We start from the raw sequence: 72,089 nt of genomic DNA, 5'->3' as shown, positions 1-72,089 counted from the left end.
ATTATTAACAGTTTGAGGGCCAGACCATTTGTGTTTATGATTCCCCACATGTTCCCGAGTTTTAATTTTTTATGGCTATGAAATATGATAGCCATGGCCCTAGGGCAGTGTAATTGAATAAACACCTGTTTCCAGCTACGTTTGAATATCGTGCCGTTTGCATCGAATCGCAAACCGCCTGTTTCAAATCGCATGCCACTACGATCGAATGCGTGCATCTACGGTTGAATCGCGTGCCAGTATGGCTGAATCGCGTTCCACTACGGTAGAATCGTATACCACTACGATCGAATTATGTGCAGCAACCATTGGATTTCTGATAGATAAAGCATAGTATTTTTTTTTACATTTGAAGATTTCCTTCTCTGTTGATGGCATTTCGTTTGTAAAATATTAATGCTAGGTAATTAGCCGCTAAGTACAGGTAAAAATCACTAATATTAGATGAAAAAATAATATTACCATCAACAACGAACACCAAATATTAGTTGAAAACAAGGATTTTACCAACAACAAGGGACCACGATATTAGTTGATTACAAGGAGTTTACGTGTAGTCAGTCGTTTTATCCTAATGCTTTTATGTGGAAGTATTAGAAATTCCGCCGAAATTCGCTCACATTGAGTTTTGGCGCCAGCACTTGCCGCTGCGAACCAGTGTATGCGACTTCTGCTTCCTGATATGTTTGTTTATGTTGATGAACCACTATCGACAACTTCTCTTGGCATTCTGTTGTAAAACTACATTGTTTTTATGAAACAAAGACTTTCTGGCTCTAACCGTGATATAGTCAACCAATCATGGTGCATTAGCTCTCCATTGTTGGGCAGTGGCGCGTTAAACGGTGGGCTTAGAAATTCAAAAAATACATCAATTTCTTCTCAATGACAACTTTTAACTGTCAAAATCAAAATCGTCGTATCTGCGAATCGTCGTAACTCGAGGAGGTCGTAACTCGGGGGACGCCTGTATTTCAAAAAGACTTTTTCATTTATTCATTGTTCCAATCGCTTCACTCACTGTATTTTGTCGAGGGCTCCGAACTGCAGAAAACCGCCCCATACTACTCAAAGCAGCACATTAAATGTTCTAAGAAATCTGCCAATACTGGCATCAAAGTCGCAAGCGAAGAACGCTGCGACACGCGCGCACAGCTCAAATCAATGCCTCATCATCGTTGGCGCAAAGTATTGGACAGAGCGAGAAACCGTCAATTTTTGCTGGTATGAATGGCCTGTGCACGAGACACCCAAACCCAAAACCACGCAGAGCAACTTGCAGCTAAAATCTAATGCACAGAACGCTGCGCTTAACTACCACCGAAAACCCGTTACACAACACAAGCATACAACACACCCAAATGTGCCCCGAAACATAATATCAATACACCGGCTCGTAGCCAGTAAAATTAGCAGGAAAAATTTACTAGCATCAAGCAAGTAACGGTGCTCCAGTGAGTAGAGGTTTCATTCGAGAAACTATTCCATCGATATCGATGTGTGCGCTTTTCAATTTGGCTTGGATGAAACGTGCCTGTGCTTGGCTGGGGGCCCCTATACTTGTTTTGCAGATGTGTGCCGAAAACAGACAGCTGTTTTCACGCGAAAAATGGTATTCACATCTCAAGCCTGAGATCGTGGAGCGTGCCTGGTTTTAACGCAAAACCTTAAATTTTCACGCGGGGCCCTACTCAACTTTTGTGGTCAACTGACAAATAGGGGAAATCGGGAAAGGGGTGGTATTCATATGTCCAAAAAGGAACTGGGCCATTTTAATATTAAAATGATGTTTTATCACTATTTACATACAACTTTTTGCGTGAAGACAAAGTAAAAAACCGTTACAGCTATACTGAAGCCAAAACCCAAAGGTGGTTTACGGGGCCCCAACGATTATGTGGACTCTTCGATGAAGGGGCCCCGTCGGTAAGGAGGCCCCGTCAATAAGGGGCCCGTCCATTTGGTGTCTTGGTGTGGATTAGGCATGTGTAAAATGAACGAGAATCGCACCGTTCGAACAGTTCGGTAAAGTGCACGAACGAACGAGGTTCTTAACAAAAAGAATGACCAGGACTTTTGGAAGAAACTGACTACACCGAACGCGTTCGAACGTTCCGTTCAGTGTTCGACGGCACACATAAATGTGGTAATGAAACGTGCAAAATCATATTGCTTTCTCGCTCTTTCTCGCACCGTGCGAACGGGTCGTCACAGATCAAAATGTACCCTGTTGGTGTTGAAATCGTACCCATACAACTCAATTCTTCGAACGCCGTCGAATTTGTCTAGCAGTGTTCGATACGTGTGCTGTTGGTGCGGAAATCGTATCTATACGACTGAATTCATCGAACGCGTTCGAACTGGTGTTCGATCTGTGTTCTGTTGGTGTGTAAATCGTACCTACACAACTGAATTCATCGAACGCGTTCGATCTGATCCGTTAGTGTTCGATCTGTGTTCTGTTGGTATGTAAATCGTACCTACACAACTGAATTCATCGAACGCGTTCGAACTGGTGTTCGATCTGTGTTCTGTTGGTGTATAAATCGTAACTACACAACTGAATACATCGAACGCGTTCGATCGGATCCGTTAGTGTTCGATCTGTGTTCTGTTGGTGTATAAATCGTACCTACACAACTGAATACATCGAACGCGTTCGAACTGGCTCATTTGTGTTCGATCTGTGTTCTGTTGGTATGGAAATTATACCTATACAATTCAATAGATCGAGCCCGTTCAAACGGATTAGTCATTGTTCGCGAATGAACCGAACTGAATTGATTGCGCTCATCATGTTGATCCATATTTAAGTAGTTTTTTTTTAAAATAGAATCCTTCAGTGTGTATAAGGCATGGTGTACAATATATACAGGAGACATTTTTGCTAGTATAAGTTTTTTACATGCTAGTTTTTGGTCGGTTTTGCGATGGATTGACCAGACAGCCAAGTGTTTAATGTTTTTAAATTATTGGTTTCAACCGCAGAATGAGTACTTCTTTGGCTACAGTATGCGTCTATGGTGGGTAAATGAAAAAGATAACGAGCGTTTTTTGTGAATAAAAACCCCATGAAACAAAGAACGAAAGAATCATCGTTCGCGTTCGGTTCTTTTTGGTGAGCGAACTAGTTCGTTCGCGTTCAGTGAAAAGGATCGTTTTACCCATGCCTAGTGTGGATGGACGGTGTGCGAGCTCACAAAAAAAACGCGGAGACACTTGCTGCTAAAATCCAATGCACAGAACACAGAACAGAACGCTGCGTTTAACCACAAAGAAAACCCGTAACAACAGCCACAAGCGAACATCATACACAGACACAAATTTAAAGGCCTCTACACAAAATTTCGATACACCGGCTCGTAGCCGCAGAAATTAGCAGGAAAAATTGACATCAAGCTCGCGTCGCTTTAAAAAGTCTAGGAAGGTCGTTTGGTCAACGGTGCTTCAGTGGGTTGAGGTTTCATTCGAGAAATGGTTAAATCGATGTCATTGTGTGCGCTCTTGGCTGGAATCAACCGTCCTATTACTGTATACGGAGGCCCTGCTACCGCTTTGCGATTGTGTGCCGAAAGCAGACAGCTGTTTCACACGAAAAATGGTATTCACATTCCTGGCCTGGAATAGTGGATTGTGTGTGTCTTTTCATGCAAAAACTAAAATTTTCATTCTTGACCCTAATCGAACACATCAAGTTTGTGGACCGAAGAGAAGGGGAAATGGGAAAGGTTTCAGTTAGAAGGAAGGGGGGAAGGGTATAAAAATACTCAAGGAACCTATCTAGCAAAAACTAAGAACTCCCGGCTAACCTTTGGGGCCCCAGTCAAAATTGTGGACTGGACGAAGTGATGGTAGAAAGGCAAGCTATTGAAGGGTTTGGGTCAAAATTGGAAGGGTCGACGGAAAGGAAATATCGATATGAATGATCGCGTAAAATTTGAACTAATTAAGCTGTCGGCAGCGGTCGGCAAAGTCCGGCCCGAGAAAATATTTAACCGATTTTTAAAGATAGGAAGATCCTATTCATTAAAAATTAACTGAACATATTTTAATATGACAATTCATATCGTTGAACTTTTCCAAATTTGATCACCATAACATGGATTGTCAGACCAATCAATATAGCCAAATTTGAGGAGAAATTAGAAAATAGAATCGAATAATTCCATAAAAACCTGACTGTTGATTTTACGAGAACAATGGTTACACACTATTGCTTTTTAAGGATGCAACGATTTTCTAGGAGTTTTTTTTAAGGAAATGCGCTATCAATTTGTCTGACCTTGCCTTACTTGTCCGTGGCCTCATAATAGTACTGAACGATTGTACGTTTGTCTCGATAATTTTTCAGCTGTTAAGGTTTTTGTACCATCTTCAGATATATCCTGAAACAAATTTGCAACATGGAAGGAAGGGTACATTGAGAAGCGATATTGCGATGTTGCTTAATTGTTTGGAACTTTTTATGACTTTTGCACACTATGCTGCTGACTCTTAATTGAAGAATCTTTACAATCGATTTTAGTAATTGTAATTTAATAAAATGAATTTGAAACTTGCTTGGATGATATAATACTTTAAGAAAAACAACAATATAACCAATCGCATTGTTTAATATCATAAATTAGTTATTTTGTGTATTAACTGTAATAATATAATAATGTATGTGTAAAAAAATGCATTCTCCTGGCCCTCAACGCTCGATCATTTAGAAAGCAGCTGATCTAAAGCAGTGGTCTCCAACCTGTGGTCCGCGAATTACTTGAGACAAACATACTGCAATACAGGGTATTTCCAGTTACTTTCGAATGAAAATATTGTTTTTCCCGCGTGCAAGAAGTTATCGCTCTGACCGATTGAAAATGAAGTGGCCGTAATTCGAAGACGGTACTTCAGTATTCATTGTAAAGGTAAACACCAACGTAAAAGCAAAATATTGTTTTCATGTTATGCTCACGATGACGATTTTAAATCAAAACGTCCGTACTATGAAATAAGAGCTGGAAACTATAAAGTAGGAAAGAAAATATCGTTGAGAACCATCGTTATTGTCAATAAAAGATAAACGTATCTAGCTTAGCGAAAATGATAACTTTCCGACATACAACTCGGAACTAAAAGTGCGAAACCTTTAACTTCTTTTGAGTATAAATAAAACCAACTCCGATCATGGCAGGTCAGATTTGTTCGGATTGTCAGGATAGGACTAAGCCCATCCATCCTCTATCGACTTCTCATTTAAGGAGTTTACTTATGTCCTCCTACCCAAGGTAAGCCGTCTAAACTCCAACGTCCTGAAGGTTTTTATGATCGCCTAGACCAGGGGCCTCCAAACTTTTCAGCTCGAGGGCCGCATTGCTTCAAAAATAACTATGTTGACGGCCATTTGACGCTACCTTTAAATGATGAGTGAACGTTTAAATCTCGTTTTTACAACAAAATACTAACGATACTTGTACAGTTTCGTGATACTAAAGCTTGATTTTTGTCTACGAAAAGTAAAAAATACATTTTTATTTGAATAAGTCATAATAACGTAATATTTATATTAACTCTGGCAAAGTCATCGTGGGCCGCATTATAAGCTCTTGAGGGCCGCATGCGGCTCGCGGGCCGTAGTTTGGAGACCCCTGGCCTAGACGATCAAGTGTCGAAAGTCCGCTTCGAAACAGTATCCACAGTACGCAAAATTTGAACATACCACAAAGCCTTTCTGATATTACTGATTGTTTAGTTATTGATATCGATTAAAAATTGGCGAAAAAAAAAATAGTATTGAAATTGGGGTTTTTATTGATGCGCAGGGTGGCAGTCTATTCTGCTCATGTTCATCTCTGTTTCATAAATTTTTATACAGATGTGAACTGTATTTTGTCGAAACAAGTTTGTTGATTTGGTATGCACTTACGGTTACCACGAAATTTCAGCAAGAACAGCTAAGTGGTGTTAAGATTTTTCTCAACCAAAACGTAAATCCCGCAAGCCGAATACGCACCTAAAATTGTATGGGGGTGTCTGTAAGCGGTTACCGAATCAAAGTTTTGTTCATGACGAGCAAGCGGGCATCGCATTATGTTTTCTTTTGAGGCTCAGACTGACTTACATGTCGTTTTGACAGAACAAATAGCTGCATTTTCAGTAATTTGTTTCACTGATACATCAGTAAAAAACTGAGCTTTCAGTAAAAAATGTAACTGCAGCAAACTTTGAAAATTTGCATTGCATGATCCGTTCGATCCGATGGAGTCGACCCTAAGCAAGCGGTATAAATGTTTGAGCATCACCAAATCGCGCTCCGAGGATCTTTTGTCATTCACCGGCCGAGTAAACCGCGCATGCGTCGATTTTGAATTTGCATCTATGACAGAAGAGCAATTCAAATGTCTCTACCCTGGTATGCGGATTGAAGGATGAATGTGATCGTGATATTCGTGTCAGGCTGCTTGCTAGCATGGAAGAGCGCACAGATGCAACCCTAGCGCAACTAGCAGAAGATTGCCACCGGCTAGCACGAGTTAAAGCGGATAGTGCTATGATCGCGACCGATACGAGCGAACGTGTACACGCGGTCCATGCGGGTGGAGATAAGCAGCGGTACCAGAGGAACGACGAGCGAAACTCCAAACCGTTTGACAGAAGCACTAGTTCCAAACCCCGTAATCCGTGTTGGCTTTGTGGTGCATTGCATTGGTCCAGGGAATGCACGTACAAGGCGCACAAGTGTCATGATTGCGGTCGCATCGGTCATCGAGAGGGACATTGCGCTTCCTCACACCGCCGCACGAGGCATACGAAATTTCACCAGCGACCATCCGTAGCAACCAGAGTGGTACGAGTCAACGTCTGCAGTGTCCAGCAGCACAGAAAATTTGTGACCATCCAGATCGAGAATAAATCAGCAAGGTTACAATTGGATACCGGCTCGGATATCTCGGTTATCAGCCAGCGCATGTGGAAGCAGTTGGGTAAACCATATCTGACGCCAGTAACGGTAAAAGCAAAAGCAACATCCGGTGACGTCCTCAGACTGGAAGCTGAGTTCATAGCGAACGTGTCCATTGCAAACCGAACAAAGCGAGCTACCATAAGAGTGTCCAAAATGGAGTTGGCGTTGTTGGGAGCGGACATGGTTAATCTTTTCGCCCTCAGAACGGTCCCGATGGATATTTTTTACAAAAACATCAAAGAAGCAGATCCACGGTTCTGGGAGGACAAATTTTCGTCGGTATTCCATGGCACGGGGATTTGTACCAACGCCAGCGTTCATCTGCAGCTACGAAAAGATACCCGTCCAGTGTTTCGTCCCAAGCCCCCCGTTGCGTATGCAACGGAAGAGATTGTTAACAAGGAGCTCGATCGGTTGGAAGGCTTGGGCATTATATCACCTGTCGATTACTCAAATTGGGCAGCACCAGTCGTAGTGGTCAGGAAGGCTAACGGACAGATACTACTATGCGGTGATTATTCGACCGGCCTGAATGCAGCTTTACACCCGCATGAGTATCCACTTCCGTTACCACAGGATATTTTTTCTAAACTGGCTAGATGCAAAATATTTACACAACTCGATCTTTCAGATGCGTTTCTCCAGGTGGAAATAGAGACAGGATGTCGGCCATTGCTCACGATTAACACACACCGAGGCCTTTACCACTACAATAGACTCCCCCCAGGCATCAAAGTAGCACCGGGAGCATTCCAGCAGATCATGGACAAGATGCTCGCCGGCATAAACGGAGTATCAGCCTATATGGATGACGTGATTATCGGTGGTAAAACGCAAGAAGAGCACGACATCGCCCTGGAGGAAACAATTAAACGCATACAAGACTATGGCTTTACAATACGATCAGAAAAGTGTGCGTTCAATAAGCCACAAATCCGCTATTTAGGGCATATTATAGACAGCCAAGGCCTCAGACCTGACCCGTTGAAGATCGAAGCCATTAAAAAACTGCCTCCACCGAAAGATATCTCAGGAGTACGATCGTTCATCGGTGCGGTGAACTACTATGCAAAGTTCATCCCAAGTATTAGAGATCTGCGTTACCCAATGGACAAATTGCTGCAAAATGGTAACACATTTGAATGGACAACGGAATGCCAAAAAGTGTTCGAGCGTTTCAAAACCGTTCTTTCTTCAGACCTCCTGCTCACACATTATGAACCGAAGCTTGACATTGTGGTTTCGGCCGATGCTTCATCTATTGGACTTGGGGCAACGCTTAGTCACAAATTTCCTGATGGATCTCTTAAGGTGGTGCAACACGCATCTAGAGCGCTGAGTAAGGCTGAAGAGGGTTACAGCCAAATCGACCGAGAAGGTCTCGCCATCATATTTGCTGTAACGAAATTCCATCGGATGCTATACGGACGACATTTTACGTTGCAAACCGACCACCGGCCATTAGTGCAAATTTTTGGAAGCAAAAAGGGGATTCCAACGTATACAGCTAATCGATTGCAGAGGTTCGCATTAACACTTCAGCTTTACGACATGACCATCGAATACATCCCCACTGGTTCTTTCAACAACGCCGACGTTCTTTCTCGCCTCATACAAAACCATGCGAAACCAGAGTCGGAATACATCGTAGCAAGCATCGAATTAGAGCAGGATCTCAGGTCAGTTGCCGTAAATGCCTTACTAACATTTCCTATTCGTTTCAGAGACATTGAGCTCTACACTCAGCAAGATCCATCGCTCCAGAAGGTTTACAAATACGTGCGAGATGGTTGGCCTCGCGACGTAGCTTACGGAACAGATCTTGCACGGCTCTACGATAGAAGGGAATCGCTGACCAACGTGGATGGCTGCATTCTTTTTGGAGAGAGAGTAGTCATCCCGGAGAAGCAGCGCAATCGCTGTTTAAATCAACTACACCGAAGACATCCGGGAATGCAGAGGATGAAAGCGGTTGCACGTAGCTACGTATTTTGGCCTAAGTTGGATGACGACATAGCACGTTATGTGGCCTCCTGCGAGGCATGTGCAGCAGCGGCAAAATCACCACCAAGGGCAACATCAATGGCGTGGCCAAAACCTTCGGCAGTTTGAAACCGAGTTCACATCGATTACGCGGGCCCTTGGGAGGGCGTTTATTTCCTGGAGATCGTCAAAACTACGAGCACCACCACAACAGCCACGATTGCCATTCTAAGGAACTTGTATGCTCGTTTCGGTATGCCTGCAACCTTAGTCAGCGGCAATGGCTCACAGTTCGTTAGCGGTCCGTTCAAGGAGTTTTGTCAGCACAACGGGATTGAGCATATTACTACGGCTCCCTTTCACCCACAGTCGAACGGACAGGCGGAGCGATTCGTCGATACTCTTAAACGTTCTTTGAGAAAGATCAGAACGGAGGAGAGTAAGCTAGATGAGGACTTGGAGCTTTTCCTGATGACGTATCGTTCTACACCAAATGCTCAACTCGAACAGCAGAGAAGTCCAGCGGAGGAAATGTTCGGTCGCCCGATAAGAACTGCATTGGAGCTATTGCGACCTCCTTCATCGTGTGAAGAATTTTCCCCATCATCATCAATTTCATCAGTTCGCAGATTTCATCGCAGCGACACAGTTTTTTGCAAAGTATTTTAGCAACAACTCGTGGAAGTGGATCCCAGGGGAGATTGTCCGCAGCTGCGGGCGTGTAATGTTCGAGATCGTTGCCGAAGATGGACGATTGTTAAGGCGTCACGTGAATCAGCTGAGACGACGAGTTGGTAACGGTTCAACACCAGCAGTTCAGCTACCCCTTGACGTGCTGTTGGCGGAATGGAGGGCATCCAATCAGCCCGAGGGTGGACATCATGTACCGGCAACCCATTCTACTGATCAGTCTGCATTTGAGACATCTCAACACACTGCGGCCTCCACACCACCACAACCGCAGCAGGCCCTGGAGACCGAACATCCTACAGAAGGTACGAACCAGCAGCAGATAGGCGTGCCACGTAGGTCTTCTCGCGTTAGAAGACTCCCCCGTCGGCTTGGAGCCTATCAGCTCAATTAACAGGGAGAGATGTTGTGCAAGCGCGGTCTTACGCTGGGCGCAGTACGCAGCCACAGGTACTCGGTGTTGTCTGGTAACCGACAGCATCCGACGTAGCCGAAGGGTTCGTCGGTACTTCGCGCGGCGGCAAAGCAAGAGAGATCGGGCCTCTTCCATTTCGGGTGCCGTCGTAGCAGGACGTATTTCTACCGCGTATCGTTTATATGTGTACAATTTTTAATGTGTTAGTTTACTAAAGTTATTTTGTCAAATAAAAGCCAAATACAGTACCAAAACACAAAAATATGAGATACAAAATTTTGCACCTATGCTCCTATATCATTCGAAATATCGTTAAAAATAAATAAAAGTCAGAAAATTTCAATGAGTTGTCACGACGGCAAGCGGAAGAACACACCTTTCTCGAATGCGATGGGAAAAAAAGTCCCAGCGGTGGTTCTAGTGTTAAGATTAGGCAATGAATTAATAACGCCCACACATAGGCAACACGCACTACATCTCTTTACCCATTAATCAGAAACCCCATTTAACTGAAGTCCAGTTGGAATAGTGCGTACTTAATGAGAATTACAGAAGAAAATGTATCTATCGCTAACGGAGATCTTTGGGAAAATCGATTCTCTTTAAGAGTGGCAAGAACTCTTGAACTATTTCCGCGGTTAGTAGAGCGATGGCTTATATCGTGGTACCAGCCTTTTTCAAGGCTTTTGCTCGGGAGTTATTCTCCCCCACAATACAGTCCACGAAACGGAGTAGACCGTATATCCTACACTTGACTACCTGTACTCAGTGAATAATTCCTTTTTATTAGAATTTTACAAACAAATTGCCATCGGCGAAGAAAGAAGCATTTTCATGCAATAAATTCCACCCATTCTGAAGCTTTTATGCCAGGAGCAGGCCTCAAGGAAGCATTCTTTCGTCACTACTGTTCAATAAATACATTTCTGATTTCCCAAAAATGAAGAATTGCGTTCAATATCTATTTGCTGATGATGTTGCTATTACTGCCTCGGGAAAAAGACCAAACACAAAAATTAAAAATCTTAACTCAGCGCTAGATGTATATTATATATGTATATATATAAGTATTGCCTAAAATGGACACTAAAGATTAACGGTGACAAGTACGAGGCTATGTTTTTCACGCGTTTTACAAGTATTAGAAAAATTCCTAGGACACAACGCCTGATTTTTGACAAGAGATTAACGTTCAACTCACATATCGAAAATATTGTATTTAAATGTGAAAAAGTATTTCGTAGCTTATATAGTTTACTTAATAGAAAATCTATGTTGAATATCGGCAATAAAATATCATTATATAAATCTGTAGCGACCAGACCGCCATCTGGCGTTAGAATCGTGAGCGATCGTGACATCCAGGGACAAAGACACGGATCTCCGTGGAGCGCACTCACCAGGCACACGAATGTGTCGAAGTGACGTGCGCCGCGTGTCCAGCGCTACACTTCCTGCTGTCAGCGAGCACATTCTTTCTCTTACAAACCGACCTCGAAGACGAACAGACCTCTTCCTTCGCTCCGCGATCGAAAAAATCCTCAACGCGAACCCCTCTCGAACGAACGTGCGCAACCGTTCCGAATATAGTGTAGAATAAAAATTCATTGTTACATACTCACGAAACCCAACGCGTTCGCGACATAAAAATAGGGAAAAGATAGATCCGAACTAATCTACCCCCTAAAAATTAATAATAAGACCACCCATAACATATGCTTTGCCTGTCTGGAACAGTTATGCTAAAACACATGGCAAAAAACTACAAAGAACACAAATAAGTTTTCAGAGAAAACAATAATAAATGTACCACCATGGTTTAGAACAAGAACCCTTCATTCAATTTGCCAGGTTCAGGCAACCGAGAAAATCAATACAAAAATAGTTCAAAAATTCAATAGAATATTTATACACAATAACTTCGACGAGCATTATTAGCAACAATTAGAAATCTCGTCTAATCTTACTATACCACCTAAAAATCCACAATTCTACAATCCCAATACTCCTATTGCATTGAAAACGTTAAAACAAATCTAAGAACTTAAAATTGAACTGTAAAGGGAAATCCAACGTTAAGAATTAGAGTCCAAGTAAGCTAAGTAACATTTTTTTCTTTTAAATGTGAAGCAAGTTTTTGATGAAAAAAGTTTTCCTACTCAAGTTTAAAAAATAACCCAGTTTTTATTAACTTCATGTTTTACCATATTTGAAATTTTGAAAAAATATTTGAAATTTGCCATGAATTATAGTATTTTTTGTTATGACAATGTGCTCTTATAACCGCTTTTTCAAATATCCTCCTCATAACGCAATGTCACCTTTGTATGGAACTGTCATTTCTCGACAGCACGGATAAACGGAAAGCCGGATAAAATGTACCCGTATAAACGGCGCTCCACTGTAATAGACTCTTTCAGCGAGATATAGAATTGTTCGGAAGTAGGCGTTGACATATTGCGTGCGAACAGACGGCGTCCACGGGCCTGCCCACGCTCGAATGCAGAGCCGATGGCATACGATTCTATCTTCACCATTAACATGAGAGAGACAGCCCAACCAACCAAACCGTGCTCTTTCGAAGTAAATTTGCTTCGATATAACTTCGATAGAAGTTCTCTACCGAAGGTGTATCAACTTTGATAGGCAGTTCCTACCGAAGTTAGGCTCGGGTGTTTAGCCGAAATGCTACAAAAGAGAAAGAAAAAAATCTCTCTTATGCTGCCGCGTTCTCGCTCAAACGCGCGCCCTGCCCTCTTTTATTTACGTACGTGTTTATAGCCCCTCCTCCTCCTCCCTCTCCTCCTCTCATCTATCTTCCTACCTTATGTGCAGTGGTTATGTGTTTTTAATTGAAATTGGAAGGAGAGATATTCGATTTATTTATTACGTGCGATTTAATCAGAGAATTGAAACATGGTAGTAGGTGGATCTACTGTTCATCACAAGCGGGCCTAACACTTTAACTATTTGTGAATTCGCGTGTGAGGACGTAAAAGGCGCAATAATAATGGAGCGGTTCTAACGTAAACAGACAAAATCGCTCAGCTGAAAATTTGATAGAGCGGAATAGCATTTCATTGGAATAGCATTGCTAGTATATCATCCGCGCACCCTATGAACCGTACTTTTCCAAATATCTTAAAAAGTACGCATTGTATGAAAAAACCGTCTTTACAAGATCGATTCAGAATTTCAAAACACATTTGGAAAAAGTTTTTCGCTAAAAGTGACTTTTGAAATTTTACTCAGATTAATGTTTATTCCTTTAAATTAATTCATAAATGGGGCAAGGGAAATAATTTATACTAATACTAAAAGACCACGACTCCATTGCCTGAAATATTTAGTGCCTCAAAGTAGTATATCCTCTTTGCCAAGCGTTTGAGTTAAACTAATTCTTCGCAAAATGTGAAGAGAGCGTTCGGTCCCCCTTCAGATGCTTCGACAGAGTGAAGCTCCTCCCCTTCCTCCATTCGTCATCCATCAATTTTTCTCCGCGCACTCACACATCTACACGCGCAGCTGTTCGCATGGCAACACGTGAGATGCGTGACATGCTTTCTCGCTCATCACGAAGGATTTGCTTCGAAAGAGCTCGGTTTGGTTGGTTGGGAGAGCTTATACCACGAACGTACCCGAAAGGTGTGCATGCTTCACTCATCAGGATCTAAAGGCAAGGACAAGGCAAAAGAGACACAGAAAAAAATCCTCCCGGCTACACATGTCCTCTAGACGCGTTGTCTATGCGTCTCGCTCGGTATCACAGCGGTATACGGCAGGTAAGGAGTATAAATGCTTCTACCTGATACGCACACATGTTTATCGAACACAACTATTCGGTTCGACTCGGTAAACTTCACGAGGATGCCGGAACAAAAGGGCGCAGACTTTTTCATGATTTTGTATGACTTCGGCTGTTTTGGACTACGCGTGTAGGCGCTCGCATTCGGTTAAACTGTAGAGCTGTCACTTTCGTACCCTTTGGACTGCAGCTTGGATCATTCTCATCAAAAGGTAAACAAACGGTTCTCGAAAAAATATGTTTTTTCAACTAATTCATGTATTAAACAGCTTGGGGAATGATTGTTAGCTACTTTAATGACCTTTAAGAATGAAAAATTAAATGTTGTTCACTACTTTTGACTGCACACTGTTCACCTCATGAATTTGTTTGTCATAAGCAGTGTTGTTAACTGTTGACATTTTTCATTACAGTCACCGTAAACAGCCGGTCAAAATAATTTTTGGCTGATGACATTCAATGCTTCCACGACACGACTGTCATTAAACGAAATTCATTCGTGTCGCTACCGTCAGGGCTGATCCAATGACATGAAATGTAAACAATGTAGTCTGAATGTCATTTGACATTTTTTGAACAACACAAATTGATACGATCGGAGGATTATGAAGTATATCGTCGCTGAATATGGGGATTCTAGTGAAATAGCAAAAACTAGTGAAACGAAAGCCTTTGCACCGCACGCTCTGTTGTAGTTTGACATGAATACGGCCGTTTGCAATACGACACAGTTCACGATTCATACAGGTTGGCGAATGTCAAATGAATGTATCTTGAAAATGTCTTCATGTCAAATGACATTTTTTGACGGGAATGTCAAATGACAGAGAGAGATGGGAATGGGAAGCTTCAAATCGAATGAATGTTTACAATTTTATGTCGATGAACGTCACCGTTCGCAACACTGGTCATAAGTTCATATTATCTAAGTTCGGAATAAAAAGGTGCAGATTACTGATCAGTTTTGTTTTGAACAGCTAATGACGGCTACCGTTTACCTGGTATTACGTAACGCAAAAATTGCATAGTTTCGACTCCCTCCCTAGTGTAACTGACTGTAAAATTCTAAGAAACTACCCCTCCCCCAAATTACATAACAGATGGACCCACCCCCCTCAAATAGCTTAATTTGTTGAACAAAATCAAATGTTTGTTTTTCTTCGTTTTTACTTTTTTCTGGTAGATCCACTTTTTTTAAATTAACCAACAAAAAATACATAACATTTACATAACAATTCATAAAGATTCTGATAATCGGATCCTCAGCACAGTTTGCAATGTACTCGCATCATCATCATCAGAAGCGATTTTCATCCAGCCATCTTCCTGGTCCTCCATAAATATGTCCATCTTTCCAGAAATGTTTCTTTGGCTTAAGATGTTGTATCATCATCAAATTGATTATTCTATCTCACATAACATGTGATGTTTAATATGTTACGCATGTCTTACAAATTACGAACAAAATCGGTAATGTTTGCAAAAATTTCGGCTACATTACTTATCCGGCTACATAACGATGTATTTATAAAATTACAATGTAAATTAAAAATAGAGTTGATATTAAATTTACGACAAATGATCAACTCTGATGAAAAAAGGCTGAATGCATCAACTCCATCTTCAATTTGTTTGAAACGAATTGGGTTTGCCAGGAGCTGGATTGGTATAACACATGTTTACAGCGTTACATATGATTCTCGTGCCAATTCCTTCCAATCGAGTGGCACGCACACTGTGGTCGTCACAGAAACGAAATACAGAAACGGTACTGCGACGATCCAGTGCTAAGTTTTTCCATTCGTCCGTCCGTCCGTGGTAACCAAATTCGACGGACCAAATGACGACTGCGTGGTACATACAAAGTAGCGAGATCTTTTTAAGACCGGCATAACCGCGAAGGTAGTTAGGTCCCCAAGAAGAATCCTCGATTTCTACTCATTTTTTTTCGAAAAAAAAAATATCTAAAATTTTGTTTTGCGTTACGTAACCAAAGTAAAACTCCCCCTCTCCCCTATGTAACAAATCGTAAAGTTGGACGATACCCCCCCCCCCTATCAGTGTTACATAATTGATGGATGACGCCTAATTTAGATACAAATAAAAGTAAAGAAATATACAAACTACTCGCAGCATTACTTAAACAAGTCGTAATAGTCTTTTGAAAGCTTCAATTTGCTCTTTAGCATACTTACCGCCCAACAATCAGTGTCTTACACACGAAAGTGTCTTTCGGAGCAGCAGCTTAAGACAGTCACAGTACACGCCGACATAAGCACAATACAGGGTTTACCTAGCCAATCGGGCGTCGTCAAAGCGTTATCGGTCGGCGTAAATACTTTTTCGGGCGATGTAAACCCTCAATTGGGCACTGTCATTTCTATTCGGGCCTTGTGAAGGATGAATCGGGCATAGAAATTCTAAAATAATACATACTAAGTTAAACAACATGCAAAATACATATTTTTAAACAACTTAATGGATCAAACACACCGAAGCTACCGATTTGACACCTTCAAGAGTAGGACGCTTTCATTCTGTACTTTGCCCGATTCATACTACACAAGGCTCGAATAGAAATGACAGTGCCCAATTGAGGGTTTACATCGCCCGAAAAAATATTTACGCCGACCGATAACGCTTTGACGACGCCCGATTGGCTAGGTAAACCCTGTAATAGACGCACCAACTGGATCTTGGCAAATAAGCAATTCAATAATTTATGTCTTCTTCATCTTCTTTTGGCACAACCGCTCCGGTCTAACCGTTGCCGGTAAAGGCCTGTCGCCAGTACCCACTAGTAAAGTGGGCTTGGCTTTCAGTGACTTATTGTTACCATAGCAGGATAGTCAGTCCTACGTATGGGTACACGGTCTATTCGGGGCTTGAACCCTAACGAGCGTGTTGTTAAGTCGTTCGAGTTGACGACTGTACCACTAGACCGGCCCCATTAATTTATGTAATTGAGTTTATTCACTAAAAATGCTGACCGTCGTCGATCAGCATATGCTTCTTAGCTTATGTTTTCCATTAAATCGTCTGACCGTCGTTAATCAGCATATTCTTTTTAGCCTATGTTTTCCATTGAATCGTTAAACCAGCGCCCATCGCTGACGCATTGCATAACGTATCTAACGTAGCTAGTCAGCATTTATTGACCTAGCAACGCTTTGTTTCAAGCCTAAATTATCATCAGCGACAATCAGAATCAAAACACGTAAATGACACTATGGGTGACCCATGGACAGTAGATCTTGAAACACGATCATGTAATTTATTTTGATTATTACTATTTCATATTGTTGTTGCACTAGTTTGAAATGTAGTTCATGAACATGCTGTTTAAGTTTCAAATAATTTTAAATTTTAAATAACACTATCGAATAGAAAATCGAAACAGTTTGGTTGATAAAATTTCAGTCCATTGCGACTGCCATAAACCCATAGTGTCTTTTTCTCAGAAGGACACATCGGTTTCACATCGGTGCGTATTTTTTTTAAAGTCAGCTGGTAGGGGCGCTTTGGCTTAAGGTAGGCTGTAGAGGCTTGGTGGAGGGCGGATGTGGAAATCACGCTCAGAACGAAAATTCTCTCATCACCGCGATGGTTGGAGCGTTGAGGTATGGAAGGTTTGTGGAGTGCGAGTGTGTCTGATGAACAGCGCAACATTTTGACGAACACTTCAATTTTTTTATAGAGACTTTGAGCCAATTGGCCACATTCGCCTCTTAAAAACACTTTAATAGTGGGAGCGTTCGGGTGTGGAAAGGCAAGTGTAACGAAACGAAACGGAACGGAACGGAAGCATTAGTTGTTACGGTAAGCGTAATGGTAACGCGTCACCCTTAGTACACCTAGATAAATATCGTGCAGCTCGAATCCGCGTGCGGCAGCTCGAATTCCCAAATTTCTGAAGTATATAGCGGGTGATTTTTTCTGAATAAAGTTAGTCAAGTTCCAGAGTTCAAAGCAAGAACATTGTGTCTTCATCATTTTCGCAACTTCGTCTTCATCATTAACACTAGTGGTATAGACAGAACTGAAAAGTGCCAAAGAAAAAGAAGTAAATAATAAGAATTTTTGAATCCAACTCATTTCACGTGAACTTTTTGACGGATCTTTTATTTATTTGACTTGTTTGTATAATAGACGACAGGTGATTCACCATAACATAATTCCTTCCTGACGCTTTAACATCTCGTGTAATAGAGAAATAGCTAAAAGAGAAATAAAAACGCAAATCGAGGATGTCACATAACCAAACCTAGCTGGAATAGTTTAATTAGAAGGGCAATTTCAAAAGACTATAAAAGAACTTTTTTTCTTTTCTGTACTCTCTGGTGCACTAATAAATAAACTGCCATACCTTCAAATTCTCATTTCTCTGTGACTCAAGGTTCCTAAATTGTCAGATAGATTTCGCAAAAAAGCCTAAGTTAACGTTTGCTATAAATATGCCTTCCGGCAACACCTGAAAATCGTATGCAGAAGAGACAACAACTGAAACCATATATTTCGTATGGGTATCACTAACAATACAATATTATATGTATGAATGTAAGCACAAAGAAAAATGAAGATTTTTATACGATAAGCAAAATTTTAACATAATAAAATTTTACGTTGACAAACAAATGGTCTTAATTCAGAAAATGTTGTTTGGTAATACGTATCTCCCACAACAAAACATGAAATAATAAAAAAGTCAAACATATCGAAAAGTATAACGGCAAGTTAAGCAGAAGAGTGTCAGGACTTTTCTGTTTGTCTTCATAATTTGTAAGCTAATCATCTTCATCATCTTCGAATTTCATTTCATCATCCAGCATGTCATTAGTGGTATCATTGAAGGCGAGCATATCCTGGGTAGATAAACTGTCATCATTATCAGGACCGTTGTACAGAGAACTCATTTCCCAGTCATCGACATCATCTTGCTCGAACCCAAGACCATAAACTAAGCAAAAATAAAAAAAAATAGTTTATTACCACACTGCCTGCCTGTCACAACAAAAGTTCATGTACAAACTTACCATCAATATATTTTTCGACAGCTTTTGGAACCATGGATTTTATCTTTTTAAGATCTGTTTCCGAGTAGTGCCCTTTTTCTAAAGCTAAAATAAAACAATAAAACATAACTATTATAATCATCATTATCAACATCATTATGCTTAATTTCTCAATGAAAAAAAATTCTTTTTTTTTTCTTTGGCACAACAACTGTTGTCGGCTACCTGTACCACTAATGGGTGTGGCTTTCAGTGACTTATTTATTACCATAGCAAAATAGTCAGTCCTACGAACGTGGGCACGGGTCCATTCGGGGCTTGAACTCACGATGCCCGTCGTTTTTATTAAGTCGTACGAGTACAGGCAGGCTTTGATCGACAATGGTTGTTTACGCCAAAGAAAAATAAGTACGCACAATCTCAAAAAAATGTCTACTACGGGAAGGAATGTATAAATGGAAATGTTAAGGAAATTGTTGAAAATTAGGGATATATAAATACAGCAGCCATGAAAATATGCATGTTTTATCTCACATTTGTTTTATCATTTAAGTTTATATGTTAAAACTTGTGTGTTTCTATTGATGGTTATGTTTATCTAATTATAGCATAATCATCAAAGAATTATTGAAATAACAGGCACTAAAAACTGACGCTACCAACATTCTATCGACCTTAGAAAAATTTTTGGATCGAAAAAATTCGATCGATCCGGCTCTCATGTTGGTGTCATTTGACACTCACTTCGCCGCCAAGGTGTTCATTTTTCTGGTCATTTTGAAAACTGGTATACCATGACACTCACGAGCAAAATGAACTATGCTACAAAAATTTGGTCGTTCCGCATGATGAAAAATCCGCAACGCATTGAGCTGCGAAAATGTTAGAATATCAGAATAATTCCATAAATCAAGGTTGATGTTTTTGAAAAAAGTTTTGTAAAAGCGGGTTGGTAATTGTTTGTTTTTTTTTTTCAATGTTTTGGGAGATAAAATAACTTATTAATTATTATTAAAAATGGTTTGCCTACACTAAATCTAGAAGAGAATCGACTTCATGTAGGGATATGAAAGGTCACAAGAGGTCATGTAGGGCACTACATGTCATGTAGGGTACACCATACAAGAGATGCGCAAGAATCATGAATGAATCATGGTGAAAGTAAATATTGAACCAGTGCAAATGAAGCACATATATTGGGTACCATATGTGAGAAACGGAAAATGTTGTCCATACAGATTTACTGGCCTGTGGTAAGTTTGGGAACAAAATACAAAACATCCCGTTAATTTGAAATGCATTTGGCACAATGGTTAACAGTGATCAATAAAGATTGTGATAATTTTCCTTTTTTTTTGGAGAATTTCACGGTTTTTTCGCGGGATTTTCCCAGTTTTTCCCGGAAAAATAAAATTTCTGGCTAATTCCCGGTTTTCCCGGTTGAGTGGCTATCCTGGGATTAATGTTTTACTTTTTTCACTTTTATTTGTCGTAATTATCATTTACTGTAGTTTTGTTGCTTTAGAAATAAAATAAATAAAAATAAATGGTCTTAAGTAATTCATAACTGGCGACATTTTCGCAGGGTGCTATAATTCTGATTGCTAATCCTATAGGACAGGGGTCTCCAAACTACGGCCCGCGGGCCGCATGCGGCCCTCAAGAGCTTATAATGCGGCCCACGATGACTTTGCCAGAGTTAATATAAATATTACGTTATTATTAATTTTTAAAATTAAAATGTATTTTTTACTTTTCTTAGACAAAAATCAAGCTTTAGTAACACGAAACTGTACAAGTATCGTTGATATTTTATTATAAAAACGAGATTTAAACGTTCACTCATCAGTTAAAGGTAGTGTCAAATGGCCCTCAACATAATTATTTTTTAAGCAATGCGGCCCGCGAGCTGAAAAGTTTGGAGACCCCTGCTATAGGACAAAAAACTGCTACCCTGACAACCTGCCCGCTGGGCAAAGCGACGAAAAAACTCATTGCCTTTCGCGCATTTTCTCATGCCTACTTTTTCCCTCCTACGGCAAATGTGTCAAGCAGCTCGTAGAGCTACCCGTCCCTTGCTCCGCCTCCTACCCTTCGCCTGAGCGCGCTGTCGAAGATTTGAATGTACCCAAGCGAAATTTTTCGGGGATAATGAACACAAACTCATGCCATTTCTTTTAATTCATCAGCCTTACTCTCCCACACGCATCGATGAACTTTTACACATCTCTTTGATCATTGTACTATGTTTACATCTCTTGTACACATCTCTTTGATCATTGTACTATGTTTGAAGGGTTTAAAACTGATAGATAACGATTCATGCTCATGAACTAGTAATGGTCAAATGGTAATGGTGTAATATTTGTACTATGGTCGACCTGAGTTCAATTCCATTTTTATTGTTTTCATTGATGTTAAAATTTTTCTTTTATTTATAAAACATCCAGCTCCAGAAGCTTCAGACCCCTTTACTCGTTGTTAGAAATGCGTGTTTAATAGTCAATCTGTTATTTTTATTGTATTATTTATTTCTTATAATTAATTTAGTATCAGTACCCCTTCATACAACAAAACAAGCAAATAGCACGATCATGAATAATCATATGGTGGCGCAACTGACAAATTGATTCGAAGTACAGTAGAACGTCGATTATCCGGACAGCTGGGGACCGGACGGTTGCCGGTTAATCAATTTGCACGGATAATGGTCCAAGAAATGACAAACGCGTATAAAAATTATGCAATTCACTAGTTTTATGATTAATTTATGAATAATTAAACATAAACATAAACATAAACATAAACATAAACATAAACATAAACATAAACATAAACGCTGAAATGTAAAAATGACTGAGGAATAGTTAGCTCACGTTGGAGGGTTTGCTGTGCAACGCACAAAACCCTACTTCAAAGTAGCGCACGCAACACAGGTGGCCATTGTCGTGCATAGGAAAGCTTAAACCAAATTGCATAAAGCATAACTTTATGTGACACAATTCTTTTCCTTTCGTATGTTGTAGATTACACAGATAGGCTGAGCCATCTGCGCATGGTTGCGAGTGTGCGTGTGTATGCAAAATTGTCGCCAAATATGTATTCTTTCGGAAAGTTATGATCCGGTCAAAGAAAGGAAAGTGTTCATGACGGTGTTTTTTTTTGCTTCTTCATGCTTCCTTATGGGGAGGTGCATGCTTCCTCCTGCCTGCGGCGTATGTATACATCGGGCAGGAGACAATGTATCAGAGTATGCAAGCTACATCTTAACAGTATGCCCGGCGTGGGTTCTAATCGCGTATGAACAGTTTCTGTCACTCGGCGCCATGAAAACGACTCCATGCCAACAAGCCATCAGATCATGAACGGACAGGTGCAACACCATAGGCCGTGGGGCCATGGGGTTTCTCAACGCTCATTTTCTCAAGCACTCATGAGTGCTTTTGAGAAACCTACGTTCTCAACGTTTTTCGAATCGGAACAAAATCGATTTTGAGAATCTTTGAGAATCTTTGAGAAAGTTGACGATGCAGCGATCGGCTAACTGAAATATGAGCAATTGTGTTATTTGTTTTTCGGTAATCACTTTAGAAAATGTATTCAATGTATATAATTGAAAAAATAAAAAAATGCGATCAAACACATATTTTCTATTTAAAGCTCCAAATAAAGCTTGAGTGGCAATAACAATTTCTCAGAGGGAGAAAAACTGACGATGGCCACGGGCTCGCGTCTGAGAACAAGATTTGAGTGCTTGAGAAACTTAAATGAGTGTTTGATAATGTTTTCTCAGCTTGAGAAAGCCCCATGGCCCCGCGGCCAGACGCGCACCGTAATAAACAAAACCAAAATCCTCTTTGTTTTGGACGTGGTGTCTGTGTGTGAGTGTGTGTGTGAGTGTGTGTGAGTGAGTGTGAGTGAGTGTGAGTGAGTGTGAGTGAGTGTCCCGCCATGCAATTGACAGCGATTTGCGAGGGCGCGCGAAGGCTCGCACGCCATACAAGTTCACCGCCCCAGATTTGTAGCATACTAAACACCTAAATTTTGACATTTTAGTTTTCAAAAATCCACAAAAATTGAAATAGTGATCTTTTCGCCAAATACTACCGCACAAAAAATAATCCTTGAATAAAAATCAACGATTTTTTAAAATACCATAAGATTTCGAGCACATGAAATCTTTCGCAACCCTCGCATTTTTTGACGGGGTGAGTGAGTGTGTGTTTGTGTGTTTGTGTGTTTGTGTGTTTGTGTGTTTGTGTGTTTGTGTGTTTGTGTGTTTGTGTGTTTGTGTGTTTGTGTGTTTGTGTGTTTGTGTGTTTGTGTGTTTGTGTGTTTGTGTGTTTGTGTGTTTGTGTGTTTGTGTGTTTGTGTGTTTGTGTGTTTGTGTGTTTGTGTGTTTGTGTGTTTGTGTGTTTGTGTGTTTGTGTGTTTGTGTGTTTGTGTGTTTGTGTGTTTGTGTGTTTGTGTGTTTGTGTGTTTGTGTGTTTGTGTGTTTGTGTGTTTGTGTGTTTGTGTGTTTGTGTGTTTGTGTGTTTGTGTGTTTGTGTGTTTGTGTGTTTGTGTGTTTGTGTGTTTGTGTGTTTGTGTGTTTGTGTGTTTGTGTGTTTGTGTGTTTGTGTGTTTGTGTGTTTGTGTGTTTGTGTGTTTGTGTGTTTGTGTGTTTGTGTGTTTGTGTGTTTGTGTGTTTGTGTGTTTGTGTGTTTGTGTGTTTGTGTGTTTGTGTGTTTGTGTGTTTGTGTGTTTGTGTGTTTGTGTGTTTGTGTGTTTGTGTGTTTGTGTGTTTGTGTTTGTGTTTGTGTTTGTGTTTGTGTTTGTGTTTGTGTTTGTGTTTGTGTTTGTGTTTGTGTTTGTGTTTGTGTTTGTGTTTGTGTTTGTGTTTGTGTTTGTGTTTGTGTTTGTGTTTGTGTTTGTGTTTGTGTTTGTGTTTGTGTTTGTGTTTGTGTTTGTGTTTGTGTTTGTGTTTGTGTTTGTGTTTGTGTTTGTGTTTGTGTTTGTGTTTGTGTTTACAATACAGAGGTTACCTCCAGCCAATCGAGCATCGTCAAAGCGTTATCGGTCGCCATTCATACTTTTTCGAGCGGCGTAAATTCTCAATTAAGCGCGCTTTTTTTCTACTCGATTATTTATTGAGTTATTAGCACTTCAACCTGCTCCTCTAAGATCCTAAGATCATCTGTGAAAAGACTCCGTATAATGGATGAAAATGAATTCGGCGGAATAGACATATGTTCGTGAACATTATTTCGGGCCAATAAAGTAGCACGTCAGAATACAAATACGTCTTAATTAAGATGAATTATGCAGATCACATCGCAAAGTGTAAACGCCTGACAAATATGTAAACAAACACTGATTCGCCGCAAGCGCGATCAGGTATTCTCACAATGTAATGATTTTTTTAAAATGATAATTATTATGTCAAAGGTAAAAAAAGTGGTTTCATCGACTTTTTTTAAGTTGAATAAAAGAACCATAACAGCCAATTTGAAACAGAAAAAAAGAAGAGAAAAGAAAATGTTAATGAATTTTATTAGTACATGCTGTCCCCAAGATACGCTATTATTGGCAACCGAGAATAAACCGCGTATCTCGAATTTCCTCGTAAATCGGATTACGCAATTACCAGCCAAAATATCCAGCTGATGGAATGTAATTTCCATGCAATAGGTAGTTTTAGTCATTCAATTAATTATTTGCTGGGGGTTTACTATCTGTTGAACTAATGAAGAAACCCAATTTACCCGGAAATACCGTTTTTTACCAGGTAAAAACTCGTGGATGTTTTCCTTTAATTGGAAAAACCCGATTTGATTCATCCCTGACCATGATCTAGATTCCAGAACCAACACACGTTACATAATATATGTAGAATAAGTTATACATAAATAGAATTATTTTCTGAATAATTACCTAATGATAATCCAATACGCTTTAAGATTTGTACATCATCATGAATCTCAAAGGAATCTTCGAATTTGAAGGAATATTCAGATCTGTGTAAAGATGTAAGAAGAAAAAATTAGTCGAAAATAGTTGCAAAGGTACGTACATAAATAAAGATGAAACACTCTCCAACTTACTTATCATTTGAAATGTTGCAATTAATGTTAGATTTTCTATCAGTATTTACGATAATAAATGGCAATTGCACCGCAGAATTGGGATTAGGTATCAGCCCTCGTTCTTCATTTGCTTTGTTGCGTGCAATTAGAGATTTCAAAGCGACATGCTGTTGAACCAGATCAAGAAGTTGTTGTTGTTTTATTTCAATCCGACGACGGGCTTTTTCATTTTCTTTCTCTAATTCCTCACATTCCTGTAAAGTGTTACTCGTTGGTAAACCGTGCCAACGAATTTCTTTTTTTTCCTTGGAAATAATTTTCATAGCCATCAACACGTTTAGAGCGTCATAAACACGTCGCCTGATATTTTTTTGGTCATATGTTCCGGGATCAACTCCTTGATTATGATTTTGAGTTTCCTCTGCGACTAATTCATTGGCTACCTCGTTATAGGTGGTGGTTCCTTTTGCTTTGACCTTTTCACATACCTTCATTGAAAAATGTCGCAAACCTCGTCCTGCTTTATCCGCTTTCTGGCGTCGAGATGCAGGAGTATGGATTTGACTTGTAGATGTTTTTTTACTGTATGAGTGCTGTTGCTGTTGGTGGTCTTTATAACTGTGATTCGATTGTAGGGATTTTACTGCGGATGCACTGGACAGCTGAAGGTAGGGTGGAGAATCATTCCCACTTTCACTATAACTCTTAGAAATTGTTGCAATTTTGGTGACTCCTTTTTCAAGCGACACTATTTCGCTGATTGTATTCAGTGGTTTATTTAAAATAGATGCAGTTTTACTGTCGCCATTATATCGCACCGTGGTGCTAAATGGGTTGCTGACCACGGTCAATGATGATGATTTCGTCATTACTGGAGAAGAGGGAATTCGATTGGAAGCACCCATACTCAATGTTTTAGCAAAAACTGTATTATTTGTATGACCGGCTGTTGCGTTGGTTTGTAAAGAACTATTTGCAGAAGGAGAAAATGTTAAATTTCTACTGACAGAATGTGATGAAGAAGACGTGGAGATAACCTTGTACTGTAAAGAAAAACAAATAGCTATTATTATACAATCAACATAAAGGGCAAAATCAATTATAATAAACAAACACTAACCACTTTTGGGGTAAGAACTACTTTGCCATTTGCATTTTTGTTAGACGGTGATGTAGGAAGAAACAATTCTGTAGAAAAATAAATAATATAAATCATTTTCTTTCAAAGTGTGACTATTTTGAAAAACATACTGGGTTTGCCACCAACAGGGATTATTTTTTGTCCAGGAGAGAGCTTTCGTACCAAAGGCATCGTAAAATTCTGAAATGTGATAAGATGATTCCAATTTCACCCGATGAAATCCATAAATTGAGTGCGTAAAGGGGCAAATAATTTAGAAATAGTGGAAAGCGAGGCAAAATGGGCACCCTCTAATTTTCAATGCTCAAAATGTATTCATTGGAGTGTTCTATAAACACCATGTAAGTTTCATAACCCTTCAAAAACAAATAACCACGAAAAATGCGAAAAAGATTTAGTAGCATATTGATGTAATTTTTGTCACATCAAAAATAAGTTTAAACCAGTGTCACATGGATGCGTTTAAGTTTTACATGATATTTTTTTAAAGATATGATATTTCTATACAATTTGTCAAGGCGATTGAATGCGTATTTTTACTAATATACCAAAAAAAAAAATACAAAAAATGGGGCAAGATGGACAGTTACGCTTGGGGCAAAATGGGCAGATGCTTGTGACATTCGACGCTTGGTGAGACTATGGTGTTGTATTTGTCGCCTCAATAATGGTAACAGGCACAGCTTCAAATCATTCGATTTTGTAGATTGAAACATGTAAAAACTGTTTTAATTTTGATAAAATATTTTTGGAAGAATTTTAAGGGCTTTTCTGACCAGCAAAACAAAAGATAGAACGAAAATACATTGCACGAAACGTGCGCATATTGGCCCAGTGTTTTCACATTTCACAGTTTGTTTACATATGCCCATTTTACACCGCGTGTCAAAATAGCTTTTCGTAAAACATCTACTTTTATTCTACACTTTTTTCATGTGTTTAAGTTATGTTCAGGCTATGTGGCAATTTTAATCCATAAATAAATAGTGTAGATATTAGGCTTGGGCAATTCGGTTTATTTCCATGAAACTGAACGTACTAGTTCCTTCATTCAGATGAACTGAACATGAATCGCGATTCATTCGTTTATTTCAGTTGAAGAAAATATGGTAAATATGGTAGGACGATCTTTTTGTGAACGTCCTGGTATTACAGTTCATGTTCATATTTGTATGGCGGGAATGAACGACCTAGCGTACTAGGACATTCTTTATTTCGACGGATAGGTCGTTATTTTCGTGAATACGGTACGGAAAACTCAAAAAGTCAAATGAATGTAGCAGAAAAATATCATCGTGTCAAATGATATTTTTTCCGTGATTATCGAATGAAAGCGTGAACCTAGAATGCGATGCTTCAAAAAGTATCATTTGGTAAAATTTTCTGTTCGCTGATGGCATATTCAAAAGAATATTCAGTAAACTGCTTAACAAACCCATTTTGCCCCGGTTTCCCTTACTCGACTGTGATGATCTGAGATGATACTCACACAGCTTGTGTGAACGGATTGGTGATATTATTAGGAACGAGGTCAAGTAATGTAGAACGATTTGACAAGTAGCCATAAGTTCGTTACAATAGTTTGACATCTAAAGCCCTTTTCGATTCAAATTTTAATTATGATTTTAATAATAAAACGGGCTGGTAAACACAAGAATATTGTTAATTCTTTCATTAATTTTACAGGATGAGCGTCCTGTACAAATAATTCTTAGAATGTTTGTAGTTAGTTACATCTAACAGTATGTATGCCTTTAGTAAATATATATGTTACAGGGTTTGATGAATTTTCAAGGGCTTTCTGCTGTGGCATCCAAGATGACCAAACCAATTTTGGCTAATATTTGACCTCGTTCCTACACAGTCCTAGGTCCGAACCCACTTAACTATTGTCGTAAGACAAATGGCTTGAACTCGGTTTAATCCCATTCAAAGATCAAGATACTTGTATGAACGCGCGCGGGGCTTGTACATGAGCTTTTATTCAAACGTAACCCTGATATAGCGTATGGCCACGGAGATGACAAAAAATGACAAAACAATCTAGAATCTAGAATCTAGAATCAAAATGTATGTAGTCCAGGTGGTTTCATAGCATTTTTTATTTCCAATTTTGAACATCACTTTTTTACAGGACCGGTGAAAACTTTGCTCAAACAAGCGTTCTAGTAGATTGACGAATACACAAAACACTCTTAAAATCTTCATTCAGAAGCAGAAGCAATAAAAATCATCCTTCTTAATTCATACACATTGGGATAAGCCCACCTGTATATTATACCCACTTAGATAGCTGCTCGAAAACTGCTATACAATGTAAACAGCTGACAGGCTAAAATTTCAGCCTACGAACTTCAAACGGAAAGGGCTCCAATATTTCAACACATAGCAATTAAAATAAGTTTTATCTTCACAATCAAAGTCATTTTTACCACCAAACACAACAAATTTACGATAAAAATCATATTTTTGTGACTGCTTCTTGGTACCTTAATGGTGGTATGGCTCCTATATTCGCCGTATTGTGTTCCTGTAGTAGTGGTAAAAAATACCTAAAAAACTGTGTGCAATATATGATTCGAAACCCTGTAAATGAAGCTTTGATTCGAAGCTGTTTTCATATGAATAACAAGAATTACTAAAAATATTGACTTAAGTACAGGGTTTTTCATTTGATAGAACAAAAGTATCTACTATTATGACAAGCGTTGCCGATGAGTACAAGTACAACAAGTTTTAATAATTTAGATAATCGATTGCTTTCTCTTCTATACCACAGTACCAGTGAAGCACATACTTGGGCGTATAAACGCGTTCATGCATACATTTTGACAACCATACCATCATTTTTTTCATTCCTTGTGAACATATTTTTCGTAATTGTCTTTATTTTGATAATCATTTAGTTATTGTGAGCAGTATTTCAAACTGTTGACATTTTGTTGACGTCCGCAGTAGGCTGCTGGTCAAAATCATTTTTCGTACATCACATTTACTCAATCGTTTCTGTATATAGCGTCAGTGTCTTTGCAATGACATGACTGTAAAAAAATGTAGTTTGAATGTCAATTAACATTCATGTTCTGAATACAGAACTGCCCGGTGCCTTTACCGATCGTAAGTGACTGAAAAATTAAATATTTTCACATGTCTTCTTGCTGAAGTACACAAATTTAAAAGATAAATGTTACAAAGGAGAGGGCGATTAGGTACACTCAAAAATAAAAGTCAAATGAATGTCGCCAAAAAATGTCGTCGAATCAAACGACATTTTTTGAATTTAGAATGAAAGAGTGAACACTGAACGCGAAGCTTCAATTCTTGTCAAAATAGGCAATTTCATGTCGAAAGAACGTCACCACTAACAAAAATGATTGTGAGCATGTAAATTAAAAAAAAACACTCCTTTGTGGCAAAATTTAACCCTTCGCGGATATATTCGCGAAAGCAAGAATTTTGCTAGCAGCGTCGTTTCAGCTTTGTAACATCAAGTGATACAATTGTGCTTTCATCTGCGACGTATAGCAAACGTATAGCAATCAGAAGAAAACATTAAATTATCGAAACTACTTCCACCCTTCTTCCCCTATATTTTTGTCTCCACCCTGGTCAGGACACTACCGCCCGAGATAGTTTAATACTTTTAGTGTTTTACTAAAAATACGGTGTTTTCTTAGTTTTCTATCGATTTGCTTTATTGGAACTTCATTGGAATTTTCTCCTTTCCGGACTTCCTAATGGATCGATAAATGGCTGAGTAAATCGACTCTTAAGGAATTTACCTACAAGTTTGAGAAGTTTTGGATTACGCGTGTTTCGAGTTGCATGTCTCGAGAACTAGTAGTCCGATCGGGATGAAATTTGATAAATGAATCAGCGAATCAACGAATTGAACGACCAACGAAAATGCATGTGACTACAGCCGATTCTGGTACTAGTGGAATCCGAACGAACCCGGACGACCCCGGAGGGATTCGAACCATTCCAATCAACAATATCAACATGCTTAATCATTCCAGCTGTAATGTCTCAACGCACATGTGATCACGGTAATTTTACTGTACGCACAAGTTTATTGGCTTGCGACTTAACTCCTTCGCGTATTTCATCCGACGGACCCACTCCATCCGGTCACAAAAATTATAGCATTATTCCCTCTCTAACTCTCTTTATATTTTTATTCTTTCTCTGTCCCCCTTCACGTGGTCCGGCGAATAACAGCAACTCGCTTTCATCGCTTTTCTTGTCCGCCCAATCACACAAGCCACCCGCTTTCATCGCACGGATTTACGGAATCCTCGTCGGTGTCGATGTATTCGAACAACGATTGTTGGTGCCGCCGATCCAAATAATTGTCGTCAAAATAAATGTCAGTCGGACAGCTAGCTTTCCACTCGCTCCTCAGACCGCCCTTCTCGCCTGTTGCTCAGAATGCACATCTCGCTCGTTCCATCGGAATGGAACACCAGCCAACAGACCCTCAAAGCAGACAGATCGAGAAAGCATGCCCTTTTTTTTAACATTGACAAAAACATTTTGCAACACTGCACGTAGCCATCTGCTTTTAAAAATTCGTCGTGTATGCAAAAATGTTTTTAAAAATTTGAAGAAAAAAAGAATAAGTGAAATCGTATTTTGCACAATTTATAGATTCACTCTTTTTATCTACCTCTTCCGGATTTTTTGCAAATCGCAAAAAAAAAACCTCTGTATATATAGTTATAGTTATGCAGGCGGTGTACTTAGAAAAACGTAGTAATCTTTAGGCTGTTTTAGTTATAGTTATACCTAGTTTTATAGCGATACATTCTGCAAGGATAATTTAGATATTAAATAATTTAATGTGTAAATGCTTCCTTACTAAGTAACAAAAAAGGATAGCAATTTACATTAAACCTTGAATTGCCATTTTCCCATTTACTTTGCACAACTGCAGGACAAATCAACAACATGTTCAACGAGTTGTTGATTCGTTCGAGCATATAATTGACTCTTTCAGCGAGATATTGAATTGTTCGGAAGCAGGCGTTGACATGTTCGGCGATTCTGTAGAGCTGTCATTTTTTTGTTTACACCCTGTGCCGCAGCGTTTAATTTTTCATTTTTAAATGTCCTAAACTTAGCAAATAATCATTCCCCAAGCTGTTTAATACATGAATTAGTTGAAACAAACATATTTTTCGAAAATCGTTTGTTTACCTACTGATAAGAAACATCCAAGCTGCAGTCCAAGGGGTACGAAACTGACAGCTCTACAGTATAACCGAACATGTCAACGCCTACTTCCGAACAATTCTATCGGCCTCAGCACAATTTTTTAATCGGAAAAAATGAATAGGCGCTCACGTAAAACTGACAGTATAACTATTTCTTTTATATTCGTACATGAAGTCGATGCCCATCGAGTTCAGTATTTAGTTTAGGCAAAACATTTTTTTATATTTAATAAATAATTTTTATCACCCAAAATATTGAAAAAAAAAACCAAAACATTTACCAACTTGCTTTTACATAACGTTTTTCAAAAACATTAACCTTGATTTAGGAATTATTCTGATATTCTAAAATTTCCGTAGCTCAATGCGTTGCGGATTTTTCGCCATACAAAGCGGAACGATCGAATTTTTGTAGCATAGTTCATTTGTAGCATTTGTTGCATAGTGCTCGTGAGTGTCATTGTATACCAGTTTTCAAAAAGACCAGTAAAATGAACACCTTGGCGGCGAAATAAGTGTCAAATGACACCAACATGACAGCTGGATCGATCCAAAAAATTTGCTAAGGTCGTATATCTCGCTGAAAGAGTCATATTTTTTGCTATATGCTATATTATATGCTCAAACGAATCAACAACTCGCTGAACATGTCAATAATATCATTGAAAACCCTGTAAATGCGTAAATGCTTAGAGTACTAAGAATGTACTTGTGACGTGTTACAAATAGTAAATTATTGATGAAAAAATAGTCAATCAAATTTTAATTTTCACATTTTAGTTATTTTAGGATAAAATGAATTGTAATGAAAAAATCTTACCTGTCCACCAATAACGGCCGTGGAGCTAACATTGCTTGCTGTATCGACAAAACTGTCGGAAGATAAACCTATTGCTTCCTTTCTATGGTTTGACAAACCACTAAGTTTAATATCTTTTGTGACAAATGATTTCATGGCTGTAACTCCAGCAGTACGTGCACCTGTTGTCGTGTTCACAACATGAAAAATTTGAGTTTTGCCTAATGAATGAAAATAAATGAAAAAATAAAGAAAGAGAGTTATAGTAAAAAATTACAAACAATAACACTACATTTACATTATAAAGAAACAACACTTATTTCATATTAAAAACATATTAAAGTACAGTGAATTTTCTCTAAGGTTCATATTCAAGCGACCTACAGTTCCGAGATATTCACCATTGGGAATTAACTCAACGTGTATCCTATGGAATATCCAGGCTGTAACTATAAATATATGCCTGAATTACTTATTACTTTAAATTACTTTTGACGGTTGAATTACTTATTACTGTAATTTACCATTCATGGTGAGAGAGCATTATGCAACCAAATCTCACATATATCTTTGTTATGTATTAAACTTTCGCCTTTTATTCATTACATTTATAAACGTGCATTATAAATAAACATAACTGACACGAACAATGAACACTTTAAAAGTACATATGCGGTGACCGGGCACCAGCCGCCCCGAGCGCTCCTGCCGAGAGCTCTTGCTTGATTGGCCGTTCCACACACTATAATCGCTTGGCGCCGACACACACTAATCCTCGCACGCTTAGTGCGTGCAACAATGTGTGCGACAGTGTGCGTGATACACTGTCGTCCTCCTGGACGTTGACCAGTGACAGCGCAACTGCCACGTTAAGACCAAGGGTCGGCACGGCTACCCACAACAATCCTACAGATTTTTTCCTTGGATAGATTCATCTCGAAGAGTCAAAAAATGTAAAGAATATGACATGATTGATTAACAATTCATGATAATTGAATTAATTATTGACGATAATGAATCCTACCTTTTCCCCGACAATGGATTGAAAGGAACGTATTTGTCATTTGGATATTTAAATTTACAAAACATTCTTATAAACCGCCCAATGATTGCACACTGCGTATAAATTGTTGTTTATCCAAATATTTAAAAACATTGATGGAAGTTAGCATTTTTCCTTAAATAATGAGCTTTGCTGCCGCATATTCTACTATTTATTTTAAGAGCACTTTTTCGATTTTTCAAACACATTTGAAAAAAAAACTGATCGATTTTTATCAAAACGAATGGATTCGTACATCACAAATTAAGGTTTATTTCGCCCAGTGAATCACTTCAACTTTTATTTTATTATTATAATATTTTATTTGTAATCAAACAAATATAATTACTGTGAACCCTCTCTTATTTGACACCTCTCCAATTTGAAAAACCTCTCTTATTTGAACATTTTGCACAGTCCCTTGATTTCCAGTACATTTTTGTTCCTCTAATTTGGAAAACCTCTGAAATCTGTGTCCCTCTTATTTGTGTATGGTGTTGCCATGGTTATTGAATGATGTATGCTCAAATTGGCAATCCTGTTCGCAGTTTCCTATAGCAACAGTTAAGGCTGCATACTAAATGTTCTGTCTCTTTCTTGTTTGGATGGACCTTTCATACACTTTCCACCTCTGGAATTTGAAAACCCCTCTTATTCGACAGTCCCATCGCCTCTCAAATAAGAGAGGGTTCACTGTATTTCTCACGATTCGGTAGCAAACATTTGGATTTTTTGTAAAAAAAACAGTGATTTCAATCAACAGTTTACAGGTCGGGGTACATTGTCCGTAATCGCTAGGGTAATTTTGATTTTCACTAGCGCATCTGGCGGCGACTGATGGAAGCTTTTTTTGTCGTCGAGGGAATGACCGGATCTCTAAATTAAATATTATTTTCGGCTTTTTTTGTTACGAAATTGGCTGAAATGCATGCAGAACAGAACATGTGCAGAATAAAAAAACATGGAAAAATAGCATATTTTCTGAACCGGCTAAAAATTGTTTGGCAAAATGCTTCGGTAGGCAGTCGCCAGATGCGCTAGTGAAATTCGAAATTACACTAGCGAGAACGGTAAATGTACCCCGGTCTTAATAATTGGAACAAAGAGAGTGCTTCAATCCTATTTATTGCACAGCCTAACACATCATCATTTTGACAGTTTTTTGTTTACAATTAGCGTGCAGCAGATGTGCAAATTCGCTACATACAGGGTTTACCAGTATAATAAACAACTGTCCACTTTTTTATAACAATAGTCGTTTTAAATAGACATCGCTGTCTACCACTTGCTCACACACGTCAGATGGTGTAAGCTACTCTGTCCAATTTAATAACACAATTTTCGCCTTCGATTGCACAACGGTCGGATTCGGCACAGTTTGTTTGTTATTGTTACAAAACGACTATTGTTATAAACAAGTGGACAGTTGTTTATTGGACTGGTAAACCCTGTATAGGGCCCTTTCCGTTTGAAGCTCGTAGGCTGAAATTTCAGCCTGTCAGCTGTTTGCATTGTATAGCAGGTTTTCGAGCAGCTATGGTATAAGCGTCAGTATACGTCAGATGGTATAAGCTACTCTGTCCAATTTCATAACACAATTTTCGCTTTCGATTAGCAACTGTCAAATTCGGCACGGTTTGTTTTGTTAGGCCAAATTTTGCAAAAACAAAACATATTCTAACACATTTCTATTAGTCAAGCAAACTACAGTATAAACCATACATTAAAATAAATCAAAATATTTATTTTGTTAATACTGCAACAACCACAAGAAACCGTGCCGAATCCAACCGTTGTGAAATTGTTATAAACAAGTGGACAGTTGTTTATTGAACTGGTAAACCCTGTATTTTGCGGAATTCCGGCTTGAACCAAAATCCAGCGTGTAATGTAACAGCGTTTCGTATTGTCCTAAACACGATTTGATGGAAAACATCATGTTTAAGGCTCTTTTACAGGGTTTACCAGCATAATAAACAACTGTCCACTTGTTTATAACAATAGTCGTTTTGAATAGACACCGCTGTCTACCACTTGCTCACACACGTCAGATGGTGTAAGCTACTCTGTCCAATTTAATAACACAATTTTCGCCTTCGATTGCACAACGGTCGGATTCGGCACAGTTTGTTTGTTATTGTTACAAAACGACTATTGTTATAAACAAGTGGACAGTTGTTTATTGGACTGGTAAACCCTGTATGGGGCCCTTTCCGTTTGAAGCTCGTAGGCTGAAATTTCAGCCTGTCAGCTGTTTGCATTGTATAGCAGGTTTTCGAGCAGCTATCTAAGTGAGTATAATATACAGGTGGGCTTATCCCAAGGTGTATGAATTTAGAAGGCTGATTTTTATCGCTTCTGCTTCTGAATGAAAATTGTAAGAGTGTTTTGAGTATTCATCAAGCCTCCAGAAAACTCATTGGAGCAAAAGTTTTCACTCGTTCTGTCAAAAAGTGATATTCAAATTTGGTTATAAAAAAATGCTATGAGACCACCTAGACTACATACACTTTGATTTCAGATTCGATCACCTGATTTCTTTAATGCACGTTGAGATAAATGTAAACAAAATCAAATTCTAGCTTTGTGGTTAGAATAATCTAGACTGAAAATTGCAGGCTAGTTTTTTGTGTGGTTTTGTATGGAGTGTTTACATGATTTCAGCCTCCAACTGTCAAACTCCATACAAAAAACTAGCTAGAATCGTGAAGGCCTCCTATGTTGGTTTCAGTGTATTGAAAAGTGTGCAAGTGAGCAGCAATTGAATTTTTAAATAAATAAAGCTCAGTATTTTTTGCTTTAAATCATCATGACTAACCCCAAAATAAAAACAAGAAATAAATACTAGTTTTCTAGCCAACTCCACGACAGAACTGAACAATTAAGTCCCGTAAAATACATTTCAATAATAACAACGGAAACTCGAATGATCTGTCATTGGTTGCTCGATATTGATTTGACAATGTTGAGTAGGGATTTTACGTATTGGAAATAAAGCTTACAGTGTTGAGCTGGCTAGAGAAACACTGTAATGATGAATGTTAGACACATAATGCTATACATAACAAGGATATTGTGATTCTATATAATTATGAGTCGTTATAATTTATTTATTTTAAACACACTTTATTATCGAACCGTACTGGGTGAATGTTGAACGCAAAGAGAGCGATCGAATGCACGACAGGCTACGTTATTCCTCCGGACATAACGAGTTTGAGCAGTCCGTGAGACGCGTTTGTATCTGTATCTGTCAAATACTTCACTGCTTCGTCATCTTGCTTCTAACTATGGTAATCTATGTGCGCCCATAGTGTTACCATAATTATATATCTCAAACATATCACATACGTTGGCTGTTCCGTTAAGTGAGCTACAATTGGCAAATTACCCTAGTTGTCAAATAAAATCCTTAACAGAACGACGAAAATTTTAAACTAGAAAATCCTTGCTGTCAGACCAAATGTCCTTTTTTTTTGTTAACGAAGAGTGAGCATATTCCATCCCCCTCTCCGACTCACCCAACCCGGCCGGTACGCTGTGGAGTCGTTCATGCGGAGTCGTGTGTGCAGTTGCACCCTGGTTCACGACGCATCTTCTGCGGCGATAGACCAACTGTCCCTGGGAGGAGATAAAGTTTCCAAAAAAGTGTTCCGCAGTCCTGCAATACAAATTCGCAGATCCTGGTATCGTCAACGTTTTCACGTATCGTTTCGTATTCCGAGTGTTGCAGTTTCAAAGGAGTTCACCCACGCGGGACTATCTAGATCCTCAGCAAAAAAGATGTCTATGAGAAAGAGTCAGTCTGAATGGGATTGTTCAATAAAGAGACGCATGCACTGATCCCGAACAACGCTACATGGACCAACAAAAAACACTGTAAAGTTAAATTTTACATCACTCAGTTCCTCTCCGGTCATGGGTCATGGCGGAATGCTGTACCAAGCATTCTCTATATGCTCCCACAGTTTCTCTTTAGTTCGAGAACCTGCCGGTGGAAGCTTAGCTTTAACAATCTTCCACAGGTTCTCGATCGGATTCAGGTCAGGCGATTGTGCAGACCAATTCATGACGTCAATTTTTTGAACAAACCATTTTTTAACCGCTTTTGCAGTATGTTTTGGATCGTTGTCATGCATGAATTGCCATTTCAATGGCATCTCCCACTCTGCATGAGGCAACATGACAGTTTGGATGATGTTTAAGTATCGGTGTTGGTCCATGATATCTTTTATCCAAAAGATAGGACCGACACCGTACCAAGAGAAACATGCCCAAACCATTATGTTGCCTCCGCCGTGCTTCACGGTCTTTAAAGTGTACTGTGGCCGGTAGGCGGTATTCTTTGGACGACGCACAAAGCGTTTCCCATCCGTACCAACCAAGTTCACTTTGGACTCGTCCGACCACAGTACATTTCGCCACTTGTTCAGGTTTTCACCTGCCCAGTCGTAGTGCTCTCGAGCAAACTGCAACCGGGCTTGAACGTGGCACCGTCGAAGCAACGGAACTTTACGGGGATTCCGGCCGACCAGGTTGTTTTCAAATAGGCGACGCTGCACTGTCCGATCACTTACGGAAAGTTGCAGCTCGTCCCTACTTGCCCTGGCCGACTTGAAAGGATCAGCCTTGCACAATCGCGTCATCCGAGCATCATCCCTAGCGGATGTCTTGCGTGGCCGACCCGTTGGTATTTTCGTGCCCGTGCTATGCAGCGCGTTATACACGAATGCTTTGGATCGGCCAAGTATTTCCGCGATTTTACGCAAGGAGTACCCAGCAGCGGGCAAACGTTTGATATCTAAACGCTGTTGTTGTGTGAAGTGTGCACTACGGCCCATCGTTGGAATTCCTTCAATCAAGCGCTTGAAGTAGTGTACCCAAAAATACACGAGCTAATTGATCGTGTGAAGTGTTCTAGGCAACGGCTTAGAACACAGTGTAAGCGATCCAGCGCTGTGACGCGCTTTTATACCCATAGACGAAGGTACTCACCACTATTTCGTCTCTCAGTGCAAAGGGAGCTCAAAACCCTCAAGCGAGTGCCGTAATATTCTCACATTAGTAAATTAGAGCATGTTAATTAAAAACACAGCGAATTGCCACTACGCTAAGCGTTTCTACAAAAAAAAATGTACACACCTTTGTTCACTAATTTAAGTTAAGTTATCCGACAACTCAATAACATCGAAGAATGTTATTTAATAATAATAAATGCTAATTATTTTCAAATTTTCTGAAATTTTCTGAACTCTATTATTTTGGCGCATGATTTTTGGGTTATTTTTACATTTCTTCTCATAACTTTTTTGTTTCTTAACTTTTCACCAAACTTTAAAAACATTGTTAAAGTAAACATTCTCATAGTGCTTTCATGTACATTCTAATAGTGTTTCAAAAACGTTAAACGTCAGTCGATTGGTTATACGCGCCCTCGTATTGTTCTCCTATTATTTACATTATTTCATATTGTTCAACTACTGGATTTTTGTTAAAAGTTGAGGAAACCATCGTTAAACCTCCAGTGTACCTACACAGCCTGAAGTTTATGTGCTTAAAACCGTACTATAGCTGTTTTCTTGAGCCAACTCTGTGATACTTCGTAACGCGTCTTTGCAAAGAAAACTACGCCATCATTCCGTCTTCGTTTTGCATCCTCACGCACACACCTTAAATCGCATTACAACCACAATGGAGCGCACTTGCAACGCTTGTGCTACTGAAATTACTGACGCTTTCATCTGTTGCGCTCTATGCAACTCACCATTTCACAATCGCTGCTCGAACTTGTCAGAGGATCTTCTCACGAGTATTGCCGAACATAAACAGCTCCACTGGTGCTGCATTGGGTGCAACAACGTTTTTGCAAACCCTAGATCAAAGTTTATCAGAGATGCGGCAGTACAAATGGGCTTGCAAACGGCATTAATGGCTGCTTCTGATTGCTTTAAAACAGCACTTGAACCACTCATAAAAGAGATTCGCTCCGGTTTTACTCTTGTTAATCAAGCTCACTCAGCAACACCGCTTAGTAGCCAGCCTTCTAAAATGAGGCGAGTGATCCATGCGAAAAGGCTATTTTCTAATGTAACCAAAACAAAAACACCAGAAGATCAAACAAGATTGAACAACAGCAACAATAGCAACAAACAGCACTACAATAGATCAGTCAACAAGGAATTGACCAACATTCCCGAACCACCGTTAATTATAACTGGCACTAATGCAAGTGTTTAACCCACACACGCACTTAACATTGTTCCTGCTGTCGTTCAAGCTCCGAACTACAAGCACTATACATTTCGCGTCTCTCTACTGACACCACAAAAGGAAAAGTCGAAAAAATAGTGAAGCACTTTTTGGGCACTGATGATGTTTTGGTCCTTTGTTTGTGGCGTAAGGACACTGACCTATCTACAGTTACCTTCTTATCATTCAAAGTGCTAATACCAGCATCGCTCCGTACTAAAGCACTGAATCCAGCAACCTGGCCAAGTGGCCTTCCGATCCGGGAATTTGTCGACCGAAAAAACTCCAAAGCTCTACCGAGCAGTGCTATACTCAACTACCATTTCTTTTCGTTCCACATTCAACTGTATCGACGCACGCAGAGACCACTATTGTAAACAATGGCCAAACACTAAACCGGCATAATAATGACCTTACCATATATTACCAAAACGTTCATGGACTACGCACTAAACTTGAGAATGTTTACATTGCTTCTAGTGAGCTTGATCACGATGTTATTGTTCTCACAGAAACATGGCTTGATGATACAATACTATCGCAGCAGGTAATCTGTGACAAATACGCTATCTATAGAAGCGATAGAAATGCTAATAACAGTGTCAGACAGATTGGTGGTGGTGTCCTGATCGCTGTTTCCAAACGTCTCAAATGCCTTCCTGTGCACACCAATATAACGTGTATTGAACACTGCTGGGTTAAAATCCTGCAGCCTTCAAGTAAAATCTTTGTTGGTGTAAGTTACATCCCTCCTGATCTTAGTACAAATACTGCAATTATGACTGCTTTCGACGAGGCTCTTGATAGTGTGAGTGCTTCTATGAACGACAACGATACGATGTGTCTGTTGGGTGACTTCAACCAACCAATGATCGCCTGGCGTGCTATCGATAGGCACTATGAACCCGCGTCATCTGTGCCTGGTCAAATTCGCTTTTTGGATTTGATAAATTATCATTGCTTAAAACAAATTAGTGGGATAGTAAATGATCCAAGAAGACAATTGGATCTTGTGTTCGTCTCAAATGAGCTTGAAAATAGCGTGCCTATGCACTCAGTCACTGTCCCCCTTGTCGCGATTGTTCCGGTTGATAACCACCATCCACCACTGGAAATCACGCTGCAGAACTCCCACACTAGTTCAGACGATAATTCCGGCATAGTCTTGCCTGGTGCTGTATCTATATATATAAAAATCTCGTGTCACGGTGTTTGTTGCGAGCAAACTCCGAAACGGCTGGATCATTTTCAACGAAACTTAGCACACACCTTATGATGGTATGAGAATAGGTTTTAAGACTTAAAAATCGTTCATATGTTGCACTAAACTTAATTTAATAATGATTTTCTAACTTCCATACAAAGAGCACGATTGTTGTTGTGTTGTATACAGCACTTTGACACTTGGTGTGAGGTGCCTGGCGTTTTACACTCGATGATCGGATCCTGAGGGGATACGGGCACGATATAACTATCCCAAGTAAAAAAGCAATAATGGAATATTTTAGTTTTTTTTTCGGAATAACTCAGTTCGTCGGGCCAGCTAGTCTGCTTACAATTTTGCCCGAGCTGATTTTGTTAGCATAAAGCAAGCGTTGAGGGAGACTGATCGGACTAGACTTCAAAACATAGAATTAGAAGCTGCTTCTGAATACTTAACGTCAACAGAGTCAAACATCATTGAACAATTCGTACCTAAACGAATATTTACAAATTCACAACCATGGTGCACTAGATACCTTAAAAGGTTAGAAAGAATGCGTCGTTCTGCATATCGTATATTCAGTCGTACACGCAATGAAGCCCATAGAAGCACTTTCCTGGAGGCTGCAAGGATCTTCAAGTTTCATAACCGAAAATTGTATGCTAATTACATCCGCCGTGTCCAGATATCCATTCGGGCTTGTCCAAAATCATTTTGAAACTTTATGGACCGTAAGATGAAACGTACTTCCCTCCCATCATGCATGACACTTGATGGTCGATTATTTACCGACACGCGAGAAATATGTAAAGGTTTTGCAGAGCTGTTTGCGCGTAGTTGTACGAGCTTTCCCGAACAAAACCAGAAGGTAGAGGAAGCGTTACGTTTCGTGGGACAAGACTCCGTAGACATTTCATTGCCATCTTTTACTATCGATGATGTTCGTTCAATGGCTTCAAAGCTGAAACCCTCCTTAGCCTCTGGACCCGATAACATTCCGGGAATAGTGATCGTATCATGCATCCATGAATTGGCTTCACCACTAGCATCCATTTTTAATAATTCACTTCGCACTGGTTTCTTCCCTGACCTATGGAAAAAGTCATGGATATTTCCCGTTTACAAAAAAGGCGACAGAACTTCCATCTCAAATCATCGAGCTATTTCGATGCTATGTGCTCCCAGTAAGCTGTTCGAATTATTAGTCCATAAACATATAATGCATGGCGCTATTAACATATTTACACCTTTGCAACATGGCTTCCTACCTGGACGCTCCACCGTCACAAACTTAGTGCAGTTCTTGCATTTTACTTACAAGCAGCTAGACAAAGGGTTCCAAGTAGATACTGTTTATATTGATTTTCTCTCTGCTTTCGATAGCGTCAATATCCATACTTTGACTAGCAAACTTTTAAAACTTGGTTTTCATATCAGTATAGTTAGGTGGCTAAATTCGTAGCTTTCGCGTCGTTCAGTACGTATTAAGATTGGAGACTGCATCTCTAGTGAATTTAGCAGGGTCTCTGGTGTTCCTCAAGGCAGCATTTTAGGGCCTCTATTATTTAATCTCTTTATTAACGACATTGTCTACGCTATACCTGACTGCCCGGTTCTACTATACGCAGATGACCTTAAAATGTACTTAAATTCTAATGACTGTCTCCGATGTCGTGCGAGAACTCCATTATGTTTTAATTATGTTCTTTCTGACACTTTATTGCCTCGATCTAAAACTGTTAGAGACTTAGGCATTATTTTAGACACGAAACTTTGTTTAGACAAACAATTTGACGACGTAATTGCTAGGCCTAACAGGACTCTTGGACACATAATTAGAAGTAGCAAAATGTTTCATGACCCTCTCTGTTTAAAATCACTTTACTGTTGCCTTGTTCGTCCTGTGATTGTGTACGCTTCAGTTGCTTGGTTTCCGGAGCAAGTTACTAGAATTGAGAGGCTTGAGAGGATCCAGCGAAAATTTACCCGGGTAGCTATTAAGCGGCTTCCGTGGAGACATAACGACGTACTACCAGCTTATCATACGAGGTGTCAGTTGTTAGGGCTTGAAACTTTGAAAAAGAGAAGAATGGTTGAATAAAAAGGAATCTTTATTTTTAAACTATTAACTGGAAGAATCGATGCACCTCTATTGCTAAGTCATGTAAATTTGTATGTCCCTACTAGACCTTTAAGAACTCGACAATTTTTAATAACTGATTTTCGTTATCGTCTTTTCTGTGCTAGGGATCCGTTGCTATTGATGTCCAAGAATTTTAATTTATTTTCAAATGTTATAGACCTGTCCTTTAGTATACCAAAATGTTCTAGTGTCATACGAGATTGCATTATGTCTAATTTTAGGAACACATAGTTTATAAGACATAAGTTTTAATTGTGTATGTAGGCCATGGAGGCTCGATACTTTATAATAATTAATAAATAAATAAATAAATGTAAGTTTGGTAAAGATTGATTCACTTTAAGTCATGAAATATGATAAGTGAATAATAAATTGATAAGTGGTCCTATTGATTTGTCCGACACTGTAGGTATGCGCAAAAAGTGTTGTGCGGATTGTGAAAGTGTTTAGAGTATCTGTGCACGAAATGAATTGAATCTGTTTCTCAAGTGACCGTATTTTCTGTGCTTTTTTGTGATAATACGAGTGGCTTCAGGACTGTCATTCTGTCTCCCGTGCGACAACGGGAGTCTTTCGAAGATTCCCCCTCCTTGTAAAAAAAAAATACACACACATACGCCAACGCGTTTTACATCGGTTTATGATTCTTGCCTTTTTAATTTCACCAAAACAAACAGCGACGTATCCAAATCCACAACAACAAAAAAAAAACACTCAAACTCCGGAACAGACGATCACGTCCTCCTCCTCCAATTGCAGGCCACCCACTGGCAAGTGTGCGAACAACAAAGATGGCGAAGAGGTGAGCAACGGTAAAGTACACACATGAAGAAGCGAGACAGATATACTAAGTAACGAATTACGACGCCGCACACACACGTGCATTATGATAACAGCAGAGCGAAGATATTATCCAAGGTCCCTTTAAGATAGAAGATCGAGTAATGTAGAGCGATTTGACATTCAAGAAGAAATAGAAGAAAGAGGACATTTGACATCTTAAGGGGACAATTGACAGCTTGCAAAACGATCTCAAAAAAAGTATGTACCATTAAAATTGTAACGTTTTTTTTTATTTATTATATGAAAATTAATATATTTCATAATAGAAATAATATTTTCGATTGATGATGATCCGCGCCGGACGCGACAACCGCGACATGATGCAGTGCGTGCAGTGTTCGCTGAACACGGTGAAGGCGATCCGGAGTGAGCTGAGAAAAAAAAACAGCGACGACGACGAAGCGGTGGCAGCACGAAAACCACATTCTCAGCGGCGGAATTGCGTGCGGACCGACGCTTTCCAGGTTGACCTCCAGGCGCGAATCCGTGATGGAAAATCCGGGGATCGGAATTCGGCCGTTGGCACGTGAGATGGGGTGGCACCATCCACTATAAAAATGGCCCTGAATGACGACCTCCGGTACTTCTCTTACAAGCGCCGAAGAGGTCAGTTGTTAACAGAGAAGGGCCCCGAGCGTCGGTTGGGGAACGCCAAAAAGCTGCTCAACTTGCTAAAGCATCCCGTGGAGCCTGGCACGGCTTCACCGCGCCGAATGTGTGGCCTCCCAGCTCCCTGGATCTTAATCCAACGGATTATTTCGTGTGGGGCGCGGTGGAAAGGGACATCAACAGAACCTCTAGCAACACCAAGGCGGAGCTGATGGCGAAAATCAGGTCCGTTTTCGCGGCCCTACCCCGCGAAACTGTCGCCAGGGCATGTTCCCGGTTCCAGAGACGGGTGGAGGCTGTAATAGAGGCCGAGCGCGGATATTTTGAATAAAATGAATAAAATACATGGTAAGCCACTATTTCTAAAACAAACAAAAAAATCCCCGATGGTTAATTTTGCCAAATTTTTTTTTTCTCCGTAGGTGACTGACAAAATTACCCCGAACGCCCAGTAGGCGAACCTGCACCTGCTTAATAGGGCTGTCAAAATAAAACTTAGATGGGTTAAAATTAACATTTGACCAGTCCAAATAGGGGAGAGTAGGGCAAAATGGACCTGTTAAAGATTGTAGTCTGTATCTTATTGGTTAAACCACTTTACACTGTTATTTTGACGGCAATCTATACTTCAACGTCTTTTTCATGAAAAACAATCAGAAGTTTCCACATGAATAACAAAAATAAATATGTTTAAAATGAATTTAAAAAATGAACCTCAAAAATCAAGAGAATGTTTTGTGCGGGATAAAATCCCCGGTATCAAAATCCATAGATTTTGGTCTCATTGGGCTCTATCTAGGCGCCCATTAAAAGAATTGCTTACCCAACTGGCATTGTCACGTTGCAAACGGTATTTCTTGGTATTGTGTTACATTTTGGGTTTATACAGTTAATATTTCGAATATGAATTGAAATGAGAATTCACAAATGATGTAGAATGAACTAAACTACAGCGTATATATTAAACTATTTGACTAATTTGGACTGCATGACTGCATGAACTGCTCGAAATACACGAATAAACTTTGTAAAGAAATTGTGTAATGAACTATTGGAAAAATTAATACACAGTTGCAAACAGATTGGCGATTAAGGTGCACGATTTTCATCAAATTAATACTAACTTGTATCACAATCCAGCATTTAAGTGAATAAATTTCACATATTGAAAAAGTGTTCTCTACAGCGCGGTTAAATCATTCTCGATAGCAGAACTATAGAGAAGGTTCTTGCAACCGAGCGACAGCGTGTATCATACATTAGGTTTCTGTATGCTACATTCCTATCAATTTCTTTCATTCTCTCCATGCTCCCTACAAAGACTCTTACTCTCATTTATCCATTCCACACATGCTTACGCTCTTTATTACCTCTTTACTCGCACACACATATTTACATACTCACACAATTCACACTGCCGAAAACCGGTAAGGGATACACACGTACCCGTCTTGCCTGCCTTCTCTCCTCGTTCTTCCTTTCATCCGCGTTGTGCTCGTCGACTGGTGTGTACGCGTTAAAGATTAGTTCCGTCTCCCTCCCTTCGCTGCCCCCACGTGCTGCGCTAGCGAACTGGATGTTCATCCCTATCTTCCAGCCGCATCCCATGTACCAGACGCTAGCACGTTGGATGATCGTTCCTGCTTTCCTACCGCTTCTCCTTCGTCCGGCGCTAGCGCGTTGAATTATCGTTCCTGCCTTCCTGCCACTTCTCCTTTGTCCGGCACTAGCGCGTTGAATGATCGTTCTTGCCTTTTTTCCTCACATCTCCTGTTGTTTTTCAGCTCTCCTGGGGATAGAGGGAAACATTAACTATTTTTCCAACAGTTGTTCAATTTAACGCGAACACAATACTTACCAACCAATTGAGTATTGCTTATATCGTGGTCCGTACTCACTTCCGTTCGTGCGTGTTACGATCTCTATAGAAAACGAAATTGATTTGGTATCACCAATTATTAATACCAAGAAATTTGATAAATATTGGTGTAACCTTTTATTAAAAGCTGTACTTACCAAATAGTTTTTCCGTATTGGTTTTACGAAAGAGAAAAACGGGCACAAATCGACGCGTCCTGCCGCTTGCAAACTTGATTTCACACTACCACATTTTCATGTGAACGCGAAGCAGCGCCTTCCTCGTGTGGCTACACAATGATACAACGAGCGTACGAGAGGAGAGCGCTAGCGTTAACGATTGATGTAGCAAGCAAAATTGGACATGTCACAGAAAAGCGAGACGGAAGAGATTCTCTCCAACGATGGAAAGAGAAGAGCCATATGAACCATGAGGATGGTTGGTGTGACACAGCCAAGTTGCGAGCAAAAACTGACCAACACCCAAGAACAAGACAAAGCGAAAAAATTTCTGAATTATAGAATGAGAAAAATGATAGAAACACATAAAAATCGCACGATAATGCCGGTTGGGATTGTAATCGCCCACTAAATTCACGGTTAAATTCGACACGACCGGAACAACACGAGAAATGATGATGATAATGATGATGCTTATGAGAAGTACACACAAGTAGTCCCCGAGACACACGGTACCTGTTATATACGGATTCGGAGATACGCGGTTAAAAAAAATCAACAGTTCTTTGAGCAAATTGTACTGATTTGACACATCAATTGTCAAATGCCAAATAATTTCCCTTTTAATCGAATGTTTGAAAACTAATTCAAAAGGTTTAAAACTGTTAAATTTAGTCAGAATCATATCAAATAATTAAATAAGTGGCTAAAACCATCCCCAGCTTGCAAAATTACACGGATTTTCGATACATTTAGCCAGAAAATCACGAGATTCAGCTTACGCGGAAATTCGTGTTTCTCGGGGACCGTCTGTATATTGCATAACGTATGCGAGAAACGGAAAATGTTCTCCACACACATTGGTGTGATGTTGCTGGCCGGTGGTAGAGGTTGGGAACAATATACAAAACATCCTGTCAATTGAAATGCACTTCGTACGATGATGAACAGTGAACGCAAAAGTTTGTGATAATTCGAAGTTCAACCAATGAGTTCAGATTGTACTTTTAGTGGCAAGAGACGTTTTCGCACTATGTCTATTTGAATGGTAACCTTCAAACGTGGGCTTAGACATAAAAATCCTGTCGTACGTGTAATAACACATTTTGTGTCAAGAAAATGGTTCATGATTATTTTAAGTTTGTTTTATGATATTTCATGCTTTTTCGTAATCAATAACCTCAGAAATGATGTCTCCTTCTTTGTTTTGATCGTTTTTCATACATCATATCAAAATATTCTAATTGACAGATACAGTGTTTCTAACCGTACACCAAGCTGGTTGACTGCACTACTTCCAATAGGTTATGGGCCCAGAAGCGTACAGTGATTGAAGCAGAATCTTTTCGCAGTTATTCCGAAGAAGTTTTAAGATGAACCCGAACTCTACTGGATCCTCAAGCGTTGCAGGTAGTAGCATTACAACATCAAGTTTCCTGGCATAGAACGACTCATCGGGAGAGAAAATTGGGAAACATGGAAGTTTGCCGTGCAAACGTTCCTGGAACTCGAAGATCTCTGGTGTGCAGTGAAGCCGAAGAAGAACGATGATGGAAGCTACGAATCCGTCGATACAGCAAAGGATCGAAAGGCACGAGCGAAAATCATCTTACTTCTTGAACCAGTGAACTACGTTCACGTAAAGGAAGCGACAACAGCGAGAGAAGTTTGGTCCAAACTAGAAAAGGCTTTCGAAGACTAATTAAGACAGATCTAGAATCATGCGATTCTATGTCGGATTATGTTAATCGTATTGTATCAACGGCGCATCGACTGAAAATAATTGGTTTCCCAACTTCAGAGGAGTGGGTCGGAAATCTATAACTGGCTGGATTAACAGAACAGTATCGCCCAACGATCATGGCCCTTGAAAACTTCGGTATTGTCATCACTGGGGACATCATTAAAACGAAACTTCTACAAGAGGTTCCTCCCAAATCAGTTGAACCTGCGTTTGCGGCAAAGACGAAGCACGTTAGTGCTGGTAAGCAAACTAAAAAATCGAATACAGCTAAGGGACCGAAATGTCGAAAATGTTCGAAATTTGGTCATCTAGCGAAGGATTGCTACAGCACGAAGCGAAACGATTCGTTATGTGAAATGCTTTCTACGTGTGGATCGAAGGAAAAAGGACAATGGTATTTCGATTCCGGAGTAAGTGTCTACATGACGAAAAATAGTATTTTTTTGATGCATGCGAAAACATCCAGTGGAACTGTGGTAGCAAACAACGGGGAGAACATGCAAATCACTGCGAAGGGATCCTGCGTTTTGAAGTCTTCATGTCAAAAAGGTGAAATTCCCGTTGATGAGGTGCAGCTTATACCGAATCTATCTGTGAACCTTTTATCGGTAAATCAAATTTTTAAAAAAGCTACTCCGTTACGTTCACGAATGAAGGATGCGAAGAGGTCAACCGACACGGCGATATCATTGCTACTGGTTGCCATGACAACGATCTGTTCAAGCTTGACGAACGTAAAGAAGGTGAGAAAACCGCGATGACAGTTTCTTCTACAGGAAGCATGGAACTATGATAGATAGGCCATCTTAACATCAACGGTGTGCGAAGCCTTGCGAATGGAATAGCGACTGGCGTCAATATTGTTGGAGATACCATGGCCGATTGTAAAGAATGTCCAATGGGCAAACATAGCCGTCATCCTTTTAGCAAGATAGGATCGCGGGCGGCTGAAATACTGGATTTGGTTCATTCTGACATTTGCGGGCCGATGGAAGTCAAATCTCTAGGAGGAACTATACTATATTACTATATCGTATTTGTAATAACGATACTATATCGTATTTGTGTCATGACAAATTTGTATGTCATGACAAATCACGCCGGATGTGGACATATTTCTTGAAATCTAAGTCGGAAGCTGAGGTAAACCACATTTTCCAGGATTTTCACAAGATGGTAGAACGGCAATCTGGACGAAAATTGATGATGATGATGATGATGATGATGATAAGTCCCACCTCTTACCCCAACACAGGTTTGAGAAGGACGAAAGTATCTGTAAGATAATTCTACTCTAATAGTTGTTATGAAATAAAAAACGAGCAAGTGGTGGCTTCGGAAAACTCTCAGAGGAACCGTCCGAGTCATACACACACCCAAGATGACCAACATAGTTTCATCAAGAAAAAACGGGTCATACTCCATCGAATACAATAGTATTCCCTAGCATCCTTTACGTAGTCCGCCAAGAACCAATTCATGGATTCGGCGCACCACTTATCAGGACACAACTGCGACATGCATATGGCCAGTTCCACTAGTGCCAACCGCTGACTCCAGGGTCTCTGGCACCAACGGCTGGCTCCAGGGCACTACCTTCCGAAGCAGGAGAATTTAATGTATCCCTTACGTAGCTCGCCAAGAATCAACTAGTGGATCCGGCGCACTACTTATCGGAACACAACTGCAACATGCATATGGCCAGTTCCACTAGTGCCAATGGTTGGCTCTAGGGCACTACCTTCCGAAGCAGGTGAACCTAATGTATCTGGAATTGGCCACTTACAATCATCAATGAGTGAATCCTGTTGTGACCTCCCAGACCGTGTGCAAACCGTAAATTCCCCCAAATAGATCCCGAATGTCCACTTCAACGCGTGCGTGTCTCAAACCTGTGTTGTCTCTTTCTTATATATTTTTTTTTAATTTAAATTTTCATATATAAAGAATCTTATCATCATCATCAAGATCGTGATGACAACTGTACTTACACATTACATAGTGACATAGGACATCTACACATATTTCACGTTACACAGTTTGCTTAACATAAATGACGCACTTACGTTTGAAATCAAATAAGTTTCTCGCATTCTTTATTTCTCCGGGTAATCTGTTGTACCGTTGAATACCTTTGAAGAACAAAGAGTTTCTGGCACTTTGTGACTGCAAGTTGGGTACCCTCGGCTCATTAGCCCTGCGTGTGCAGTGCCGGTGGACGTCGTACCCCCGAATTATGCTCTCCCCCAGATACCCAGGCAACAGGCCTTTTAACATTTTAAAAATAAAGATCATGGTCTGGTATACAATCCTCTGCTCTACCGACATCCATTGAAGAATATCTAGCATAACAGTGGTCGGCGTACGTCGACCGCACCCTAGTACTAACCTCATGATGCGATTTTGCAACCTTTGAAGCCTTTTAATTTGCCCCTTATTGCCAAGAAAAAGAATGGACGAGCAAAAGTCAAAGTGCGGCGATACCAATGATTTGTAGAGGTGAACTTTCCCAAAGAAGTCGAGATCCTTCGCCAATCTACTTATTACTCCACACTTCTTAGCCACTTTAGCGATGACCCAGTCAATGTGAGCGAGGAACTTTAACCTGTCATCTAGGATTACCCCTAAGTATTTAGCCTGTCTAACTCTTTCGATTCGTTCCGAATTTATCACAATAGATGGAGGTTCGTCCAATACACCCGCAGACATCACCATGTAACAAGTCTTATTAATGTTTAATGCCAGCTTTTTGTGCTTCAGCCATCCATCCAAAGCGTTTAAATTGATATTAATCAGAGACTCTGCTTGCTTGACATCTTTGTGCGAGATAAACAGAACAGTATCGTCAGCAAAAAGATTGATCTCACAAGCCTTCAAAACCTGTTTCATGTCATTGATATACATGATAAACAAAATTGGTCCAAGAACACTTCCTTGCGGAACTCCAAGGGTATTTTCTATAGGCTCTGATACAGAGTTACCAAATAAAGTTCTCTGAGTTCTGTCTTTTAAATAACTTTCGAACCAACTGAGCTCCCTCCCCACAATACCAAAACGCCTTAAGGTACAAAGCAATAATGGCCTAGATATTGTTTCAAATGCCCGTTTTAGATCCAAGAAAACAGCAACTATCGATTCTCTCCGATCCATCAACACCCTCCACCTCGCCAGTACAAGATTCAGAGCAGTCTCACAAGAGTGTCCTTGCCGATATCCTGATTGCTCTCGGATCAACAGCTCGCTTCCATTCAGAAACTGAACCAATTGCTCCTTAACTACTGTCTCCAGCACCTTTTCGAGCACATGCAACATGTTGATAGGACGAAAATCCTCCGCATTGGCAGCTCCGCTCACCTTAGGAATAGGTATTATCAATGATTCCTTCCATGTTTTTGGGAAAATTCCACTCTCTAGAGATTCATTTATCACTATCAAAAGGTCATCTCCTATCACATGAAAGCAATCCTGTATGGTTGTTGAACTCACGTTCCCTATACCTGTGGTTTTTTTCAGGTTGAAACAAATAATCTTTAGCTGACTAAGAGTTATTTTTTGAAATCTTAAATGGTTTCGTGGAGATTCTCTATGCGACAAATAATAAGGCTCATTAACATCATCAATGTTTTGATTTATATCCAAAACACTGTTGACAAAAAACGAGTTAAACCTGTTACAGATGATGGAGTCTTCAGATTCGATCAAACCGTCAAATTTAACAATAGAAACATGTGCTTCATCTGGCCTTAACATGCTTTTTAGCACTTTCCACAATTCTCTGCTATCTCCCTTGTGCTTATTTATCTCACTGCTATAGTAATTTTTGCGTGAGTTTTTAAGATTTCTACTGTATAAATTTCTGAGTGTAGTATACTCAGTCCAATCATAATCTGTGTTTGTTTTAATAAATTGTTTGTACGCTTTGTCTCTTTTCCGTTTAATACGTGCAAGATCCAAAGTATACCACCTACTAGTTTCTCTTGAAACAATTGTCTTTTCTTCCACCAAGGTGTTCATTGCATTTTTCAACGTGTTCCATAACAAGTCAGCTGCTTCATCCAAGTTGGACGCGACATAATGTAAGCCTTGTGACACATTGTTGCAAAGAGCAAGTTTCGAGTACCTATTCCAGCATTTAACTTTACGTTGAACCGTTTTACAATGCTCATCATTTATGGTCAAAACAAGTGTTTCATGATCCGATATTTTCAATAGCGGATCAGTAGTGACTTTGATTGAGTCAATACTACTGTAAACCTGATCAATCAATGTTCTGCTCTGCCTAGCAATTCGTGTGAATTCGTTGACTTTTTGGATCATATTTACTGAATCCATTAAGCTTTTCAGCTTCCCAGATTTTTCAACATTCACCCAGTCAATATTGAAATCACCGACGACAATGTTCATTTTACTAAAATCCAGAAACCTTTCTAACCACTCTTCCAAAATGTCTACGAACCTTGAATCACTTGCACTAGGTGAGTGATACAATATGCTATAATTTCCTGCCGTCATACCCCGAGAAATCGCTAAACCGAGAAACCAATTGCCCTCTAATGACTCGTTTAAGATCACTTTAAGGACAATATCACTTCTGGCATAAGCTGCAACACCTCCTGTGTGACGTGAATGTGATAAACACGACACTACCCTATAACCTTTTATATAATATTGCTCAAATGCTTCCTCCTCGGTCACGTGAGTTTCCGAGATCAAGACCAACAAAGGTTGAACTTTTTCTACTGTCTCACGAAACATAGCATAGTTAGATGAAAGACCGGCAACATTGAAATATAAAATCTCTCTGAACCGCCCTAATTCCACCCCTCCCTGCTATTGAGAAAGTTGCATTCGTCTCTCTACCTGTTTTTTAAATAGCGGGCATTCATAGCTATTGGCCGCATGTTGTACCTGTAGTTTATGGTTCCTAGATGTGTTAGCCAAAACACAATTCACACACTTTAGGATGGACGAGGTGCAATCCGACGTTCGGTGCTCACCACTGCACTTTGAGCAAGCTTCCTCATTTTGGCATTCAGTGCTCTTATGGTTAAACTGACCACATTTAAAACAACGCATAACATGTATGCTCCTAGAAATTTTACAACGATCAAAACCAATATTGATTTTATCGATTTTTTCCAAACATTTATCAGTCTCATTGTCGATTTCCAATACCGCGTTGTGTTTCTGGTACTTGTAGATCTTACTCTCAAACATTCCAATTACTTTCACCTGTTTCCAGGGAATTAACTCATTTTGAGATTTCAAAAGATCTACTAAGTCGGACTCAGAATATTTTTCACTCATTCCAATAATTTTTACTCGTGCCATTGGCAAGGAAGTCAAATACCCGTCTCCTAAAATGCCTTCTACTTCATTTCTAACATTATCTAAATTCGCCTGAGCAGAACATTGAACATAAACTTGACCGTCCCTGCCATTACGGAATTCCGATATTTGCTGTCGCCTCGGATCCAATTTCGCGCGTAGATCAGCTCTTGTCGTATCGCAAGACTGAACCACCTTAGGAACAATAACCAGTGTTTTATTCTTATTTTTGTTTTTATTTTTTCCCATGGACTCCTTCATATCGTCATTTTTCCTAATTTTGGGAGTAACTTTATTGTTTCCCTCGTCAAATCTATTAATAATAGTTTGAACATTACTGTCCCCACTATTTGTCCTCTTCCTTTTTTTAGTGACTGTCGCCCATGATTCTAAATTTATTTCTTGCACTGTTTCGCTGGTTTTCATAGTGTCAGAAGTTGCACGCAAAGCCACCTTAGACATTTTTGAGGCTTCTATAGCACTTAACGTTTCACGCAATGTTGTCTCCAACTTACGCTCCACTTGCGCGCAAAGCTCAGTTTTGAGAGTCTCGATTCCTCTCTCTAAAGCGTTAGATATCCACACGCTCACATTGACCTCTAAATCCCTCAATGTTTGTGCAAGCAAATCATTCGATTTAGCTGCATCAATCTCCATATCAACCAAGCCCGCTTTTTGATCCAAACAGATGTCACAAATATATACAACATTGCGGTTCTCACTTAAAAGTTTTACCGCAGGCTTATTGAGTGTGGGTGTAATACACCGACGGTGAAAACTAAACCCACAACTCCCGGCACAAACGATCGGGTCATCGCCGTTTACGATCACGGCGGAGCATTTCAAACACTCCATGCCGAAAAACAAATCACGGGCGAAACTATTATCAATTATTTATACTTACATTGATATCTACGCAGGCGTCTTCAAGCAAAAATAAACACACACTCTTCGGTGTCACACACACAACACAAACTACGGTACTAATTTGGTCGGACACAAACACAAACAAATATCTACACCGGGAAGGATCGACGTCTCAACGTACAACGCTGTTGACCACACAATCCACCCGTAATTTTGCACAATAAACAACGTACACAATATCAACAGTGACACCGAAAGAGTTTGCAAACATTTAACAGCACTTGTGAAATTTTTTTGAGCGCTCAGCTCTTTATATCACACGTTTTACAGGAAAACACAAGGAGCTAAACAGTAACACAACTACACTTGTCACCAGTCACCAGAAGATCACCAGAATTGAAGGTACTCAGAACAGACAATGGAAAAGAATATGTCAACACAGGTTTCACAAAATACTTAAAGAAGCACGGCATTGTTCATCAAACATCCAACGCATACATTCCGGAACAAAATGGCATGGCGGAACGAGCGAATAGGTCGATTGTGGAGAGTGCATGGCGCATGTTACATGGCGAAACTTTGGAAAAGTTTTTGGGCGGAAGCTGTGGCTGCTGCTGTGTACCTTATGAATCGTTGTCCAACCAAAGGCCATAATGTTACTCCGCAGACGCTAAATCAGAAGAGTGCATTCTGACCGGTTTCGATGAGTTTACCAAAGGGTATAGATTGTACAACATCAGATCGAAGAAAGTAACAGTCAGTCGTGAAGTAAAATTCATTAATGAAGGTGTTGCTGTTCCTATCCAAGAAAATTCAAGCAGCCGGAATATAATTCTTCTTCAACATGAAGAGACAGTTTCTCTTTCAACGAATGTTACATCTTAAATGAAGGCAGTTTTGAGTGAAAATGAGGACGAGGACAGCGACAGCAAATACTTCACGGACGCGAATAATGAAACTTCTGAAGATACCGATGGAACTAGTAACGAATGCGACGAAACAGTTGTCGATGATAATCGTTATACCATCTCAATCGCAAATCCTGAGGTAAAACAGTCGGACGCGTGAAGTCCCAGGGAAGTATAATGATTTTATAATCCCACATGGCTTTGGTCTTTTCAGCAATGTTACCAGTTCAAAGATCATGAGCAGCAATTCAAGCGGGGAACCAATCATACACCAGGATGCAATGTCGCGCAACGATTCAGAACGTTGGAAAGTAGCGATGCAAGAAGAATATCAAGCGTTGATTGACAACAGCACATGGAGATTGACGACTCTTCCAGAAGGTAGGAAAGCAATCAAATGTAGATGCTGTTTAAGACAAACCAATATACCGCAGGAAAAGTCAACCGCTTCAAGGCGCGCTTGGTGATAAAGGGATATCTCAGCGAAAGGGGGTAGATTACAACGAAACATATTCACCCGTAGTTCGTCATAGTTCCCTGAGATATTTATTTGCACTAGCGGTCAGAGATAATCTTTTGGTGGATCAGGGATGCTTTGGATCAAAATGTTGTGAATCTCCATTACATTAACACTGAAGAACAAGTTGCAGATGATCTTACAAAAACATTACAACGAATCAAACAAGAACGTAATCGACGATCTATGGGAATTACACAACAATCGGCTTTAGGAGGAGTATTGGAATTATAGTAGCCTTAGCCGGTCTCGTAGTACAGTCGTCAACTCGTACGACTTAACAACATGCCCGTCATGGGTTCGATCCCCAAATAGACCGCGCCGCCATACGTAGGACTGACTATCCTGCTATGGGGGCAAATCAATTAGTCACTGAAAGCCAAGCCCGCAAGTGGGTACAGACAGGCCTTGACCGACATCGGTTGTTGAGCCAAAAAGGAAGGAGGAGGAAGGAGGGAAGTAAGCCGTATTTGGGTTATGAGTAATTTAATTATAGTAACCTATGAATTTGTGTAGCTATAAGTTTTTTTATGAAATACATTTCATTCTGTTTCCAATCTTACACTAAGCTGCACTACTTCCAATAGTCAAAATGCTTAAAACAATGCCTGATCTGAAAAACATAATTGTCTACCACTTGAAAATACGCCCACTTGCATTTTGTACAAACTGCACTGTCTACGTGATTAAAATAATTGTCGACTTCGATTAAAAAGCTTTCAGATCCAGCACGGTTTGTTTTGGTTGATAAGTTTTGGCATAGAATAAACAAATTGATGAAATTACTTAAACAAAAACGATATCAGCTATTTTTTTTTCATATGATGAGATGATTTTTGAATAAGTTTTGTTAAATTGTTTGTTTAATGAATCAAAAACCGTACCGGAACTTACAGCTATTCAATCAAAGTAGAAAACTACTGGCGATCCCCGAGACCAAAGTGGGTATTGGGACTAGGTGGGCTTATAGGTATGGCGGGAAGGCCATATTGAATGAACGTATGACAGGAGTGGATTCGATTGTAATACGTATCTTTTCACCCACACTACGACACATCAACCAAAACAGTCATTGAAATTCACATCTACATAAACATAAACAAATGATCGAATCCTGTCATTTCGTTTTCATTTTTCTACAGCACGGCTGTCAAATTGTTCGGGATAAGCCTGTATAATAAACCCTCTTTGCCCAAGACACACGGTACCTCTTACCGTGTGTTTACATTAGCCCCCTCGAGCCTTCAACTTAAAAGGCTTTAAACTTAATAAACTTTTCTATATCATTGCTTTACCGAAAAATTGCTTTGCATTGATTATGTTTTTTCGATGGTTGAAGAGTTCTTCTAACATTCTTATCGCGCTACGGTCTTGGCCTGCCTCAGTAGTGTCCGAAACCACTCACGGTCTCGCGCCTTCGTCTGCCAGTCCGTTATCCCGGCCTTAATGGCGGACTCCTCCACGCCATCTAGCCACCTCAAATTGGGCCTACCACGCCTCCTCTGTCCTTGTGGACGGCCTAAAAAGACTTTACGAGCTAGGACGTCCGTTTCCATGCGTACAACATGGCCAGCCCACCGGAGCCTGGCGAGCTTGATACGCTGCGCGACAGTGAGGTCGCCGTACATCTCGTATAACTCGTCATTATAGCGGCTCCTCGATTGTCCTTCGACACATACGGGACCAAGTATCCTTCTGAGCATCTTCCTTTCGAACGCGGCTAAGAGGGTTTTGTCAGATTTGGACAGTGTCCATGTCTCAGAGGCGTATGTGAGTACTGGTACTATATAGGTACTATATAGTCCCAGCTTCGTCCGTCGCAACAGGTTCTTTGAGGTGAACTGATTTTTCAGGCTGTAGAATGACCGGTTGACAGCCAGCATCTTTGTGGGCAACTCAGCTTCTATGCTATTGTCGTTGCTGACCTTTGATCCAAGATAGGTGAATTTTGGGTCGACTGCAAAAGCGCGTTCACCTATCCAAACGTCACGCCTACGTAGATTCTGATTATTTATTGGTAGGCCCGCTGATGTCACCTATCCGCACGTCACGCCTACGTAGATTCTGATTATTTATTGGTATGCCCGCTGATGTTGCCACCATCAGTTTGGTCTTTTTTCTCTGGCAATCCGAGGTTATCTGCCGCCTGCTCGATCCCTTGGTCTTCTGACATACACGAGCTTTTTTCCGTCATCACCAATTTGGAACATTTTTTTTCAATTCAATGAAATTATGCTGCCGGAAAAGAACAGCATAAAACTCCAAATCATCATTATAAGGTGGAACGGAATGCTTCAAATTTTTTAATACCAACATTTCTTCAAAAACATGAACTTTATCGAGTTTAAAATCGACCTTTTCAGCTAGTTTCAACATTTTTTCCTCCTGTGTGTATGGAGAAAACCTTTGTAGGTTTCATGTATAAAACGAGATGGTAAAATTCGTGGGGAATGTTATTCTCAAGCAAATATGTTATTAATTTTACCACATACTTTTTCATACCTTTTTGAAGAGTGGTTATGACCTGTTCATTTGTCTCATACTTAGATAAACAATTGGGCAAAATTTTCTCGTCAACTTTTTTTAATACACTGTCTCAGTCCAAATGTTTAGTTTCAAAAACAGTCTCTATCTTTTCTACTTCATAAATTTTTGCTAAATTTTTTAACTACCGTTCAACAAAGAATGAATGGTAACTCACCATTCAATTTTTTGCCACATTTTCCAAGAATTAATCAATCCATTTTTTACCACACTAAATACACACTGTGTGTCTGAAAATACGACGTCATGACGTCGTTCTCAATTTTAAATAAACTAGTGATTGGGCCCGGTTACAGGGTTATGCAAGATAATTCCTAGGGTATATAATAACCTGCAGGCAACGGATTTCTTAATGTACAACGTGGATTCCATGTGGTTTTTAATTCCAAATGATGCATTAAGAAGCGATGCTTAATCCCGAACGCATGTAAACCAGAAATTTTATAGAACTTATTTTGGTGCTGAAACTGATTCCATTCCCGTATAGGTGTTATAATTAGTCATGAACCTGATCGTGGAGCTGATATTAACCCCTTACTGATGCTTTTTACGGATCCTGATCCATTCCGGTCGTGAAGTTGATCCCATTCCCATACCGGATCTGAAATATATCTTGACCTTATAGGGTAAACGTAACTATAGTGGTGTAGTACCAATAGTGGTGGTATGGCTCTAAAATTTGATAATAAGAAGATTAAGAGCAATTAAGATATTTATGTCATTGTTTAATGTTCTCTGGTCTTTTAAAAAAAAGCTACAAAAGTTGAATTGGGCCATTCCATAATGGTGATAGAAACACCCCATATTTTGAGAAATGTGTCAACATTCTTCCAAAATCTTTAGGATTTCATAACAAAACTAATATTTTTGCTAACGTTTTAAATGACCACATAACAACGCAATTATTATTGTTTTGACATATCTTTCATGAAATCTAAATAATCAACAGAAATGAGTTTCCTGTAAGTAGTTTACCAAAAAAGTCCTAAATTCGCATATCCAACTGAGTGAAAAATCGACTTCGAAACAAGCATACTCTTCCCTGCCTTTGAAGACTACAGTTTGTAAACAATTTAAAATTAGGTTACTTATACTTCTCTCGGGAGCAATAATCTAATCTACAAGAACTGCAATAAAATAGGAATAACAGCGAGCAGAACGGCACTTCCTACGACACACAAAAAAACGATAAAAAGCCCTCGTGTACGATAAAAGCAACAATTGTGAAAATAAAGCTGTTTACAAGTTATAAAGTTTTTAGTCAATATTTTCATCACATATCACACTTTATACATTTTTTACGGTCAAATTATGTAAGAAATCAATAGTATGGATGTGATTCTTACTATTCATATGAAAACAGCTTCAAACTAAGTTCCATGTGTATTATACACAGTTTTTTAGGAATCGTTGTTTATCAATACTATAGTAACACAATACGACGACTATAGGAACCAAACCACTATTACAGGTACAGGTCAAAAACTATACTTTTTCGGAAATTTGTTGTGTTTGATGGTAAAAATGCTTGTGATAGCGAAGATAAAACATATTTCAATTGCTATGTGTTAAAATATCCATAAATTTACCTTCCTGACGGCCGGGGGACATTGTCCGTACTCGCTAGTGTAATTTCGATTTTCACTAGCGCATCTGGCGGCGGCTGGCCGAAGCATTTTGCCAAACAATTTGTAGCCGCTTCAGAAAATATGTTATTTTTCCATGTTTTTCAATTAAATTGGACTGAATAACCTTTCCAATTGATAGCTAACTATGTTGGGCAAGTATTTCAGCCATTTCGTATTAAAAAACGTAAAAAACTAAAAAAAATTTAGATACAGCTAGACCAGCGGTGGGCAAACTTTTGAGGCAAAGGGCCAAGTTTAGTAAATGATCTAAAGCCGCGGGCCAGGAGAAAGCGGGTTTTCTATTATTGTGATTTAATTATTACATTAAATAATTTTAGAAACAAAATAATTGGTTCACGATATCTAGCAATGCGATTGCTATTTTTGCTGTTTTCTTATAATTGTGTCATCCCAGAATGGTCCAAAATTGATAATTGAATGGACCCAGAATGGTGATAAAATTGAATTGACCATCATTTCAATAGTCTTATTGTGGTGTTAAAATAATCTTAATATTACATAATGGTTGCATTAAAAAAAAGGACAACAATTGTCGATTTTTCATGGGCTTATCTTAACCCGCACTAACAAAACGTTAATTGCACTTTGAGTAGTAGTATCCCATTAGTTAGCAGACAAAATTTGACACCTCTATCAGTCGAACTCTAACCATGATGGACAAAAAAGTGAATCAAAAGCGTGCGCGATCAAAGAATGGCACCCCGTAGCGTCCAAAATCGACTGCGTGCGGGAGTTTGTGTACGTCGTATATACCCGTTTTGGCATTTTGGTCGCCAACATCTTGGCACTATTAGGCAACAATCAAAGCATCGAAAGAAAGCCCAGGTTCATTTTTGAGGTTTCAAATGAAGCCAAATGAAATGAAGACAGGGGGCGTTAGCTGGACTGGGATATCGATGCAACCCACCAAACAGTAAAATAATACCTGGGAAACATGAAGAAACAGATCAGGAATTAGAAATCGCATCCACTGGCTCCGCAGTGGCAAACAATTACGCAAAAGCTCAAAGCAATCATTTCAGGTGAATTTCGACAGAATTTCGATATAACACCCTAGTCCGAAAACTGGTCCAACATCCCTCACCTGTGTCCCATCGATTTTTTTTCTACGCCAACGTGATGCAAAAATTCTACTCTAACAAGTTTGTAGCGAAATGTATTGATAAAAAAATGAAGGTAGAACTTAAATCATGCATGTCTTTGTCCACCATGGTGAAAATTCCTAATAACTGACGAAAGGCAATTCGCAAAGTCTTGAACATATTTGTGCAAGTAATCTGAAATAATTCCCTTTGAACAGATGTAAATGTAAATAAATTATCTTTCCTACCTTTTTCTACAGCCAGTCGAAAATGGCATATTTTTCATGCAAAAGTTACGGGGATATTGACCTCGAGTTCGAACCATTGTACTTTTTCAAGTTTTAATTAAAGTACTATGGAATGATGGACCGTTCAGTATCTTTAATTAAAAGTTAAAAAGTACGATGGTTTAATATGGTATACTAGAAGATCTTCAGTAATTTGTGTACGAATCGTTCCTTCCCATCTTTCAAAATCAGTCAAATCCTTTCGCAGGCCGGATTGAATGTTGCGGCGGGCCGCATTTGGCCCGCGGGCCGGACTTTGCCGACCGCTGAGCTAGACCATACCCTCGATGACTAAAAAAAAAATCCATCAGCCGCCGCCAGATGCGCTAGTGAAAATCGAAATTACACTAGCGAGTACGGACAATGTCCCCCGGCCTTGACACTTTAACAGGCCTATTATTTTACTAGAATGACATTGGATTCTGTCTGAAGCACTCGAGTCGAGCGGGAGAAAATTTGGTATCGTTTTCACCATTTTTTTTATAAAACATATTTATATTTGCGAGTAAAGTCTAATGCTTATGAACTACTTTATTTGCAAAAACAGAATGACGCAGGGGAAAAAAAACATAACATATTTTATAACGTTAGACAACAATTGAGTACGCCTTGATGAATCATAACATCATTGTTACCAACGATGTGGATGATATAGTTTGCAAACAAACGCAAAACACCTATTCTCTGTTCAGTACTAACTCCGGTTAGTACTGGGAATTGCAAACAGTTAAAAGAACGAACACAACCTGGAGCTAACGCAGTAATTTTCTGTTGCAATAGCTCCTAAGCCGCAGAAACTCTTCTGCAACATGAAAATTTATGCTCCAGGATTTCCACGAACGAACAAAACGAACAAGAGTTGGTAACAATTCGCCACATTCGGAAAAGGAGATCGCATGTTGGAATTTTTCCGTTGACCAGCAGGAAAAGTGTCGAACGTTGAAGGGATGATAAGGCTGGACAATTGACGTTTCTCCAGATCCTTCTCCAGCTGTGTTGTCGTGTCTCACGCACTATCTTAGCGTCTGGTAATCTGCTCGTAAGCATACGCCGCTTCACCTCAGACGTGCTGACCGTACTCTGGTGGAACGTACGCAAGTTGCTTGATCACATTTCTCAGGCAGGCATATGTAGTCGGAATGCTTGAGAGATCCGGTGGATTACCGGCCCTGATGATGTGTGGCTCACCGATTGCTAGGCACTCTCGTTCTGCAACATAACTGTTCATCAAGAGAACATTAGCTGTAATTGCTGGTATGTGCAGATTCATACCACCTCGCTTCCGTGGTAGTGCCAGCTGATGAAGTGGGATCCGGATTCCTCCAGTGCCATGCCACAGAAAGGAACCAATAACACTAGTGACCTTCGCAATGTCCAATGCTCTGGCGCCACAAACTGACGCCACGTACCACAGCTTCGGTAGCAGGAAGGTGTTGAGAAGGTATACCTTCTGCACAAGATTTAAATCTCTCATGCGATGCAGCCACACTAGAGATCTAAAGTGCTGGATTACGACTTCCCAATTCTGTCCCATGTCATCTCGGATGTCATTCGAAAATAGAATTCCGAGCAGTCGAAGCCATTGAACAGTGTGTAGCCATGGGACAGACATTATTGTGGAAGCAGTAACGATTCCTACGTCGAGTGCGTTGGTGTTGTCCACGTTGAGACAAGCACCAGAGACACTTCCAAATGCCTCAAATAGTTCTCGCACACGCTCGATTTTGTCAGGAGAGGTTGTCACCACAGAGATGAGTCAACATATGCGTTGACCAGGTCATCCTGGCCGCAGCAAATGCCTTCTAGTCTTGTGATGAGCGGTCACCATTCGAATCGATTAAGGATTCGTCAATATTTTTTTGTTCTAGCGTCCGTGCGTTTCACAGTTGGTCAAACTAACCGGCGGTCGAAGTGAGTGTAAACAAACGGATTCAGCACTTCTTTAAAATCATTTTTTTCCATAATTTTGTTGGAAATAGGGTTAATATGAGTGATGAGAGTGTTGATAAATTAATATTAAACCTAATTACAAACGTGGACAGTGGCTTAAATTCTTTGTGTAGTTGAATTTGCACATTCCCGACAGCTTGAGCTGTCGGCAGAAAATCTCTCGAATGCGTATTGTTCCTGTTCGAACAATACGGTACCAATTTTTACTTCGTCGACTCGAATCTGCCGATGAGTTACTCGAAGCGGAACGCCGCTAGCAAAACGATACGAAAATGAACATAATGCCGAATGCTTCTCGAATGCCGAATGCAATATAATAGGCTTGATAGAATTGTTCGGAAGTAGGCGTTGACATCTTCAGTGATTCTGTAGTGCTGTCATTAGTTATGTTTACACCCTGTGCCGCAACGTTTAATTTTTCATTTTTAAATGTCCTAAAAGTAGCAAATGATCATTTCCCAAGCTGTTTAATACATGAATTAGTTGAAACAAACATATTTTTTGAAAACCGTTTTTTTTGCCTTGTTTTGCCAAGCTGCAGTCCAAGGGGTACGAAAGTGACAGCTCTACAGGATAACCGAACATGTCAACGAGGCCCTTTCTGATCAACGATCGATGATGCGTTTGCGATAAACTTGATGAACAAAAATGAACTTCAGTTATATGTTTAACACGACACAGGAAACAAAAATTTCTTGAAATGAATAAAAAATGAACCAAAATGAACTATAATGACTCTTAAATGAACAAAAATGAATTTCAACGGTCACCCAGTGGACACATTTTGGCTAAAAATGAACCAATAGCCTTTTCATCGGTGTATGATTGCACAGAATGAACTATCGGTCGTCATCGATCGATCATTGGTAACCACCTCAACGCCTACTTCCGAACAATTCTATCAGGCCTATTATATTGCGTTCGGCATTCGGGAAGATTCACTCGCACGTTCATTATGTTCATGTTCGTATCGTTTTGCTAGCGACGTTCCGCTTCGAGTAACTCATCGGCAGATTCGAGTTGATGAAGTAAAAATCGGTACTGTATTGCTCGAACAGGAAGGTGCACACTTAAAAAAATTTGCCGAATCTCGGTTAATTTTTACCGAGATCAGCACAACTGAGATCTCGGCAAAGACCTCGGTTAAATTTCTGTTGCCGAAATCTCGCTTAAAAATGCAATTGACATTTTGTTTTGACGTTTACGTTTAACCGAGATTTTCGGTAAGAGCAATCCGAGATTTCAGCTAATTATAAAAACAATCGTTTTTTAATTTTAGAGGTTTTATATTGCGTAAAAAGTTAGTTTGAGTTATAAAAACAAACACAATTATTTATTCAGCCGTAGCCATAGCAGCCTGAACCCATGCTGATAGCCGGTGTACATTTTCTGCAGCATGATGCCACCATCGTATTTGTAGTTGGACGGCAGGAAGTCACCTCCCACCCGTCAATCCCACCATGTTCCCAGGAAGTCACCGTCGGCTCAGGATTTGTTCAACGCAGAACTTTTAGTGTCCACAATATGATATTGGAAAAACAATATTCGTAGAATTTGATATATTGATATGTAAAACGAATATTTTTAACAAATTTCCTCTTCCAAATGTACGCAACAAGAACGATGAATGGCCGTATGTGATAACCGCTATATATATTCTGTACCGAAAGAAATTGAACGACACACGAAGCGTAAACTCAAAAGTATATGCTCGATTCGTATGGGAGAGCGTAAACTGCATGTCAAAGATTATAGGGTTGTATTGCTGAAATCCAGTTTATGCCAAAGTTTCGTGTGACGTTCGTTTTAACTTTAATACGGACGTCACACGAGCCGTAAACTCAAAAAGTTTACGCTTGATTTGTATGGGAGAGCGTAGACTTCTTGTCAAAAGATTGTATGGATCAAAAGATTGTATGGCTTCTTGTCAAAAGATTGTAAAGGGTTGTATGGCTCAAATTCAGTTTACACCAAAGTTTACGCTTCGTGTGACGTCCGTATAATACAAGGCTGAACGAATATAAACATGATGTTCAACGTGTTAGGAGGCGTTAAGTCTTTCAAATATCATTGCTGATTCCTTGTACGTTATTGCAATAAATACAAAAATCGTAAGGAAATAATAAACACGAACCGGAATTTCGCAGTCGCATGCCATAATGCTCACTGGAATCTATTTATAGCTACTACCGAATTTATAATACCATCTACCAAATCCAATACCAACATCTTCTTCTATTCGGCGTAAACATCCTACGCGGACATGCCGGCCTATACAGGCTTTCAAGACTTTATTCAATACCACATAGCCAGATAGTCAGTCCTTACTACGGGGGGACTGTTCATTCCGGGCTTGAACCCATAAAGGGCGTGTTATTTAGTCGTTCGAGTTGACGACTGTACCATGGGACCGCCCCCCAATGCCAACATAACTCGTTTAGTTCACAAAACAATAAACATTTGCAAATTCACCCCAAAATAACGTAACATAAAATAGATAATATTGTTCCTGAATGCATACACAATTAGCGATAACATAAATCACATTGTTCCTGAATGAACTCGAGTCAAAACTCACAGCATGTATGAAGGTTTGATACTGCATACACCAACGCTACGGAAACTTACCTGGTGTTGGATCCTGCACCACAAATTTTACCGGTTTGGTTTGTTGAGCCATTATCCGTCGGCTCAGGATTTGTTCAACGCAGAACTGTTAAGGTCCACAATATGATATTGGAAAACTAATATTCGTAGAATTTGATATATTGATATATAAAACGAATATTTTTAACAAATTTCCTCTTCCAAATGTACGCAACAAGAACGATGAATGGCACACTTCAAAATGGCGATTCAAGACAGTATCGATGTAAACTAGGCGGCTCACATTCGGCGATCGGCTCGATGATGAAATTGACAAGATATTATCATTACAATTATGATAATAACAGAAAATAATTGTAGCAGTGTTTAGAGAAAATTGTAAACTGAAATTTGTTTAAGTTTTAGCGCTTAAGAGCCTTTCAAATTTTTGTATTTCAATACAAATATGCTACAAGCTCCAGCTTAGGCGGGTTTTATGTTCCTATACATCATCTCGCATTTGGAACCATGGGAGATGGTATGTCACAGACTCAAGTTGATTGACATTAAAGCACAATTTAATTTCACTATTACAAGAAAATCGACTTAAAAAAACAAATCAAACTCACTTTCTGGTCAAAACCATCAAACGAGTACGAATTCGAAGTATTAAACATATAAATATAAAAATAAAACTCATCGTCACAATAATTACATTGCACAGTACCCGAGCAGATGATATAAACGACATCAAAAAATATTATCTGTCATTAACAAGGTCCTTACAAGACCAGGTACGTCAAGCCGATTAGGTAACCGTTCAAATAGACATACAGCGACAACGTCCCGCGTGACACAAAGTAGCTCAATTTTGTAAACAGAGCTACTCATCTCGCGCGGAATTTTTGCTTCATTTTTATTTATTTATTTTATTTTATTTTTTATTTTATTAATTGCTCGGCCACGTTGGGTTACAGCAATAGTGCTTACTGACTATTTTATTTTATTTTATTTTTTATTTTATTAATTGCTCGGCCACGTTGGGTTACAGCAATAGTGCTTACTGACTATAGTATACAATTATTCACGAAGGAGTTGGAAGGAGTTTATGGTACGGAAAAGGAGCGAAGACGGGATCGGTAGACAAGATAGGATAGGTTGAACTCGAACAGATCAGAAGTACTATTAAAAGACGACATAGCTCTTACAAAAGGCTCATTACGAACAAAACGTGTACGACATATAGATAACTGGAGACGAAAACGATAACGTAAGGTACGACAAGTTGCATACAAATGTAAGCGCGACAGAAGTGAAGGAGTATCAATCGTATTGAGCAATATGCCAGCGACGAAAGAAGCCTGAGCGACCGAGAGGCGGTGCTCCAACTTGGCAAGGCCTAATAGAGTGCATCTATCGTCATACGAAGGAAGCGGAATAGAGTGATGACCCAGCGACCTACGAAATACGATCCTTGTAAAACGTCTCTGGATCCTCTCAATCCTTTGGAGCAGAGATAGTTGGACAGGAAACCAGATGACACAGGCATATTCCAGTACGGAACAGACCCAACAACAATAAAGGGACTTAAGACAAAAAGGATCACGAATTTCAGTGGACATGCGACAAATATAACCAAGACTTTTGTTGGCCTTGTTGATGACATAGTCCGTGTGCTCCTTGAAACAAAGACTCGGGTCAAAGAAGACGCCAAGATCCTTAGACAAGGACGCACGGGGAATAGGGGCATCACAGACACTATAAGCATGAGTTATACTTGTAGAAGATCGGAAGAAAGACAAGACAGAACATTTTTCAGGACACAGGACTAAACCGTTAGAAGCACACCATGTAGAGAATTTACAGAGCCAGGATTGAAGGACTAGACAATCAGCTGTAGAAGATACAGGAAGAAAAATTTTAACGTCATCCGCATAAAGCAAGAAGCCGTTAGGAGGAAGGATCGAAGTACAGTCATTGAGGAAGAGAATGAACAGTAAGGGACTAAGGACACTACCTTGAGGGACACCCGAAGAACTAAGAAAACATTCAGAGAAAGAGCCACAGATTTTAACTGCATATGAACGATTCTCAAGATAGGAGTTGAACCACGGCAATATAGAGCCACCGAAACCTAGTTTTCGAAGCTTAGCAACAAGTAATGATAGAGGTATACTGTCAAATGCCGCTTTGAAATCGGTATAGATAGTGTCTACTTGCTTACCACTAGACAGATAGTGATATAGAGAAGACAAAAAACACATTAGGTTGGTGGACACTGAGCGATGGGGCATAAAGCCGTGTTGTTCCGTAGAAATATAATTTTTTACACAAGGCATTACAGATAAATGGACAATTGACTCGAGGATTTTAGAACACGCACAAATAATAGAAATGCCTCTGTAGTTTGATGCTAGTGTGAGATCACCTTTTTTATAAATGGGAACAAGCCAAGCTAGTTTCCATTGACTAGGAAAAATCCCTACACTAAGCGAGCGAGAAAAAAGACGAGTGAGAATTCATCCTCAATAATCGAATTATCTACTTTTACAAGCCAGATTAATATCAAACGCAAACAATTAGATTTGAACACCTTTTAACCTATTTTTGTGTTTTCAAATTTAAAACAGTTGATTGATTGAGTCAAACAAGCTACTTTTATCTACACTTGGTGAATTTTTGAGCTATTTTCCGTCGCGCACGAAGTTAACGCTCTATGTCTATTTGAACGGTAATGGAAAAAGTCGATTACACAAGAAGAACTCAGTCAGAGAGCGTTTATATACATGCACCGAGACTGCAGCTGAGAGATGGCTGTGAGAGAATTGACAACCAGTTTCTCAAGCCGGTGTGTGTAGAAGCTCTGAAAAGTGCCGAGATGAGACTTTTAAAATGATGTTCAAAAAATTCATTTTAATCGCTAAAATGAAGTCATAAAAGTTTCTTTTACTTTTTAATAATATTTCTACGATTATTAGACGGCAAAAATGCAAACTATAATTGATCGTTCGCCATTAACTGCCAATTCAATTTTTTCTCAGCTCCATCGTTCTTTGCATGCCGAGGAGATTTCTCTCACCGAAAATGTTGTCAGTCGCTGTCAAAGCATGCTGTCAGTTATTTTCCCAGCCCGGATGACAATTTCAGCTCGGAAAATCGGGTTGACATTTGATGCAAGTCGCTTTCCGTTCCGCTTTTCAGACGAAAGCGATCTCACTATGAGCAGCGTGCTGTGAGAAAAAAGGAAGGGGAAAATTAGTGCAATCATCGTCATGGCTACATGGCGAAAAAAAAGGTATTCCCCTCTTTCACTTTTTCCACCGTTACCATCCCTAGTACACTCTGACTCTTCCTTTCTATTCAGTTCATCTGTTGACTTGTTGTACTGCCGTGGTTGGATTTGATCCGCAGTACATCAAGTCAGAACAGCTCTATTAAACATGTAAACCATTGAAGGCTTCGAAATTTGGGTCGTTGGAAAGGCACTAATAGACGCATCGAACCTTGGAGCAGAAATAGATCCACGCACAAGTGAAAATATTGACGATGATATCGTGTTGCCTTTGATGATTGCATGGTGTTCAAGAAACAACAAGGAATGATGAAGAGCAAACGATGGAGAGTGCAAGTAATGAATTTTGTTTTCGTGAATTGTGGAAACTAAATTTGATTCTTTTTGAATGGAAGCTGCTGATTTAGGATCCAAGCTAGACAAAGAAAAAGGATTTGAAGAAAAGAATTGAAAACAGAATGTATAAATCCTCCAAGTGCAAATTATGACTAAAGCAATTTCAATATGACTAGCAGTGGAAAAGGAGTGTACGCTCTCTAAGCATGGATGAATTTGAAAATAACGGAGGATGTAAGAACACTGCAAAACAGCACATGTTATGTACATGTGGTCAGATACGTGGGTATCAACACCAACGACCATTACTCAAATCTCACTTGCTACAGTGCTGGTGGTTTCCGTTGGAGTTTAGTATTTAAACAATCGTATCGCCGTTCTAGTTCTAGCGATGCATAACTTCAATGCGAAACCATACAACAGTACAGAGGAAATGAGAAAGCTCTCCTCCAAGCGATGAAGCTCAACTGGTTGGGGTATCCCTCCAACAGAGAGCGCCACCAGCTTTTTTGCTATTTTTAGAATGCATGAGTCGTTTGCCGTCTGCTAAACGAAGTCTTTCTATATTCCGTTTAGGTAGAGAACTTAAGTCGTTTAGAAGCCGTTTAGTGGTCGTTTAGTGGATTTGTGGCACTTGGGTTAGTGCATTGTTTGTCGTAAAATTGGTGATATTTGGTACAAGAAAGGTCATATTCCCAAGTAACAAAATCGACATGCTTTCTCATTCTACCCAATAGATCAGTAAACCTGAGAGAGCGAGAAAGCATGTCGATTTTGTCGCTTGGGATTATGCGTCGATATACGCATTGTAGTCTTTTGATCAATTTTAAAAGGAATATTCAGCCAAATTCAAAGTGTGTTATTGTTCTGAGTTTCGGCAGGAGCCCACAACATTGAGCTGTCAAAAATGAACATTTACTGTGTGTACCTATTTTCGGCAGCATTTAAAGTGAAAAATAACTTGTTTATCGTGATTTTAAAATTCTGAACAAGTTAGAATAAATTAAATAAGCATAAAATCTTTTATATACACCACTTTTTCATTGTTTTACTGTTCTGATTCTCTTTATCACAAAACCTGCCGAACGATTGGCTGACAGCAAAGCTGCCGAAAAAAAGCAAAATTTATTTGATACAGGCGTTCCCCGAGTTACGACGTTTCGCAGATACGGCGATTTTGATTTTGACAGTTCAAAGTTGTCATTGAGACGAAATGGATGTATTTTTTGTATTTTAAAATGCTAAATAATTTTTGTTTTGATCGAATGTTATAAACTATTTCAAAGAGTTTAAAAAAGTTATATTCAGTCAGAATCATATCAAATAATTAAATCAGTGGCTAAAACCTCTCCTACTTGACAAATTACACGCAAATTAGTAATATTTTGGCTAAAAATCACGAGATACGACTTAGGCTCGTGTCTGTGCTCCATGGCATGCGATTTTATCGCACGTGCTGTCAAACGCTTTTTCGTATAATATTGCAATTATTTGGATGATTTTAATAATATAACGATTATGAAAAATTAAGTTGAGATTGTTCCTACAAAACACCATACATTTAATTTGACAGATAAAATCGGATGCGGCGTCCGACGAAATCAAAATTTTTTGATTTCGTCGTACGACGAAATCGCACGTCCGACGTTAACTGTCAAATTCCATATAAAATTTTGACAGGCCTTCCGATAAAATCGCATCCGATGGAGCACAGACACGGGCCTTACTCCGAATCCGCATAAGACGGCGCTCTAGGACAAATCGAACGAGACAAACAAACACTACTCTGTTCGATAGGTGCTCTGTCAGCTGTTCGATGTCTTATAGACCTGTTATGATGCACTGCAATACGCCTATCTTTTCATCTCAAAAATGAAGCATTTTCATAGTTTAAATTGATGTCCATCTGCAGGGGGAAGATTCAACCAATAATTTACTAGTTATTCACATGAATAATAACATTAAAATCATTCAAAAAAACCTCCATGCCAAAACACATATAGTGCATACACATTCATTGTGTATACACAATAGTTTAATACGTTTCAAACCTATATATTTGATGTTATAATTGATTGTGAAGCATTGCAAATATTGTTGATGGCTATTTTAAATATTTTTCATGCAATTAAGAAGAAAAAGAGACAAAATACATGAACAAACTAGAAAATGTCCCGCATTGAATTCTATCTACTGTAGCTGCGAAGCGTTTGACAGCCAAGATACTCACAGCACAGGTGGGTATCGAACATCACAGACAGAATCAACTGACATTTCCGATTCGAGGTTTGTCTTGTTTGTTTGTCTATGTCTGACAGTGCACCTCCATATGATTATGTGGGTTTGTTCCAAAGTGGGTAGAAAGGAGGTGTCGTCATGTAGAACAATTGGGCATCGAAGCTTTAGAAAAAAGCACAAAATCAGGATCGACGGCAGTTGTCAAATGCGACGAATGTTGCTGGTATTTGGATATGATATATGAATTGTTTTCGTTTAATAAACATTTTTTTAGCATTAAAATTCGTATTTTGCATCCACACTCCATAAATCGACATTTTACACGTTATAATGCAGCTGCTGCCTGTAAACAAATATCGACAGCTATTGTCAAACTGAATCTCAAAATGGCAACATGCCAAACGCTAAGAAGACACCTCCTCTATATTCCACCTTTGGTTTGTTCGTGTCGGATGTCGTGTTCGATTGCTGCTAGAGCGCCGCCTAAGTCGATAACCGCGTAACTGTTCAATTAGACATACAGCGACAACGTCGCGCGCGACGAAAAATAGCTCAAAATTTC

General features: G+C 39.5%; 1 protein-coding gene and 2 long non-coding RNA genes across 5 annotated transcripts; 1 reads left to right on the top strand and 2 right to left on the bottom strand.

The window, feature by feature from the left end:
- Positions 1–17,940: 17,940 nt before the first annotated feature.
- LOC120900224 (transcription factor Dp-1) lies at positions 17,941–66,313 on the bottom strand. Of its 3 annotated transcripts, none has more exons than XM_040306936.1 (8): positions 66,291–66,313; positions 32,094–32,293; positions 26,168–26,237; positions 26,037–26,104; positions 24,935–25,959; positions 24,765–24,847; positions 18,873–18,956; positions 17,941–18,796 (listed from the first exon to the last, which is right to left on the bottom strand). In XM_040306936.1, exons 2-8 carry the CDS (start codon positions 32,226–32,228, stop codon positions 18,624–18,626), a joined length of 1,638 nt encoding a protein of 545 aa, XP_040162870.1. In that variant the 5' UTR covers positions 32,229–32,293; positions 66,291–66,313; the 3' UTR covers positions 17,941–18,623. The 3 variants fall into 3 exon arrangements, with proteins under 3 accessions (XP_040162870.1, XP_040162869.1, XP_040162871.1); XM_040306935.1 differs by lacking the exon at positions 66,291–66,313 and adding an exon at positions 65,704–66,284; XM_040306937.1 differs by lacking the exons at positions 32,094–32,293; positions 66,291–66,313 and adding an exon at positions 65,704–66,284.
- Positions 43,621–45,254, top strand: LOC120900226. Its single transcript, XR_005739174.1, has 3 exons — positions 43,621–43,751; positions 43,820–44,510; positions 44,585–45,254. It is a non-coding gene; the product is annotated as an uncharacterized LOC120900226 (long non-coding RNA).
- On the bottom strand, positions 45,497–46,814 carry LOC120900225. Its single transcript, XR_005739173.1, has 3 exons — positions 46,179–46,814; positions 46,021–46,084; positions 45,497–45,951 (listed from the first exon to the last, which is right to left on the bottom strand). It is a non-coding gene; the product is annotated as an uncharacterized LOC120900225 (long non-coding RNA).
- Positions 66,314–72,089: the final 5,776 nt, after the last annotated feature.

The sequence above is a fragment of the Anopheles arabiensis genome, chromosome 3 (assembly GCF_016920715.1).
Source record: "Anopheles arabiensis isolate DONGOLA chromosome 3, AaraD3, whole genome shotgun sequence".
Classification (NCBI taxonomy): Eukaryota; Metazoa; Arthropoda; class Insecta; order Diptera; family Culicidae; genus Anopheles; species Anopheles arabiensis.
This window is presented reverse-complemented; position numbering and strand designations above follow the sequence as displayed.

Coding starts and splice junctions, on each gene's coding strand:
- LOC120900224 (XM_040306935.1), bottom strand. CDS start 65,755: ATGGCTCAACAAACCAAACCGGTAAAATTTGTGGTGCAGGATCCAACA. Junction 25,960..26,036: donor TAGTTCTTACCCCAAAAGTG/GTTAGTGTTTGT, acceptor TTTTCTTTACAG/TACAAGGTTATCTCCACGTC. Junction 18,957..24,764: donor GCGTATTGGATTATCATTAG/GTAATTATTCAG, acceptor GTTTTATTTTAG/CTTTAGAAAAAGGGCACTAC.